This window comes from Salvelinus namaycush, chromosome 20 (genome assembly GCF_016432855.1).
Source record: "Salvelinus namaycush isolate Seneca chromosome 20, SaNama_1.0, whole genome shotgun sequence".
In the NCBI taxonomy this organism is placed as follows: domain Eukaryota; kingdom Metazoa; phylum Chordata; class Actinopteri; order Salmoniformes; family Salmonidae; genus Salvelinus; species Salvelinus namaycush.
This window is the reverse complement of record NC_052326.1, coordinates 30,575,883-30,647,971: the sequence shown is the minus strand read 5'-3', so window position 1 is coordinate 30,647,971 and position 72,089 is coordinate 30,575,883. Positions and strand designations below refer to the sequence as shown.

General features: G+C 42.0%; 2 protein-coding genes and 1 pseudogene across 2 annotated transcripts; all 3 read right to left on the bottom strand.

Moving 5' to 3' along the window:
• Window positions 1–14,702: 14,702 nt before the first annotated feature.
• Window positions 14,703–16,114, bottom strand: LOC120064754 (potassium voltage-gated channel subfamily B member 1-like). Its single transcript, XM_039015368.1, has 2 exons — window positions 15,544–16,114; window positions 14,703–14,764 (listed from the first exon to the last, which is right to left on the bottom strand). The coding sequence occupies exons 1-2, from the start codon at window positions 16,112–16,114 to the stop codon at window positions 14,703–14,705; spliced, it is 633 nt and encodes a 210-aa protein (XP_038871296.1).
• A 9,697-nt stretch (window positions 16,115–25,811) lies between these two features.
• On the bottom strand, window positions 25,812–37,145 carry LOC120064563 (prostacyclin synthase-like). Its single transcript, XM_039015153.1, has 10 exons — window positions 37,046–37,145; window positions 36,192–36,315; window positions 35,819–35,994; window positions 34,807–34,956; window positions 33,156–33,283; window positions 30,552–30,733; window positions 27,986–28,139; window positions 27,184–27,365; window positions 26,536–26,687; window positions 25,812–26,158 (listed from the first exon to the last, which is right to left on the bottom strand). The coding sequence occupies exons 1-10, from the start codon at window positions 37,114–37,116 to the stop codon at window positions 26,008–26,010; spliced, it is 1,470 nt and encodes a 489-aa protein (XP_038871081.1). The 5' UTR covers window positions 37,117–37,145; the 3' UTR covers window positions 25,812–26,007.
• Window positions 37,146–38,811: 1,666 nt separating this feature from the next.
• Window positions 38,812–57,290, bottom strand: LOC120064753 (annotated as a pseudogene).
• Window positions 57,291–72,089: the final 14,799 nt, after the last annotated feature.

Sequence of the window (72,089 nt, the reverse complement as noted above, 5' to 3'; positions counted from 1 at the left end):
TTCTTCACCACTCATAATCTCGATGGAGAGGAAACAGTAGCCCAAAGGTATGACCTCAATTTCAATACATTAACCAAACATTTCTCCAGGACCCCACTCTGCCAAATAGCCACACGCTTTCTTTTTTTTAAATAAGGGAGTATCTCATATTGTATGCATCTGAATGTCTGCTTGACAAATGTACAGCAGAATATGACATTATTTCCAAAACGCTACATCCACAATTTTTTAACATTTTGTGTTTTTTCATCAGAAATGATTTCTGTGGGTACCTTCATGTGTGTAAAACTATTACTGTTCTCAGATTTTTTATTAATAGATTTGAGATGTTTTGCAAAACGCTATACAGTGCATTTGGAAAGTATTCAGACCCCTTGAGTTTTTCCCCAAAAAATTATGTTATAGCCTTATTCTAAAATGTATTAAATATTTAAAAAATGTCTCATCAATCTACACACACTACCCCATAATGACAAAGCGAAAACAGGTTTTTAGAAATGTTTGCTAATCTATAAAAATAAAAATAAACTGAAATATCACATTTACATAAGTATTCATACCCTTTACTATGTAATCTGTTGAAGCACCTTTGGCAGCGATTATAGCTTTGAGTCTGTAGCAAGCTTGGCACACCTGTAGTTTCTCCCATTCTTCTCTGCAAATCCATTTACTGACACCGGCCATATTCAACGGGTGTTGAGCGTTTTGTCAGTTATTCTGTGCTCAGGCAAACTCAGACGAGAGTGGTCTGAAATCGGAGTAGATAGCCAAAGCAAATTTACCAGCTACAGTACTAGTCAAAAGTTCGGACACACATACTCATTCAAGGGTTTTTCTTTATTTGTACTATTTTGTACATTGTAGAATAATAGTGAAGACATCAAAACTATGAAATAACACATATGGAATCATGTAGTAACCAAAAAAGTTTTAAACAAATCTAAATATTTTTATATTTGAGATTCTTCAAAGTTTGGTATTTGGTATTGGTATATTATTAGGATCCCCATTAGCTGTTGCAAAAGCAGCAGCTACTCTTCCTGGGGTCCACACAAAACATGAAACATAATACAGAATGACATAATACAGAACATCAATAGACACGAACAGCTCAAGGACAGAACTACATACATTTTTGAAAAGGCACACGTAGCCTACATATCAATGCATACACACAAACTATCTAGGTCGACTAGGGGAGAGGCGTTGTGCCGTGAGGTGTTGCTGCATCTGTTTTTTGAAACCAGGTTTGCTGTTTATTTGAGCAATATGAGATGGAAGGAAGTTCCATGCAATAAGGGCTCTGTATAATACTGTACACTTTCTTGAATTTGTTCTGGATTTGGGGACCGTGAAAAGACCCCTGGTGGCATGTCTGGTGGGATAAGTGTGTGTGTCAGAGTTGTGTGTAAGTTGACTATGCAAACAATTTGGGATTTTCAACACTTTAATGTTTCTTATAAAAAGAAGAAGTGATGCAGTCAGTCTCTCCTCAACTCTTAGCCAAGAGAGACTGGCATGAATAGTATTTATATCAGCCCTCTGATTACAATTAAGAGCAAAATGTTCCGTTGTTTTCTGGACCAGCTGCAGCTTAACTAGGTCTTTCCTTGCAACACTTGACCACACGACTGGACAATAATCAAGATTAGACAAAATTAAAGTCTGCAGAACTTGCTTTTTGGAGTGTGGTGTCAAAAAAGCAGAGCATCTCTTTATTACGACTAGACCTCTCCCCATCTTTACCACCATTGAATCTATATGTTTTGACCATGACAGTTTACAATCTAAGGTAACGCCAAGTAATTTAGTCTCCTCAACTTGTTCAACAGCCACGCCATTCATTACCAGATTCAGCTGAGGTCTAGCACTTAACTTCTCTAGGGTAGGGGGCAGCATTTTCACGTTTGGATGAAAAGCATACCCAAATTCAACTGCCAGTTACTCATTACCAGGAGATAAGATATGCATATTATTAGTAGATTTGGATATAAAACACTCTGAAGTTTCAAAAACTGTTTGAATCATGTCTGTGAGTATAACAGAACTTATTTAGCAGGCGAAACCCCGAGGACAAACCATTCAGATTTTTTTTTTTGAGGTCACTGTCTTTTCAATGAGTTTTCATTGGGAAACCAGATTTCTAAGCAAATTGCTTGCAGTTCCTACGGCTTCCACTAGATGTCAACAGTCATGAGAAATAGGTTGAGGTTATTCCTTTGTGTAATGAAGAAATACGGCCATCTTGAAGTCGAGGCACTCCAGGTGTCCTGTACATGCGCTTCAATCAAACAGAAGGCATGCAACATTTCGTTTTAGTCCTGTATTGAACACAGATCATCCCGTCTTCAATTTTATCGATTATTAACATTAAAAAATACCTAAAGTTATATTACAAAAGTAGTTTGACATTTTTTGGCAAAGTTTACAGGTAACCTTTGAGATATTTTGTCATCATGTTTGAGCAAGTTGGAACCGGTGTTTTTCTGGATCAAAAGCGCCAAATAAATGGACATTTTGGATATATATCGACGGAATTAATCGAACAAAAGGACCATTTGTGATGTTTATGGGACATATTGGAGTGCCAACAACAGAAGCTCGTCAAAGGTAAGGCATGAATTATATTTTTATTTCTGTGTTTTGTGTCGCGCCTGCTGGGTTGAAATGTTTTCTCTCTTTTGTTTACTATAAGTGCTATGCTCAGATAATAGCATCGTATGCTTTCGCTGAAAAGCCTATTTGAATTCTGACATGTTGGCTGGATTCACAACCAGTGTAGCTTTAATTTGGTATCTTTCATGTGTGATTTAATGAAAGTTTGATTTTATAGTAATTTTCATAGTAAATAATTGTAATTTGGCGCTCTGCATTTTCTCAGGCTTTTTGCCAAGTGATACAGTAGCGTCTTGCCTAAACTCAGATTTTTGGATATAAATATGAACTTTACCGAACAAAAAATACATGTATTGTGTAACATGAAGTCCTATGAGTGTCATCTGATGAAGATTATCAAAGGTTAGTGATTAATTTTATCTCTATTTCTGCTTTTTGTTAATGCTCTCTTTACCTGAAAAAATGGCTGTCTTTTTCTGTGACTTGGCTCATATCTAACATAATCGTTTGGTGTGCTTTCGTCGTAAAACCTTTTTGAAATCGGACACTTTGGCTGGATTTACAACAAGTGTAGCTTTAAAATGGTGTAAAATACTCGTATGCTTGAGGAATTTAAATTATGGGATTTCTGTTGTTTTGAATTTGGCGCCCTGCAGTTTCACTGGCTGTTGACGAGGTGGGACGCTACCGTCTCACATACCCTAGAGAGGTTAAGGAATGATTTGTACCAAATACAATGTTCTAAGTTTTAGAGATGTTCAGGACCCGTTTATTACTGGCCACCCATTCCAAAACTGACTGCAACTCTTTGTTAAGCGTTTCAGTTACTTCATTAGCTCTGGTTGCTGATGTGTATATGGTTGAATCATCAGCAAACATAGACACACATGCTTTGTTTAATACCAGTGGCAGGTCATTGGTAAAAATAGAAAAGAGTAGAGGGCCTAGAGAGCTGCCCTGAGGTACACCACACTTTACATGTTTGACATTAGAGAAGATTCCATTATAGAAAACCCTTTGAGTTCTATTAGATAGATGGCTCTGAATCCACATTATGGCAGAGATTGAAAAGCCATAGCACATACGTTTTTTCAACAACAGGTTATGGTTAATAATATCAAAGGCTGCACTGAAATCTAACAGTACACCTCCCACAATCTTCTTATTATCGATTTATTTCAACCAATCATCGGTCATTTGTGTCAGTGCAGTACATGATGAGTGCCCTTCTCTATAAGCATGCTGAAAGTCTGTTAATTTGTTTACAAAGAAATTGTATTTGGTCAAACATCATTTTTTCCAACAGTTTGCTAAGAGCTGGCAGCAAGCTTATAGGTCTGCTGTTAGAACCAGTAAAGGCCGCTTTACCACTCTTGTGTAGCGGAATTACTTTGGCTTCCCTCCAGGCCTGAACACAAAGACTTTCCTCTCGGCTCAGATGAAAGATATGACAGATAGGAGTGGCTATAGAGTCAGCTACCATCCTCAGTAGCTTTCCATCTAAGTTGTCAATGCCAGGAGGTTTGTCATTATTGATCGATACCAATAATTTTTACACCTCTCTTTACAAAATTCAAACTTGCAATGCTTTTCTTTCATTATTTGTTTTTTTATGCATGAATACAATTGCTCACTGTTCGTTGTTGGCATTTCCTGCCTAAATTAATCCACTTTGCCAATGACATAATCCTTAAAATAATTGGCAACATCAAATGGTTTTGTGATGAATAAGCCATCAAATTCGATGAAAGATGGAGTTGAATTTGTCTTTCTGCCCATAATTTAATCAAGTTTTTTCCCATCACTCTTTATATCATTGATCTTGGCTTCATAATAAAGTTTCTTCTTCTTTTTGTTGAGTTTAGTCACATCATTTCTCAATTTGCAGTAAGTAAGACAGTCATATGTGCAGCCATACTTATTAGCCACTCCTTTTGCCCCATCTCTTTCAACCATACAGTTTTTCAATTTCTCATCGATCCATGGAGCCTTAATAACCTGTCTGGCTCTGGCGTTCCGCCAGCGGAACTCCTCCCACATTCCACTGAAAAGGCAGAGCGCGAAATTCAAAAGATATTTTTTTGAAATATTTAACTTTCACACATTAACAAGTCCAATACAGCAAATGAAAGATACACATCTTGTGAATCCAGTCAACATGTCCGATTTTTAAAATGTTTTACAGCGAAAACACCACATATATTTATGTTAGCTCACCACCAAATACAAAAAAGGACAGACATTTTTCACAGCACAGGTAGCATGCACAAAGCCAACCTAACTAACCAAGAACCAACCAAACTAACCAACAAACAACTTCATCAGATGACAGTCTTATAACATGTTATTCAATAAATCTATGTTTTGTTCGAAAAATGTGCATATTTCAGGTATAAATCATAGTTTACATTGCAGCTACAATCTGAAATTGCACCGAAAGCAGCCAGAATAATTACAGACACCAACGTCAAATACCTAAATACTCATCATAAAACATTTCTGAAAAATCGATGGTGTACAGCAAATTAAAGACAAACATCTTGTGAATCCAGCCAATATTTCCGATTTTTTAAGTGTTTTACAGCGAAAACACAATATAGCATTATATTAGCTTACTACAATAGCCTACCACACTACCGCATTCATTCATCAAGGCACGTTAGCGATAGCAATAGGCACGTTAGCGATAGCGAATAAACCAGCAAGATATATAATTTTTGACTAACCTTGATAAGCTTCATCAGATGACAGTCCTATAACATCAGGTTATACATACACTTATGTTTTGTTCGAAAATGTGCATATTTAGAGCTGAAATCAGTGGTTATACATTGTGCTAACGTAGCATCTTTTTCCCACAACGTCCGGATATTTTTCTGACACTTTTTCTGACACACATATTCTGACCAAATAACTATTCATAAACATAACTAAAAAATACATGTTGTATAGGAAATGATAGATACACTAGTTCTTAATGCAATCGCCGTGTTAGAATTCTAAAAATAACTTCATTACGACATCCAGCTTAGGTATAGCGAGAGAGTACCCAAAAGCTGGGCGCAAACGACTAGTACAACATGTTCGACAGATATATGAAATAGCATCATAAAATGGGTCCTACTTTTGCTGATCTTCCATCAGAATGTTGTACAAGGGGTCCTTTGTCGGGAACAATCGTTGTTTGGTTTTAGAACGGCCTTTTTCCCTCTCGATTTAGCAAGCACACTTGCCAAGTGGCGTGAATCTCTCCATCGTCAACAAACTCAGAGAACGGAACACGGCAAAACTCCCGAAAAAATTTCAATAATCTGATTAAACTATATTGAAAAAACATACTTTACGATGATATTGTCACATGTATCAAATAAAATCAAAGCCGGAGATATTAGTCGTCCATAACGACAGCTTATCAGAAGGCAAATCCAGGTCCCTTCTCGTGCTCTCCAGAAAACAGGAAACTGGTGACACGTCATGCCAAGAGCTATTATTCGAGCCCAGATCAAGTTACACACTCAATTTCTTCTCTCACTGCTTGTCGACATCTAGTGGAAGACGTATGAAGTGCATCTAAACTAATAAATATCAAGGACTTTAATAGGCAGCCCCTAGAACAGTGCATCGATTTCAGATTTTCCACTTCCTGTCAGGAAGTTTGCTGCAAAGGGAGTTCTGTTTTACTCACAGATATAATTCAAACGGTTTTAGAAACTAGAGAGTGTTTTCTATCCAATAGTAATAATAATATGCATATTGTACGAGCAAGAATTGAGTACGAGGCCGTTTAAATTGGGCACGATTTTCCCCCAAAGTGAAAACAGCGCCCTCTGTCCTCAACAGGTTTTAACAGTTCTAACAGTCAGTTTGTTAACAGGTGCTTGTTTATCAATAATTGGAAGAAGCAATTTCATAAATTCATCAAGTGCAGTGTCTGGATGCACCAACACATATTTTTAAGTAGCCACCCTTTGCCTTGATGACAGATTTGCACACTCTTGGCATTCTCTCAACCAGCTTCATGAGGTAGTCACATGGAATGCATTTAAATTAACTGGTGTGTCTTTTTTAAAAGTTAATTTATTTAATTGTTTTCCTTCTTAATGTGTTTGAGCCAATTAGTTGTGTTTTGACAAGGTAGGGGTGGTATACAGAAGATAGCCCTATTTGGTACTGTACGTCTATCGACAGTTGTCGTAGTGACATCATTAACATTCTATTGAAATGGTGACTTGCATAGTGGAGTCTTTTGTTTAGACATGTAGCTAGCTAAACAATGAACCATAATCCCAACTCATAACGTTACTACCCTGCATGAATCTGCAGGTAGCTAACCAACCAGGTTCAATGTTAGCTAGCTAGCTAACATTAGGCTATAACTAGCAATGCAAATAGGTCTCCAACAGAATTTTCTCCATCTCCTTTGCTATCAAACTCTAATTCCACTGTGCATTCCACTGATTTCAAAACTAGGTCCTCCAGAAAGTGGAGAGCAACACTTTTCCAGTTCTACTAAGGATTACCTACACATACTGACCAGCTCATGTTATAAACAGAAGCGTTCTACATGGCAGACCAATCCAAACTCATCTCACACATGTCCAGCCCATCTATTATCTAAGCCAATCAGAGCTAGCGGGAAAATTCCTGTCTTTTTCCGTGGCTAAACCAACTGGGCTCATAATTTAACAATTGAATTCGTATTTACAGATGGCATACAAGTTTGTTATTAAGGCACATGAAAGTTCACATGTTCCAGAAGGCATTTCTGCCCCAAAATGCATTTTGATAAAAATTAAAAAATGTTTACGTTTAAATGGCTCGCCTGTGAAGTAGTGACACGCGACATATGCCTAGTTTCCTGAAACAAGTCACATATTTGACTCTGATATGTAGTTGTTTCACCTAGCTACAGTATCTAAACATGAATGCACTAACTGTAAGTCGCTCTGGATAAGAGAATCTGCTAAATTACTAAAATGTCAAATGTATAGTAAATGTTCACTTACAATTCTCATATTACTGTATTAAACAATAACATTTTAAATTATTTAAAAAAAATTATGTCACAAATGTATAATTTGTACAGTTCTTTATTAAAAATGAAGTTATTTGTTTCATTTGACTGTATAAATCCTAGCAGGACTACTTATTTCTCTGAGAGGGAGGCGGTTATATAGCGTTTTGCAAAAAAACATGATTATTTGTCTCTCTGAAACGAAACCACCGAGTGATAGATTTTAAACAAATACATGCCTGTCATTGAACAACCCTATGCCATGATTAAATAGTGAAAAAACACACCAGTGAATCTGCATAGCAACTGACTATGTATCCCCTTTACCTTTTCCTTTCTTTCATAAGTTCTTTAAACAATTAAAGCTAATTTACCTACATTTCAGAAAATGTATATATACTGTAGCATTTTAGAATGAAACTCTTCTTGCTATCTCAGTGGTTTACTGTGATTGCAGCGAAATGCAGTCTTTTAAGACTTGAAAAAATCAACCAGGAAACTGCACCGCCCGCAACCGCAGTGCTCTCCAGAAGGTGGTGCGGTCTGCCCAACGCATCACCGGGGGCACACTGCCTGCCCTCCAGGACACCTACAGCACCCAATGTCACAGGAAGGCCAAAAATATCATCAAGGCCATCAACCACCCGAGCCACGGCCTGTTCACCCTGCTATCATCCAGAAGGCGAGGTCAGTACAGGTGCATCAAAGCTGGGACCGAGAGACTGAAAAACCGCTTCTATCTCAAGGCCATCAGACTGTTAAATAGCCATCACTAGCCGGCTACCACCCGGTTACTCAACCCTGCACCTTAGAGGCTGCTGACCTATATACATAGACATGGAATCACTGGTCACTTTAGTAATGGAACACACTGCTTTACTCATTTCATATGTACATACGGTATTCTTTTCTACCGTATTTTAGTCAATGCCACTCCGACATTGCTTGTCCTAATATTTATATATTTCTTAATCCCATTATTTTACTTTTAGATTTGTGTGTATTGTTGTGAATTGTAAGATATTACTGCACTGTTGGAGCTAGGGGCACAAGCATTGCGCTACACCCGCAATAACATCTGCTAAAAATGTGTATGTGTGTGACCAATAACATTTGAATTGATTTGAAAATGGTGTACGGAACAGACATTGGCAACAACACAAACAATTGAATCCCCTTCTCAGCAGTTTACTGATGGGAGATATTTTCCCCATCAAGTAGAGGCTCCTCTGCTAGGGTTTTTTAGTTTCTTTGGTCTATCTCCTCCATCCATGTGCTGCTACACATTGATCAAATGCTATCAAAGACTTGTCAAAAATCTATGATGTAAATGTTGGTTTGTGTACAAGTCGTGGTGAAGAGGAGCATCTCTGAAGGCTGTGCCCTTGTGGTTATGGATTTAAAATGTAAACAATAAAAAGACACAGGTTAAAGATATTTCAGTAACAGGCAGAATCGAAAGGTTAAGAATCTCAAAGATTAAGCTATGCTTTAGGGGCACATAGGGGTTTATTGACACAATGTGAGTAACCTACGAGAACCACAAAGCATTTTCACCAAGGCTGCACATTCCTCTAGGAATATGGGACAGGTCTAATAGCAGACAAAATATGTAAATTGATTTGCTTTGGCTTTCAGCCGTCAGAAAAGAGATTCATTCAAATTCTTCCAACACCATCTTTGCTACCTGGAGAACACATTTGCGAGGTTAGGCTGCATCAATAATCAATGCACACTTGTTCTTACATGTACATTGCAAGGGAATGATCTCAGGGGCAACCATCACAAATAAAGCTCAAATGCTATGGTGGGTCAATATGAAAGTCATGTCTCAGACCTCATCTATGAAGCATACACAGGTGCAGGAGGCTTGGCTTTAAGTGTGGGGAATGGTGCTGCATGAGAAGGTGAATTATAAATCTGTACCCCCATTCTGTTCAGGGAGAGCACTGAAAGTGAGACATAAGAAATTACATGAATAACTAAACGAGACATCGACATCGGAGCAAAACAAACCGACTGACGAAGAAGACTCTCTTAATAGATCCAGTGTTATGGTGATTTTACATGATTAGGCATGTTTGTATGTTTACCTCATATCTGTGTAAGGGTTTGTATTAATTACTGTATTGTATGTATTGTATCCTTTCATCTCTGTTAGTTGCTAGTTGATATGTTATATCACTATCTCTGCTAAAGTCCCGTGTGGCTCAGTTGGTAGAGCATGGCGCTTGCAACGCCAGGGTTGTGGGTTCAATTCCCACGGGGGGACCAGGGTTCAATTCCCACGGGGGGACCAGGATGAATATGTATGAACTTTCCAATTTGTAAGTCGCTCTGGATAAGAGCGTCTGCTAAATGACTTAAATGTAAATGTAAATGTAAAGAATGCTGAAATGCTGATGAAGATATTCTGATCTGAATAATCAGAGCAGAGAGGAGAGAATGAGAAACAGGGACGGCAAGAGAGACAAGAGTAAGTGTTTAAGAGAGAGGAAAGAAACGAGTGATGGAGAGTGAAGAGGAGAAAGGGGTGAGATGGAGAGACGAGGCAGAGAGGTGAGATAGAGAGAGAGCCTGGGGAATATAGCATGGCCCTCAGTGCTCTCTGTCTGTCTGTCAGTGTGCCAAGCGGCCCCCTGCATCAGGCTGGTAAGAGATATATGGTGATTGAATCAGCCAGGCAACAGAAAGGTTGTGTGCCATGGATTTATAGGCATTCAGAAAGCACAGCAAGACTACCAGACACCATCGACCCCTCAAAAACATCCCCTTCAACACACTTCATAGGACAGTCTCTCACACATCCTGTCAGCACACAGCAAACACACTTTTACTCTCTCGCACGCACGCATGCACGCACGCACACACACACACAGACACACATTCAAAACCATCCATCCCTAGTCTAATCTTAGGTCCTAGTAGTCATAAAGCTACTGCGACATTAATCACTTAAATAACATAAACCCCACCATGCTACTGTACTGCTCTTCTAGTGTGACCATCCATCCTCAAGTCATGCTGGGCTCAGTGTGAGAGAGAGACAGGTTGGCCTGGAGGTTAGCATGTGAAGCCACACTCCCTCCTGCGGAGAAAGAAATCTCCTCGGCCAGTGGTCCAGCGGTCCACACACGCTACTCTGCCTCTCAGCCTCTCTCTCCCCTGCCTGCCTGTCCAGGGTGTGTCCTGTCCTCACCCAACCCGACTTACCTTTTATCTTAATGCAAGTGTCATTGATTTCCTTCCCCGGCTTAAAACAATTAGTTTGTCAGCCCATATTGGATGAAAATATATGGGACCTGGCGGGAGCTGTAGAACACTGTTGATGGCTTCACCCTGTCAGGGCACATAGAGCTGTCAATCTCAGCCCAGACGGATGCTCAGTTAACTCCTCACTCACTAGCTGGCTGCTCACCATGAAGCAATATCGTCTCAAAGTGAGGTTTATGGTCAGATGTGAGCAGGTCAGGGGTTCTAATGTAAGGTAAGATGTACAGGCTACAACCATCTGATACACCGTAAGCCTGTCTTATTGCATAGCCAAGGTTCTTATGCACTAGAGCGTCAACTGCGGTCTATAAGGCAGAAACATGCTGAGACATGCTTTAGCGCAGCACCAGCAAGGTCTTCCTGTGGGTGGCAGGTAACCTAGCGGTTAAGAGCTTTGGGCCAGTAACCGAAAGGTCGCTGGTTCAAATCCATGAACCGACCAGGTGAAAAACGTGTTGTTGTGCCCTTGAGCAAGGCCCTTAACCCTAGACACTCTGGATATGAGCATCTGCTAAATGAATGTGACAGCTGTCTGCAGCTGAAGGGAGAGGAGGCTGTTATGTAATTAGTCATACTGAGTCAGTACTGGCTGGGCAAAAATGCTGAGCATCCTTTTTCATAGCTCAAGTCCCATTCTGTGTCCAAACTGCAATAGTTTCTGGGTAGAGCTTTGCACACCTGGAGTTCACAATATTTGCACATGATTATTTTTTTAATTATTCAAGCTCTGTCAAGTTGGCTGTTGATCATTGGTAGACAGACATTTTCAAGTCTTGCCATAGTTTTTCAAGACAATTTAAGTCAAAACTGTAATTAGATGACTCAGGAACATTCAACGTTGTCTTGGTAAGCAACTCCAGTTCATATTTGGCCTTGTGTTTTAGGTTATTGTCCTGATATAAGGGTAATTTGTCTCCCGGTGTGTGTTGGAAAGCAGACTGAAAAAGGTTTTCCTTTAGGATTTTGTCTGTGCTTAGCTCTATTCCATTTCATTTTATCCTAAAAAAAATCCCTAGTCCTTGCCGATGACAAGCACACCCATAACATGATACAGCCACCACCATGCTTGAAAATATGAATAGTGGTGTTCAGTGATGTGTTGTGTTGGATTTACCCAGAACATAAGGCTTTGTATTCAGCAAATAAAGTTAATTTCTTTGCCAATTTATTTTGCAGTTTGACTTTAGTGCCTTATTACAAACAGGATGAATGTTTTGGAATATTTGTACTATGTACAGGCATCCATCTTTTCACTCTGTCACTCTGTAGCGGTATTTATTTAGAGAGGGGTAAAGAAAGATTTTGTTCGGGCGCCAGGCAGGTATTAACCATGCCGAAAGGAAAAGAGTAGAACAGAGAGAGTACCACTACCAGACCCACACACATCAGCAGAAGAGACTGCCTAGAGTGTAGCCTGTTTACCGTTTACCATTTCGCCACAACTCTGTGGAGTAACTACAATGTTGTTGATCCATCCTCAGTTTTTCCTATCACAGCCATTGAACTGTAACTGTTTTAAAGTCACCATTGGCCTCATGGTGAAATCCCTGAGCGGTTTCCTTCCTCTCTGGTAATTGAGTTAGGAAGGACGCCTGCATCTTTGTAGTGACTGGGTGTATTGATACACCATCCAAAGTGTAATTAATAACTTCACCATGCTCAAAGGGATATTTAATGTTTGTTTTTTTACCCATCTACCAATAGGTGAGGCATTGGAAAACCTCCCTGGTCTTTGTGGTTGAATCTGTGTTTGAAATTCACTGCTCGACTGTGGCACTTTACATATAATTGTATGTGTGGGGTACAGAGATGAGGTAGTCGTTCAAAAAATCTGGTTAAACACTATTACTGCACACAGACTGAGTCCATGCAACTTGTTATGTGACTTGTTAAGCACATTTTTGCTCCTGAACGTCTTTAGGCTTGCCATAATAAAGGGGTTAAATTTGTAAAAATGTCTAAAGACAGAATTACACTCTGACATTATGGGGTATTGTGTGTAGGCCAGTGACACAACATCTCAATTTAAACCATTTTCTATTCAGACTATAACACTTTTTTTAAGTCAAGGGGTGTGAATACTTTCTGAAGGTACTGTACATACAGTGGGGCAAAAAAGTATTTAGTCAGCCACCAATTGTGCAAGTTCTCCCACTTAAAAAGATGAGAGAGGCCTGTAATTTTCATCATAGGTACACTTCAACTATGACAGACAAAATGAGAAAAAAAAATCCAGAAAATCACATTGTAGGATTTTTAATGAATTTATTTGCAAATTATGGTGGAAAATAAGTATTTGGTCACCTACAAACAAGCAAGATTTCTGGCTCTCACAGACCTGCAACTTCTTCTTTAAGAGGCTCCTCTGTCCTCCACTCGTTACCTGTATTAATGGTACCTGTTTGAACTTGTTATCAGTATAAAAGACACCTGTCCACAACCTCAAACAGTCACACTCCAAACTCCACTATGGCCAAGACCAAAGAGCTGTCAAAGGATACCAGAAACAAAATTGTAGACCTGCACCAGGCTGGGAAGACTGAATGTGCAATAGGTAAGCAGTTTGGTTTGAAGAAATCAACTGTGGGAGCAATTATTAGGAAATGGAAGACATACAAGACCACTGATAATCTCCCTCGATCTGGGGCTCCACGCAAGATCTCACCCCGTGGGGTCAAAATGATCACAAGAACGGTGAGCAAGAATCCCAGAACCACACGGGGGGACCTAGTGAATGACCTGCAGAGAGCTGGGACCAAAGTAACAAAGCCTACCATCAGTAACAGACTACGCCGCCAGGGACTCAAATCCTGCAGTGCCAGACGTGTCCCCCTGCTTAAGCCAGTACATGTCCAGGCCCGTCTGAAGTTTGCTAGAGAGCATTTGGATGATCCAGAAGAAGATTGGGAGAATGTCATATGGTCAGATGAAACCAAAATAGAACTTTTTGGTAAAAACTCAACTCGTCGTGTTTGGAGGACAAAGAATGCTGAGTTGCATCCAAAGAACACCATACCTACTGTGAAGCATGGGGGTGGAAACATCATGCTTTGGGGCTGTTTTTCTGCAAAGGGACCAGGACGACTGATCCGTGTAAAGGAAAGAATGAATGGGGCCATGTATCGTGAGATTTTGAGTGAAAACCTCCTTCCATCAGCAAGGGCATTGAAGATGAAACGTGGCTGGGTCTTTCAGAATGACAATGATCCCAAACACACCGCCCAGGCAACGAAGGAGTAGCTTCGTAAGAAGCATTTCAAGGTCCTGGAGTGGCCTAGCCAGTCTCCAGATCTCAACCCCATAGAAAATCTTTGGAGGGAGTTGAAAGTCTGTGTTGCCCAGCAACAGCCCCAAAACATCACTGCTCTAGAGGAGATCTGCATGGAGGAATGGGCCAAAATACCAGCAACAGTGTGTGAAAACCTTGTGAAGACTTACAGAAAACGTTTGACCTCTGTCATTGCCAACAAAGGGTATATAAAAAAGTATTGAGATAAACTTCTGTTATTGACCAAATACTTATTTTCCACCATAATTTGCAAATAAATTCATTAAAAATCCTACAATGTGATTTTCTGGATTTTTTTTCTCATTTTGTCTGTCATATTTGAAGTGTACCTATGATGAAAATTACAGGCCTCTCTCATCTTTTTAAGTGGGAGAACTTGCACAATTGGTGGCTGACTAAATACTTTTTTGCCCCACTGTATCTCTGGTAAGATATATTTTTCTCTCCTTCCTCTTTCAATTTGTCAATAAAAATATGAACTAACATCCTGAAACAGGTTGCCTCTTCAGTTCAAGAGACCTTTATAAGAATCACACTGAGTTTGAAATCAAAGAGACCGTTGGAGTCTGAAACTGACAGAGAGGGACAAGATCATTAGAACTACATGCATTCAATCACACACTGATCACCAACTGGTCCTTGTACCTGTGCTTCCCACTTCCCAGTAGGCTACTGCCCACTTGTCTCCAGACAAAAATCAGTATTCTAAGTTTTAAATATGAGGGCAACATCAGCTATATGCACAACATCAGATCAGTCTGTCATGATGGACATAATGATCCATTTAATTGGTATTGAGAGGTGGCTCCGAGGTGATGGGAGCCACCCATGCATCAGAGGCCACAAAAGGCTTTATGTCAACCTCATGAAGTCAACCTGCAATGACCTGCTACCTCACAAACACACTCGTAGTATGAGTCCTACTGTAGCACTTACAATTCTAGAAACTTAAAGTATTCAATGCAACACTGTTCGTATTGCTTGAAGGCTTATGTTGATTAAATAAATAAATCAAAGTCAATATTTGATAGTTATGACTTTCCTCTTCAGAACAACTCTCACCCTCAAGGACAGGCCATGTCATTGTTGAAAGATTAACAATGTAATAAGCAAATTATTTGTCAACAAAATGTGGCACCTTTTTATTATTTGTTGAATGTAATACAAATTACTAAATTGAATTGTGTAGACTGGCAGTAAGCCACCAATAATGTTTACCTAGGAGGACCTAGGTCAAGTTACATTCGCTTATTCATTGCTGATCCACTTAAAGTGAGATGACACGCAATGCATGGCAGAGCAATACGCCCATGCAGGAAAACGTTCAGATAAACTTGAAGAGGTAGCCTACCTGTCTTAGTGCTTACCTTAGCAGCTAACGATGAACTAGGCTTCTCCATGAGATCCCAAAGTTTCTTTTGCTTCTCAGAACAACATGTGGTATCAAAATCCTCGCCTTCCCTGGTCTTCATAGACTCAGCCTCTCGTTTGAGCTCCTCATTCATCTGTTCCTTCTTCTGGTGGTACCTGGCCTGGCAGCAGGACTCCAGGTAGATCTCATCTATACCCCAGTAGTCCAGCTCCTGACTGAACGACAGAGCACACATCTCCTCCATCATGTGCAACTTTCCCGTGCGGGAGAAATTCAGAATGGACGTGAAAGCCCCAGGGTGTCTGTCGAAAAAATACTCATTATCATCCAAACTGTAGTCATCGCATATCTCCATGAGAGACTCGTGGGTGTTACAGTCTCGTAGTTTGCCCAGCCTTGTTCGGGGCAACCTGTCCAGTGTTCTCCATAGAACTTCGTGGAGAAGACCACCAACATTGAGTGTCACCCGACGGGAGTGCGACTTGCTACGGATGATTTCCACCGGCTCCGGTGGAATCGATGTGGTCGACCGAGAGACCCCTTTATTCATTCTCATTCAAGACGTTCGGCCACTTGAAATTGAATAATGTCCAAAACTATAGTGTCAGACAGGTCCAGAAGACACGATCCTACATTAGGGTCTGTTCTCCCCCATTCCTGTGGCTGCGAAAAGAGGAACAGAGGAACATCAGTGGTCACTATATCAAATGACCATCGAATATGATAACCTACAGACCTGATAGAGAACGTTTCTCACACAATGTCAGGTGGTTTATCCATTCATTAGAGAACCAAACAGACAATTGAATCAGCTTTAAGATGCACAGCCGTTTTCCTAGCTGATGAGTGAGCAGAGTGAGGGAAGCCAATGATTAAATCGGCTCTACTCGCGAGCGCTGTCTAGTGCTGAAAATACCTAAAACTGTCAATACAGAAAACCATCAAATTTCCCCGCTGTGCGCTGTCCCTAAACTTCGGCGCTGAAATCATTTAATTTCAGCACCACATAAAAGAGCGGGGTTTCACGAGAGCGAGGAAGCTGCGACCTGACATTTGAAGGTGTTCTTGAACTCAGCTCACTAAAGAGATCCAGTATTAGCCCTACTAACACAGATAAGCAGGGGAGTTCAGACTCAGCGAAAACTAAATTAGGCCTACTCTGCAAACAATGCAAATTATTATCTTGACCAAGTTTTCTATTTAATTTGAGCAAATAACGAAGGTTATCATAAACAAATTTTACATTATGTATATTTTGTAAATTTCACAACATTTAAATCACACCAAAGTTTTGAAATGTAATTAGCGCAATAAGATCCTTCCATGTAGCTTACATAACCTACAATAATTTGCGCAAAACAGACTCGACATTAATGTGATAACTAACCAGTGTTTTGTGAGAAAATATCTGAGTTTTAATGAAGAGAATTCTAAGCATTGCTCGGTTAGGCTTTGGCTAAAACATTTGGATCAGTCAAATAGTGTGCCCAAAAGTGCATGTAATTCTAAAAAGTAAAATGGTTCACAAAAGCGAAAGAAATTTCCAATCACATTTTGAATTCCTCCAATCGATGGTCTGATCATAACCATGATAGGCCTATAGATGGGTTAGCTACAACATTATGGTAGTCAAAGTGCAACAGATGAAGACGAAAATAATGTCAGATATTATAGTCCTGATACTTACATATGTTACTTTTAGCCTGAGAGTGTAAGAAGAAACATTTCAACATCTTAAAAAAACATTGCGCTGAATTGTTGCTCCGCTCACCGCCTGTCTATTGGAGGCTGTTTATAGAGACATCATCCCCGCAACAGACATGTTTAAAATGGGGTTACACGCGCTGTAAAATCTCAGGTCGAACCAGTGTCCTGCTCTTCCCTTACGGAACGGATCAACAAGTATGATGTGAATGCACCGATTCCTCTATACCTGGTTGCTGAGTTGTGTGCTTGTACCGTGCGTGGCGGGATACGCTCCAGCGGGGTTCTGCAGGGGCTGATTTCGCCGAGGTTGCGCTCCTCCAACCAGAAGCTGCACTGCCGGGGGGATGCAGCTTAAACCCATTCGTTATCAAAGGGGCTGCGCTTGCACATCCTCTACAACCCAGAGTCTTCCAAAAGCCAGTAAACACAAAACAATCATGAGGTAATAGAATTACTACATAAATAGGTAACCTTCAGGCTTCAGCTGCAATGATTTATTGTAAAGCGCAGCTAGGGCTATAGGGTGATGAGAAATTACGCAGTTGCTCTCTCTTTGTGCCCCACTCTTTGCGACATGGAACAACAGTGTGCACTAGAGTATAATTTAAAAAAAACGATGTTTACAGTCTTGGCAGGGCACAGTTGTTTTGGTCTCCCCTGCAGTGGGCATGATCAATGGCCCACATATACACAATGACACAAAACCATAAAGACTACAAATCAAGTAGCAATCACTGGGTTCAGCACTATTGTGCGCAATAGAGAACAGGTGTTTGTAAGTTTCCATCCAATTGGCAAACGATTTTCATGCTAATATTCTAAAATGCGCATAAAAACAATATGCGCATTTTTTCACCATAGGTGTGTGTCCTTCAAATTGACTTGTTCCGGATAAAAGGCTTTTTTTGTGGTTACATTCCCATGTACCGAATAAAAAATACAAGTTAAATCGGTTTCGATCGCATTTTGAACTCTACAGATGGTTTGCCACAAAAAAGGTTGCAGTATATGTGCCCACTCTGGTATTGGCAAGTGCGCTCTAGCCCACAGCTTGAAGATGCATTGCGGATATAACCTACATGATGAGATTATTCGGTATGGATCGAAATTTACAGAATGGTCACATGGAAGAAAATAGGGGAGTGTCATGCTTTTTCAATTTCAGTCAAGGGGAGGGTTTAGTATGTTTTAAATCTAGTCCAGGGGAGGGTCATATAATTTGTAATTTATGAAATGTCAATATTTCTTAATGTTTTAGAATTAGTTGTTTAATTAGGCTATATCAGTGGCGATTTTAGCATGTGAATATTGGTGGGGCAAACATAAAACATTTGTTTTAGATGCATGCCAGCAAAGCCACTAAACAACACAACATTAATTGCACTATAAAGGTGGCCCACAAATTGTTAGAGCTTACATAAAGCTGTCCCAACATCAGTCCCAACATCAGTCCCAACAGCTTCCCACTGCTAGACCTGGCTATCAGCAGAGCCTTGTCTGGCAGTGAAACAGTTAGTTCAGCCTCATTTACTGCCTTTAAAAAAAAACATAGCTGATATGGCTGACTTGCTTCAACAAATGTTGTTTCAACTGACAATTGAGATGTACAAACTATGGCATAAGGGGAAGACAAGCGAATAAAAGGCAATCCTTAATTTTGATTAAGACATTAATGAGCGAGCTAGGAGAGACTAGTCAATACAACTATTTGTTTAGCACTTTTGAAATGTACAGGATAGAATTCAGAACATGGGCACCTCTTACAGTATTCTCCCTGTACACCAAAACAGAACCATGGGATAAATAAAGGGGGCATATAAGCAGACGATGAAAGCTCAATATTTGATGATGACATTTCTCTCAAACAGGGCTATAGGCTACATGTGCACCACTAAGTCAGAACAGCAGGCTAAATTATGAGGGTGAGGCGCATGGGCTACTAACAACTTACTACACAACATACACATAGTATTACTTTCTTAGCTACAGTATACATATCTCCCTGGCATATTACATAATTTATGCAGCAGCATACAATACATTTTTGGACTCACCGTGATGTGGTGGGCACATTTTGTCATCAAAGTCTGTCATTCTCTGGATTTATGGTGCTTTCAAGACAACTGGGAACTCTGAAAAAAACAAGGTTGAATCATGACGTCAGTAATCTTCAGGTCGGAGCTCTAGAAAGAGGCCTGAGTTCCCGACTTGGTATTTCTAGTTGGATGACCGTTCAAAACATATTTTCCCAGTCGGAACACACTGAAGTCTGAGATTTCCCAGCTCTGAGTTTCCAGTTGTTTTGAACGTGGCAGAAGTCATGCTGGATTGACAGCATGGCCAATGTTGAATGTTTATCCTTTTAAGCTTGGAAAAAAGACCCTTAAACCCAGACTTGGACCACACACCCACTCCACTGAATAGCATTGGTTTGCATTGCTTTGCAATGCTTGCAGTTAGCCACTGATTCCTTCCAAGCCACTCATTTTGGAATTTGCAATTTCCGACTTGTTGTGTAATGTTTATGTCCAATGGCCAATCATCACCAATATGTTTTATCTATAATTTCTCTTCATATGACAAGGATCGAAAAAGATTTGCCAGTAGATTGTCGACTTGATTCATGATGATGACTGCTGGCTTGCTAGCTAAGATTTTGAAAGTATGATGTTGACATGAACAGTCCAATCAAAGCGGTAGATATAATGTGATTTGATAATTTTATGTGTGGCCAATGACCTTGAGCCTTCTTGGATGGGCACTTCTTTAATTTTCTCCCCAATTTCGATCTTGTTTCATCGCTGCAACTCCACAACGGGCTCGGGAGAGGCAAAGGTTGAGTCATGCGTCCTCCAAAACATGACCCGCCAAACCGCGCTTCTTAACACCCGCCCGCTTAACCTGGAAGCCAGCTGCACCAATGTGTCAGAGGAAACATCGTTCAACTGACGACCATGGTCAGCCTGCAGGCGCACGGCCCGCCACAAGGAGTCGCTAGAGTGCAATGAGCCAAGCAAAGACCCCCCGACCAAACCCTCCCCTAACCCAGATGATGCTGGGCCAATTGTGCGCCACCCTATGGGACCTCTGGCCAATTGTAACACAGCTTGGGATGGGACCCGAGTCTGTAGTGACGCCTTGCCTTAGACCGCTGCGCCACTCGGGAGGCCCGGATGGGCACTTCTAATGTAGCTCTAAGGCAGCACCCTAGGGGCTTGAATTTCCGAGCTCTCCCCGTAGATTTTGCGGTGACGTAGTGTCCCCATGAGTGACAGAACACTGAGCCAATCACAGCACAACTAGAGAACTGTCACGCCCTGACCATAGAGAGCCTTTTTATTCTCTATTTTGGTTAGGTCAGGGTGTGACTAGGGGGGGGGGGGGGGGGGGTGTTCCTATCTAGGTTGTTTATTTCTATGTTGGCCTGGTATGGTTCCCAATCAGAGGCAGCTGTTTTGTCGTTGTCTCTGATTGGGGATCATATTTAGGCAGCCATTTCCCCACTGGGATCTTGTTTTTGTGTTGTTGCCTGTGAGCACTCCAGAACGTCACGTTTCGTTTGTTCTTTATTGTTTTTGTGCGTTTCATTGAATAAACATGTGGAACACATATCGTGCTGCGCTTTGGTCCGAGTATGCTTACGACGATCGTGACAGGAGATCCCACCACAACAGGACCAAGCAGCGTGCCCAGGAGGAGAAGGTATCCCGGGTGGCGCAGTGGTCTAGGGCACTGCATCGCAGTGCTAGCTGCGCCACCAGAGTCTCTGGGTTCGCGCCCAGGCTCTGTCGCAGCCGGCCGCAACCGGGAGGTCCGTGGGGCGACGCACAATTGGCATAGCGTCGTCCGGGTTAGGGAGGGTTTGGCCGGTAGGGATATCCTTGTCTCAGTATGTAAAATGTAAAAAAAAAAAAAAAATGTATGCACTCTACTGTAAGTCGCTCTGGATAAGAGCGTCTGCTAAATGACTAAAATGTAAAATGTAAAATGTATCCTGGACTTGGGAGGAGATCTTGGATGGGAAGGGATCCTGGACTTGGGAGGAAATCCTGGCAGGACAGGATAGGCTTCCTTGGCGGCAGACGCAAGGAGAGAAGGGAGGACAGCGACCAAACATGGGGGGGCACATGGGGTGGTCGGCGGAGCCGAGGAGTGAACCAGAGCCAGTCTGGGAGAAGAGGGAGAAATTGGAGGAGAGTGAACGGAGAGAGTCAGAGACCATTAGTGAGTTGATGGAGAAATTGGAGGAGAGAGAAATGAGAGGGTTGTTGTGTTGGTGTATGATGCACGACATTCGCCCTAAGGAGCGTGTTATCAGTCTGATGCCACCTGAGTCAGCTCTCCGTACTCGCTCTGAGGAGCGTGCTATCAGTCTGGTAAAATCTGTGCCTGCTCCACGCACCAGGTCGAGTGATTGTGGAGGCCAAGTCATCTGATGCAGCATTCCATGACTCTCCTTCTTGGTCAAATAGCCCTTACACAGCCTGGAGGTGTGCTTTGGGTCATTGTCCTGTTGAAAAACAAATGGTAGTCCCTCTAAGCACAAACCAGATGGGATGGCGTATTGCTGCAGAATGCTGTGGTAGCCATGCTGGTTAAGTGTGCCTTGAATTCTAAATAAATCACACACAGTGTCACCAGCAAAGCATGCCGACACATCACACCTCCTCCTCCATGCTTCACGGTGGGAACGACACATGCGGAGATCATCCGTTCACCGACTCTGCGTCTTACAAAGACACGGCGGTTGGAACCAAAAATCTCACATTTGGACTCATCAGACCAAAGGACAGATTTCAACTGGTCTAATGTCCATTGCGTTTGTTTCTTGGCCCAAGCAAGTCTCTTCATCTTATTGGTGTCCTTTAGTAGTGGTTTATTTCCAGCAATTCGACCATGAAGGCTTGATTCATGAGGTCTCCTCTGAACAGTTGATGTTGAGATGTGTCTCTTACTTTAATTCTGTGAAGCATTTATTTGGGCTGCAATTTCTGAGGCTGGTAACTCTAATGAACTTATACCCTGCAGCAGAGGTAACTCTGGGTCTTCCTTTCCTGTGGCGATCCTCATGAGAGCCAGTTTCATCATAGTGCTTGATGGTTTTTGCAACTGCACTTGAAGAAACTTTTGAAGTTCTTGAAATTTTCCGGATTGACTAACCTTCATGTCTTAAAGTAATGATGGACTGTCGTTTCTCTTTGCTTATTTGAGCTGTTCTTGCCATAATATGAACTTGGTCTTTTACCAAATAAGGCTATCTTCTGTATACCACCCTACCTTGTCACAACACAACTGATAGGCTCAAACACATTTCTAAAAGGAAAGAAATTCCACAAATGTACGTTTAACAAGGCACATCTGTTAATTGAAATGCATTCCAGGTGACTACCTAATGAAGCTGGTTGAGAGAATGCCAAGATTGTCCAAGCTGTCAAGGCAAAGGGTTGCTACATTGAAGAATCTCAAATATAAATACATATTTTGATTTGTTTAATACTTTTTTGGTTTTTACATGAATCCATATGTGTTATTTCATAGTGTTGATGTCCTAACTATTATTCTACAATGTAGAAAATTGTAAAAATAAAGAAAAACCCTTGAATGAGTAGGTGTGTCCAAACTTTTGACTGGTACTGCATATGTATTTTTTTTTTTTTACTAAACAGGTGGGGCTCAAAAACGGTGGGGCTCTGACCCACCTGCCTTTAATGACGGGTCGACACTGGGCTATATATCGATGTGTGCCTGATGCTGCCCCTCATTCCTGATTCTCTTCTATGCGCGCAATATCAAGTGGGCCTATAAGCTATTTAGTGTGGTCTCAATCAAATGATCCATAGCCTATAGTCTACGAACTGCATATAGGCGAAGTACAGAGCAAATTTATAAGATAACTGCTGGGATAGTGTACATAAAACCAGGCTGCATTACACACAGCAATACTATTCCAACCCTGTGACCCAGCCTGCTCTGCTCTTGCTGATGGTAAAAAAAAGTGTGTCCTGTCTAACCAATGGCTGTGCTGTGTAGGGCTACGGTGGCAGTTCAGGAGAGTCAAAGGCTTTTTCAGAAAATGTTTTGTTTATTAGGCTTAGTCCTAAAAACGCGCTAACTTGCGCACAGACCAGCCTATAATCTATGTTATGTTCAGTTTTAGAAGGAGAGTGTGGAGATGAGGAAGACCAGAGGTCAACTTTGAGAGCTTTCTACTACTATAATTGATTTGATTAAAAACAATGTTTCTTGGCCATTATGTATTTATCAGAGTTATTGACCTCACAATCAGCCAGATTCGAGTAATTTATATTGTGGTGCTGAAACTTGAAGCAGCAGTCGCGGCACAATGAACCAGAAATGGACAGCTCATGGTGCTGAAAGTAGGCAAATTCGAGTACGCATAATTCATTTAATCGTCTTCATTTGAATTAGACTTTACTAACAACAAGAGGGGTTTGTGTTGTAGCCTATTTCTTCCTATTTAATAAATAATAGGCAGACCTACCTGTTTGATAGACGAAATTAGGAGGCTGCTCTATCCATAGATTTCTCGGTCAATTCCTCAACCCACCAGCCTACCTCCGTGTCAGCGAAGGGCTTTTAAGTTAAAACCAAGACTCGAATTGAGGGGGTATGAGAGGGTACGCTATAGGCCTACCTTTAATTAAAGAAAATGGCAAAAAGCACAGGCGTACCCCTTGTTAGTTTGTGATTTTGAATAAGATTAAACGGATCCGATTACATAAAGCGCTTTGGTCCGAGATCCTTTATGCTAGAAACAAACTGTAAAATACCCGGGAAAGACGTGACTCTGATATGGGGATATGACTCTGATATGGGGATATCAGAGGCTAGACCAAAAATAGACTTTGCTTAGGAAGTAATCTAACTCTGTCACTATCTATGAATTAAGATATTCACTTTCTGTACGATAGAAGATGTTAAACCCAGACAGATTTTAGGGAAACACGTGTGACCTCTCGTTGGGTTAAGCCATGTAACCAGCAGTTAAAGCTTACATTCTGCGTCGGTAGGCCTACTCTGCCTGGGGTGGAAAGGTAGGCCTACTCTGCCTGGGGTGGAAAGGTAGGCCTAGTGTTTGAAAGTACCATGCTTGGATTCCTAATGACGTCTTAGATGTAATTATTTGCAAACAGGGACAGTTTCGTTGCAACTCAATATTACAGTAGGAAGGTGTTCTTAATGTTTGAACACTGTGTATTTTGCTGAAGGGATGGCAAGCCATTTTCATTTCAGAGGTCTGATTTTCTCCATGTAACCCTTATTATAAATAACGTTCACTCCCTTATGAACAAAAGAGCGAGATTATTTACAAAAAAATGGCGGCCAATTTTCATGGGAATACAAAAAAAACTGCATAAAGAAAATATGCACATTTCCCCTACCAGTGGTGTACTTCCACCAAATGGACTTGTGGATAAAAATCACTGCGTGGTGATGTAGAGCACACAAAATGTACCTCTTCGCTTAAGTTTTCATGTACCGAATAAAAACCTAAAGTTAAATGCGTTTCCATCGTATTTTCACCTTTACGGATCGTTCGGTCACAAAAACTGTTGCGCTGAATAGTAAATGTGTGCCTAATATGGTTTTGGCACGTGCGCTCTAGCCAACAGTTGGCAGATACAGCGCAGGTAGGCTAGTCTGCATGAGATTATTATGGATAGTCTAAGAGCAAGAATATTTGTATTTGTCAAATGGCAGTCAAGCATCTATTATCATGTCACTAGAATAAGACCCTAGATATTTATTGAAAAGCAGCATCAATATCACCATGCACTTCCATCACCTTGTGAAGTTCAAGTTATTCAATCCGTACCCTAATAAACTGTATGGTTTCCCGAGTCGTAGTGGGATGACTACACACCCTATCATCGTGCGACTCCAAGTTTACTTCGATATGATAGTTATATCAATATTTGAAGCATAAAGGCGTTACCACCGCCATTTATCGAATAATTAATTTGACACAAAAAGATCCCACCATGTCGAACGAACAAATTATCCGTCTGCATTTTAAAATGTTTTACCGATTATTAGAATTCTATTAATATGTACGATTTTACTCTCTGCCTATGGAAACATGGTTAGTGTGACAAATGTGTGGTTTGATCTGTTTAAAGAGCGCCAGCCGCCCAATTACTCCACCAAATATATAAAGGGAAAGGGGGATACCTAGTCAGTTGTACAACTGAATGCCTTCAACTGAAATGTATCTTCTGCATCTGAATCAGTGCAGGGGAGGGCAGGGGCTGCCTTAATCGACATCCACGTCTTCGGTGCCCGGGGAACAGTGAGTTAGTTCCCTGATGCAATGGACACAACCATCATGGGACTGGGGGGGATTTAGGACACTTTCATCACTGGGATAAGCTCCAAATTGGTGTTTTGTTGTGAAAATGTTTTTACAAATATTTCTAATTAAGGTGGTGCAATAGTTTATATATAATGCACTTTAAACACTTGAAGCTGGTTTTATGGAGCCAGGTTAATCATTGATACAACTTATTTTACAAACAAAATAGTCTAGAACAATTGTTTTTATTATTGTTATGAAGTGACTATTTTAAAGTTAAATATATACATTATAATTAAAGATAAATAACACATTACACTGTACATTTGTGCTGATACAAAAATAGATACAATACATTATATTGACATATGTCATACATTTTTTTAAATTAGCCTAAACTTCACAAACCAGACTTCACGTCTTCAATGTGAATGTCTAGGTTTATATCTGATGGCCAGGTCTCCTTCAGGCTGCAACATTCCAAACCCAAAGCGACTGGTGTTCACCTCTGGCACCTGAGCCTCTGAGTCACACAGCTCCAGTTCCAGATGAGACAGGACCAGGTACACAAACCTGAACACACAGATAAAGACACAACATGTGAGTTATTTTCATAATACATTATAAATGTGCCTAAACTGTAACATTGACCATTGCACACACCAGTTTTTGCAGAATATATTTGTATTTTATTTTGGCATGTTCTATTTGCATAGCAGTGAAATTCATGTCATTGTAACCCAATCTTGCATAGACACCTGGAGAAGCCTGTGCAGTAAAAGACAGCTGCTAAGCCTTCCCTCTTCCTATAATGGAATTTGCTGTGAGGTGAGCTAATCAATCCCAGAATTAAGTCTGTCCTTGATTCTGGTGAAGTGGGGACCTCTGACTCCCTCTGACCTCCTCTGCCCTCCCCCTAAGACCCACAAGGAACACGCAGAGATACTCACTGTCTGATGGAGCTGATGGCAAAGCGTTTGCCCACACAGCCATTGGTGCCTGCGCCCCATGGCATGGTGTAGTACTTGAGCCGTCTGCCTCCTTTAAAGAAGTCCTTCTTCACAGATCCGTCCTTGTTGAGGAAGCGTTCATACTTGAATCTCTATGACAGGAAACGCAGGAAGGTAAAGCAGTGAACCCAGCTCATACTGACAAATGATGATCACACATGACTGTTCCCCCACGCTTCCTGCTGCACACAGCCATATCATATCAGATGGCAATAATAGCCTGTTACTACCCAATCATTTACTACAATTTCCGTGTGTATTCCACTAACTGGCTGGTACTGTAGGGTGAAGGACAAAGCAATGATTCAGCTGTGTAACAAGCTAACTCCCTTCCCACTCCTATTTCTGTTTGTGTTCAAGTGCCTTACAATGTTCTAGGTTCAACCCCTCTCTCTGTATCTTGGGTAATCCAGGGGCACTTTAGAAACTGTGTAGGTGTGCTTCCTCCTTACGTAAAAAAATGTCAATACTTATTACTGTACCTTATCTTTAACCTGTGTTACACAGATGGATTTGAAACTATACTTTATTGTCCATTATTAGGGAGCTATTATTTGTTCATGTGTGAGAGGCAACTAACATCCATACCTGTGGTTCCTGGTGGATCTCAGGGTCCATCTGAGGGCTAATGAAGGGGAACAGACACACTCTGTCCCCCCTCCTGAGCTGGTACTCCTGCCCATTGGCCATTTGCAGGGTCTTTTCCTGCACTACCTCTCTGGTGATGAACGGGGCAGCACTGAGCCTCAGAGTCTCCTCTAAGGCACTGTCTGGGATAGAGTAGACAAAGAAAAGAAGACGATGAACACTAATGTACACAGACTCATTAAGCATACAGATCTTATGTCCTTGTAATAGATTCGCTAAGGTCATTCTTATTTGAGGAGTCCCTTAAGAATAGTTATGAATAGACTTGCCTAGTTAAATAAAGGTTAAATACATTTTTAAACTTTAAAAATGGCTAAAGGCAGGTTTCTATCTTCAGGTAGGTGGCACTTTCCTTATGTGCTCATTATTTGCACCAGAGGTTAGAGCACCTGTTGATGGTGACATGGGAGCCATTAGATCATTGAGAGCAACCTTCAGGGCCTGAGCAGGTGGATCTGCCCTGGTCCTTTAGTCATTGAGCTCATTAGGGTCTCAGGCAAAGACTACTGTATGTGTGGCCACTTGCCTGGGAACAGTGTGTGTGTGTGTGTGTGTGTGTGTGTGTGTGTGTGTGTGTGTGTGTGTGTGTGTATATATATATATGTGTGTGTTTCTCTTCAACTGCCCTCTCACCTCTCCCCCCACCCTCTTTTCTCTCTACTCTGTTCATTAGGGTACATTTGCCCATAGGGATGAAGCTCCTTGTCTTTGTGCATATACCCAGTAAACAAGAAACACTCACCAAACACAGGTGTGTGCTGCAGCCTGTCCAGTAGGGGACACTGTGCCGAGTCCTGCTCGGAGATGCTGCTGAACTCTCTTCTCACCGCCCTCATAGCCTCAGGGTTTGTCAACAGGAAACCTAACAGCCAGAATGCAGCAGGTCCAACGTTACCCTGGCAACAAATGAAGGTTGACATGAAGGCAATGACACAGCGAGTTCCCTTTCAGATGGTTCTCACAGTGAGACTGTGCAGGTAGCAATTATGTAACTGGAGAAGAGAACATTACACATCACATGCCAGCTCTTACTATTTTCTCTCATAGGGGAAACCATCACTTGTTAATATAGTTAAATCACAAGGCCTAATGAATTAGACTGGTTCCTTTCCTGTGTCTATGATAGACAACCATGTTATGGCTACTGTCAGAGAGTAAGTGCTGTAATGGTTACTATAAAAGCAAAGCCATTAGACACCAAAGAGACTCAATATGGAGTGTTCGGTGCACACTGGGCTGTCCTGGCCATCTGTCTGTGTTTGTACATGAGTGGAAAGACCACTGAATTTACATCGACTCCAGACTAAACAATGTTCGCCATGTATAGTGCTGAGCGATTAGTGCTTTTTGAGGTCGGTTCGGTTTTGGTTCGATCATGGAAAAAAATAATCATGTTTTTTTCAATTTTTGGGGGGGACATTACATACACTATGCATTTTGTGGGTTTAAAGCTGTAACACAGAATTAAATAATTAATAAAAGTCCCATGATGGTGGTGACTGCCCATTATTGCTTATCACTAATTAACTATCATTTATTTACATTACTTTAACAAAATATTTGTTTTATTTGATTATTTCATTCCACGTCATCCTCTCATATAGAGCGGCTGCCAACGCGGTCTGACAAAATCACTATTTTAGTCATTCTTCAAAAGGAAATTAGGCATACTTTTAGGACTGCTGAATGCCAACTATCAATCACTTAGCACTCCGCTTTCTATCCCTCTAGATAGAACGTTCTCAGTCTCTTGTGTCTTGCTCTGCACAGACCGGACAAGTTTAAGCAGGTGCGTAATGGATTATGGTCATTGTAGTTTTTTACCACTACAACTCCATCGCACAGTCCAAGCTTGATCTGATTTATCCCTACAGAAACTGTACATCGAGCTCACAGAAAAAAACAAAGGAAATGGAATTCAAAAAATTGAACCGACGTCAGCCAATTAGTTGTAAAAAAAAATATATTTAGAAAAATACATTTTGGTTAATCTCTCAGCACTAGCCATGTAATATGCTGCACTACACACTATCCAGGAATTACATACAATATAATACACACATTATTTTTTGTGGTAACACCTTATGTTCTTCACTACATTCTTAGGGGAACTGAAAAATTACAATCAAGAGTTGCATGATGATGGTAGATCATGTGGCTGTGTGAAATTGTAGATGCAGTTATCAGTGCTCAATGGGTGAAGTAATACGTCTAAGCAGCAGGGTTGGGGTAATTTCATTTGAATTCCAGTCAATTCAGAAAGTAAACCAAATTCCAATTCTGAATGTTCTTCATTGAAAAGCATTGAAGACAATTGGAATTTCAGTGTACCTTTTGAACTGACTGGAATTTAAATGGAATTAACCCCAACCATGCTAAGCAGGAGCTGAGTACTCAGAGTGTACTCAGAATGTTCTTGGTATCATAGTGTGTACTTTTGCCATCTTGGGATTCCCCAAAAAGTATCTGTTTAGCTGGAGTCAGACCCTTTTATATAAAGGACATAAACGGGTTACTAGTGCACTCTTGTGGTAAAGATGCATATTACACTCATTACCATGTTTAATTAGGGAAGTCCTTGTTAGAGCAGGAGGAGCAGACAACAGTAGCTCTGTAACAACAATTCTAGCAGCAAAGAGAGCTTGAGAACCTCCCACTGAGGCCATGTTTAGTTGGAGCCCACAGGGACTTGCAGTAGTCTAACATAGGGACAGGATGTCTGTCCCCTCCAAGATAACACTAAAATAAGGTCTAACAGTTCTAGGGGTTTTCCATACACTCCAGTGGTTGAGAATACAGCATTAGTATTCATCTTAAAGAACTGAATGTGCTAGTATTTATTTCTAGTCTTTCAAAAATAATCACTAATCACAAAAGTATTCTATAGTGGTTGGACAAAGCATAAGGTGTGGTTGACAAACAGGTACAGTATAATCAGAATTTGAGAGGCACACCGTGTGGGTAGCTGAATTTCACAAAGGGTAACATCCTTAACCAGTCGAGTCTAGCATCTGACATTGGCATGCGAGTGTCTTTGTATTGGAAAATGTTCATGTTTAAGATGGCTGCTAGCCAGGAGGGCATGCTGCTGTATTACTAGGTATCATTGTTGGCCCACCTCCAAAAAGCTATTGAATAGAAAGGAATTTTTCTATGGGTGCAATGGAACAACAGGGATTTTCACCAATCGTTCACAAGACCTATTCAGAACAGCTTTAAATAGCTGGGCAGCCCTTGCTTTGTGACAATGACAGGCCACTACTCCTCTTAGGGAGGTGAGGTGAGATGTGGGAGTGCCTATGACTCACCTGTGTGGCCCACAGCTGCAGCAGCAGGGCTCTCCTCTGAGTTTCCTCGTCAGCTCCCTCTTCCTGCAAAAGGTGCCTGTAGTCTCTCAGCCAGGGGCTGGACCCGGAGCCCTCTCCCAGCCCCGCCGGGGCCAACAACTCCCACAGACGCCCCCTTACACTCTGGGCGGTCCGCTTCTCCTCTGACACACACACACAGACAGGAACACACAGGCAGGTGAGTCAAGAGTAAACACAGACACACATTGGTAAAACAGATGAGATCAGACTGAGCTAATTTGATTAGTGAGTCAAGTGTCGATAGAGAGATACAGGTGACATAATCCTGAAAACAGAGACGGGTGGGAGAGGTGTGTAACATGAACATGGGAAACACGAAGAGTGAGTTATAGGTGTGACATGCAAGATAAGACAGATGAACAAATATGCCATTTCAATAGAAAGAGGTGACATCAGTGACACGAAACAGGAGATATGTGGGAGTAACCCGGGAGGTACAAACAAATATAGTATGTATAGTTAGAGAACAGTAAGATCAGATATAAGGAGGTGAAAAGGACAGGTGACAGTGAGAGGGTGAGAGGACAGACAGGTGTGTCAGGTGACATCAGATAGAGCCTGTAGATGAAGCAGGTGTATGACTGAGAAGAAATGACATAGGGACCATGAGTAATTAAGCCAATTGGAGTCGGAAATGAGATTCAAACATATGACCCGCTTAGATAAAGTAATTCACTGCAGTGACCGCACCATGGCAAGCAAGAAACAAACTAAAACCCTTTTACTGATGAGGTCACCACAGTGAGTCCATACAATGACAAATATGACAAATCACAAACAGCCAGCCGACTCAATGATATGTATAAAAATCTGAGTCATAAAGTGATCGGGGATATTACAGATTGAATTATTCCTCTATTCAGTCTTTATAATAAACTCAGCAAAAGACGAAATGTCCTCTCACTGTCAACTGCGTTGATTTTCAGCAAACTTAACATGTGTAAATATTTGTATGAACATAACAAGATTCAACAACTGAGACATAAACTGAACAAGTTCCACTGACATGTGACGAACAGAATGTTAATAATGTGTCCCTGAACAAAGGGGGGGGGTCAAAATCAAAAGTAACAGTCAGTATCTGGTGTGGCCACCAGCTGCATTAAGTACTGCAGTGCATCTCCTCCTCATAGACTGCACCAGATTTGCCAGTTATTGCTGTGAGATGTTACCCCACTCTTCAACCAAGGCACCTGCAAGTTCCCGGACATTTCTGGGGGGAATGGCCCGAGCCCTCACCCTCTGATCCAACAGGTCCCAGACGTGCTCAATGGTATTGAGATCCGGGCTCTTCGCTGGCCATGGCAGAACACTGACATTCCTGTCTTTCAGGAAATCACGCACAGAATGAGCAGTAGGGCTGGTGGCATTGTCATGCTGGAGGGTCATGTCAGGATGAGCCTGCAGGAAGGGTACCACATGAGGGAGGAGGATATCTTCCCTGTAACACACAGTGTTGAGATTGCCTACAATGACAACAAGCTCAATCCGATGATACTGTGACACACCGCCCCAGACCATGACGGACCCTCCACCTCCAAAATTGATCCCGCTCCAGAGTACAGGCCTCGGTGTAACGCTCATTCCTTCAACGATAAACGCAAATCCGACCATCACCCCTGGTGAGACGAAACCGCGACTCATCAGTGAAGAGCACTTTTTGCCAGTCCTGTCTGGTCCAGCAACGGTGGGTTTGTGCTCATAGGCGACGTTGTTGCCGGTGATGTCTGTTGAGGACCTGCCTTACAACAGGCCAACAAGCCCTTAGTCCAGCCTCTCTCAGCCTATTGCGGACAGTCTGAGCACTGATGGAGGGATTGTGCGTTCCTGGTGTAACTCGGGCAGTTGTTGTTGCCATCCTGTACCTGTCCCGCAGGTGTGATGTTTGGATGTACCGATCCTGTGCAGGTGTTGTTACACGTGGTCTGCCACTGCGAGGACGATCAGCTGTCCATCCTGTCTCCCTGTAGCGCTGTCTTAGGCATCTTACAGCACAGACATTGCAATTTATTGCCCTGGCCACATCTGCAGTCCTCATGCCTCCTTGCAGCATGACTAAGGCACGTTCACGCAGATGAGCAGGGACCCTGGGCATCTTTCTTTTGGTGTTTTTCAGAGTCAGTAGAAAGGCCTCTTTAGAGTCCTAAGTTTTCATAACTGTGACCTTAATTGCCTACCATCTGTTAGTGTCTTAACGACCGTTCCACAGGTGCATGTTCATTCATTGTTTATGGTTCATTGAACAAGCATGGGAAACAGTGTTTAAGCCCTTTACAATGAAGATCTGTGAAGTTATTTGGATTTTTACGAGTTATCTTTGAAAGACAGGGTCCTGAAAAAGGGACGTATCTTTTTTTTGCTGAGTTTACATTAGGGTAAAACAATCAAACTATAACACCACATCCAAACTGAATTAAGCCCTAAGATCGGACACACCAATTTTTTTGATCAACTCCCACACCCAGCTGCCACTGTACCTTTACACAAATGTAAAACCTTGTGGCTCACAATGTTTCTTTCAGAGACCATGTTTCATGTAGTCACCTGGTTTCAGTGTGGTCCTGGCCATTTTGGTCAGGAGGTTGTCAAACTTCCGGTACTCCTCATAGACGTCAGTGGGGTCTGTTCTGTTGTTGTTCTGCTCCCCTCCAAAAAGTGTGAGGTACCCTGCCCTGAGAGAGAGAGAGAGTGGGATGGTGAGTATGTGGTTGTAGAGTGGCATGTTGAAAAAAACATTTGGTTGCTAGTAGCAGTTAAGCTTAGGAAAACATGTAATTGAGTGATCATTAAATTGATTGAAGATGTTGCCTTAAAGATGGAATAAACAGCGCCATGGCTCTGCCACCACCGTTGTTATTGTTTTTGTTGCCCAGCTGAGGAGATGTCGCGTAGCATGGTAGAAATAATTGCAGTACATAATAGTGTGCTCTTCTATCTCCCGTGCAATTATGTCAGAGGGGGAAAAACTGTTCGTTGTTTGCAGTAACTTCTTTGTTCTTTGTATTTAAAACAGGCATGGCAGTTTCACCATTAAGCATTTCAGTTTTAAGTGATTGTTAAGAACCATTTCCGATCGATGGAGGAATACCTTGCCCACAGTGGCGTCCTCCAACTGAAGGTCAACAGGAACACTTCCTGTGTCACACCGGCCACTGCCCACCCACCTAAACTGTTCACAGTGTGGGGTATTACTAGTATAAACCTCCTATTTAGTATAAATCTTCCTCATCCTAGATTACTTCACAGCGGGGTTTTTCAAATGTTTTGGGGTCAGGGACCCCTTTTGTGATAGTAAATTCATCAGGAACCCCGACATAATTAGAACACAGCTCGAGTGATATAATAATAGCATACAAGGACTTCTACCAAGTCTCGGTCCCTGGGAAGGAACATTAGAAAGGCACACCTCTTGGCATTGGAGAGAAAATGAAGCAGTTTTAAAAGTAATATTCTGCAATTTACACATAATGCCATTTCTTTTAAAAGCTTACATTACAGTGCATTTATGTTAACAAAACATTTTTGGGAAATACAAGAAGTATCCAGTTGAAAAATGTATAATTGGTGGAGTACTGTGAATACCAATATCACTGTGAGCCTCACAGGCCCATGTTGCCCAGGCTTTAGAACATACTTTAACTTGTAGATTACAATTATTTTGGCAAAGGGATATATTAATCTGTTGTTGTTAGTAATATTAATAAAAAATACAACTTAATTCATGTTATATTTTGAGATCTGCCTGTGGACCCCATGCAGTACGGCCGCAGACCCCACTTTGAGAACCCCTGCTTCACGGTGTCTGACCTATTAAGTAATGATGTTGCCTAATGCTAACAGAAGTCATGACTAAATCATCTGGTCCCCATTAGGATGCTGAATGTTTAAATGACCATCTCAAACATCTCTGGCAACACTATAAATAAAAACCCTTTTAAAGTGTGTAGCCGGGGGAGTTCTACAGGAAGGGCAGCCTGAAAGAGGAATTTCATGAGTGGCACTGCTCTTTCTTTTCATTAGATGCCTCTTATGTGTCACTAAACATTCTTACTGGTGTATTTACAAACAAGTGGCTTGTGGAACGGGCTGGTAAGTAAACTGTTTATCCCAGGCGTTTGACGTAGGCCCTTGGGGACGCGTGGGTGAATGAGTAAGTGAAGAAGGGAAGGAGGTATAGGAACTCTTCCGTTCGTACCTGAAGAGAAGACTGTAACAGAAGCTGAAGAGCCCGTCCGTGTTCCAGTCGGTCTGGTTGTGACAGGGCCTCTGGGCTTGCAGCAGCAGGGACTGGAGGTGGCAGTGCATGGTGCTGCTCAGGCAGGATAGGCTCCCGCCCTCAAAGTGCCTGAGGGTGCAAAGGTTTAAGGTCAAGAGAAAGGAATGTTCGTCATATATGATGTCACCAAGGCCAAACCTGTAATTCACTTTTACCTAATTGTGTCCTAGACTAGCATTCTAGGTGTTTATTATTGGTCGCTTTGGCTCGGACAATGCTTATTTAGTTAAGTAATGGCACTGTGAAGACAGGTGTAGTATCACGCCTCTATGGAATAACACCATAACCATAGGTGTTGCCTGTGGAAATACTGTAACTGATCAGTCTGAACTATAAACTGGGGGCTGGAGGATATGTCAGTGCAGTACACCTGTGTGGCAGGGTACAAAATGCTGCTCTGTAGATTCAACATCCATTACAGAGAGCTTGACATCTATGCTATATAAAGCCAGAAGAAAAGCACTGCAACCTACACAACGGCCTAGATATTCTGCAAGACAATATGACTGTGAGAGACTGAGATAGTTCCACAACAGTGCCAATCAACAGAATGGTGGGAGGTGAGTGCATTTGCTCCACACTCTGACACAGTATGCCTTTATAAACCATAACATGAGGCTAATCAGGCCATGGTGATGGTAGTGATATCTGTGATGGTCGATGTGGTAATCCCTGGTCCCAGGCACCTCTCGGTCTCAGGGAGTGAAACTTTTGAGTTAGACTACGGTGGAGCCAGGAAGCAACATCACACACACAGAGAGTAGCATATTATACCTGTGTAAGGATCCAGTTATTGGCTGGACAATGCTGTCCTTAATCGTTTATATGTCAAAACTTTAATTTGTCATTCTCTGACCGTATCAATGGGCACGTACAGCTGTTTTTGGGCTGACCACACAGAAAGGAGTGTGTGATAAGGATAGGGACGTACTGTTTTGTTAGGGCCTTCTCTACAGTAGGGTTGTGATGGGGGAGCCGCAGGCTGAATATTCTGTCCATGAGAACCTGTGCGTAGCGTGTGAAGTCTAGGGACACAGAGTCCTCTATCACAGCATCATAAGAGCTGGGGTCCAGTAGCACTGTCACATAGCGCCCAGCCACACGCACCTACACACACACACACACACACACACACACACAAAATCAAAAAGTGGAACACACCAACACACTCATCATGAATGGTGAGGAATTTACATCTACTATAGATGTATCCATGGATTTAGGCAAGAACAGATGATCAGGTTCAGGTACATACATATTAGGTAGATGATGTTGAGAAAAGTTTTTCATATCACCACTCTTACCGTGAAGATATCGCCATGCTTCACCTTCATACGGTTTAGAAACTTGGCAGCATCTCTTCCAAACTCAAGGGCGTGGCCTAACCATGGAATAACTCCTTTGTCTAAAGGTGGCTCTTTCTCTGACCTGTATAGAAAGAAAACCCATGTAACTTTGAACAGCTAATATTCAAACCTATATATTTGTTCATACCAAAGTTACTGATTACACAGATGTTGTCTGTAGATATAGTAACTGTATCCGAAATCAATTGACTATTCAATATTCACATGCCTGGCTCTTATCAGTACATTGTGTGACACAGCTATGAGTAAAATAGATACAGTTTAGCCAATAAGTTTTAAAGCCGGAACACTCCCAATAACATTTATAATAGAATGAGCCCATCAATTTATCCAGCGATATAGCAGTAAGCAAGGATGAAAACAGATGTGACTTTATGATCTTTGAGACACACAAGTTGACATTTAAGACTGGCCAGTGAAAATAGTCCTTAATAGCACTTGGTTTTTGGTTAATCTCGGGATTATTTCAACCTTCCCTCTCAAAAAGGATTGACAGGCGACAACTCATGTAACTCATCTACTGCTCAATACAACTATGATATTATTAAGATGTATTTGGATTACTTTAGGTTTATGGTAAATACAACTTTATGCTGGGTTAGTTTATGCTAGGTAGGCAATACACCTATTAGATAAGTAGGCTAGTGTGCTAAACAAATATGTGCACAGGTGAAAACAAGTTCGAAATGCCCACAATATAATACAGAACGCATGCATGCCTTATTCAATGTATGCAGTGCAAGCATTGACATTAGCCTAATAGAACATTCATTTTAGAAAAGGGTACTCACCTGGAGCGTTTCGAAACAAGTACGAATAAGAGAAGAATGCCCTGGACAAGCAAAAGTATCGTCCAAATCATAGCGCAATTTCTATAAAGATGTACATGCACGTTGGTGCGCAGCAGTGAATATATGTGAATAATTTAAGACTACAGGCTTGATCAGATATAGTGCTATTTATTTTGTCATCCGATGACGGCGTTGCAGGGTGTACCCTGACGTCATATGACCTCATCCATCTTCCTATTTGCACGAGTTCACGTAGGACCTATGACTAGGGAGTGGATTCATTCCGTATCGCCGGAGATCCGTGTTAAAATGTCAAGGTAATTTCACGATTGCACCGACACATGCAGCGTTTACCGTGAATGTAGTCTCCGCGACCGCGGGAACATTGCCTTTAATTGTCAACGGTGCTATAAAGCTGATACTCAGGGCTAGGAATTTAATGGAGCCGTAGATCCATTTCCAGATACATCCATGCCTAAACAAAACAAACCCACCCATGTGTCTGAATTTAAATCAGATTAGGTTTGATAATATCCCAAATAATGATATTCCACTGATATCGTGTCTTCATGGGTGGCCTCCATAAAGTTGAGCGCAGACTATTTGAAAGAAATGTACCTTTGACTCACTATGCAGTCGATACTATACTTCAAAAATGTAAATTCTTAAACTCTTACCATGTACCTAAGTTTGTCCTGTTGTTGCGTGCCTTTTTCTTTGTTTACTAAAATCATACTTTTTAATAAAACGTTAATCAAAAACAAGCACCGACTGTTTCCTCATTGATATTCAGTCGGCACATTCACATTCGAGTTGCCATCTTAGAGCAACAGCAACGAGGAAACAGTCAGTGGTTATATTTGATTGACGTTTTATTAAAAAAGTATGGATTTCAGCAAACAAAGGTGTGTATTTACTTGGCTACGTCATGGGTTGCCTACCTCAATAAATTACACTTACTTACATGTTATTCAGGTCAACATTTTAAAACGGATATTTCTATCAAATAAGCTGAAATGTACCTAGTCTGTCATATTTAGACAAAGCTTGCATAGTCACTTTTATTTCAGTTGATGATGTGGTGATTATGGTGGTGTCAAACTCACAAATGTAAAAAGAGGTCGACTGAAGTCACATCAATGGTGTATCTGTTTCACAACAGCAGCAGACATAGCTGATGTAAGGATGAGACACTGTTGTCATTGAATATACAGCTGGGTGATGCATGAGAATGAGTGTGCACAGTCTGTAAGTGTCATAAAAAAGTCCATTACATCAACATCAACTGATCTAGGCATGTTTGGATACAAGTTTTAGTGACCATAAGAGTCATCGTAAGGAACCTACCTACCTACCTACCTACAAGTCGTCAATGGAGTGGAGAGATGTGGTAATTTGAACTCATTCCCTCAACAGCACAATTGGGGTGTAAATCAATATCCTTGCTTACCTACTGTAGCTAAAAGAACCATGGATGATTCATTAATTGCATTTATATAACTGGCACTCAGACGTACCCCAACAACTTCTTATAACGCTGGGGTTTAACATGAAAAGGAAACTGGTTGTATAAATAGGCCGTCAACATTTTTCCACTTAACCCAAATGTCATGTGTCAATAAAAATACAGTAAAACTTAGGAAATGCTTCCCTATGAGACATACTCACTTTTGGACCTTCAACAACATAATATGTTAATCAAATAAATAATGTCAAAAGGTAATTTTTTCTGCCATTTCTAAAGTATATTGCTGTATAGGTGGTGCTTAACTTGGCCACTCATCCTCCTTTTCCTTTGCTGCTTTTTCTTCTAGTGGTTCCCGGATGTCTTCTGGGGTTTGGCCAAAGATCCCTGCTGTCTGTTTGAGGAGGAACACCCCTGCGTGTAGGCCACCTACATTGACCCAGACAGTGTGATGCTTCCGCCAGAGTTCTCCAATCCTCAAAATGGCATGAGGAAGACAGATACACCCCGTCACAAAACACTCATTGCACAAATCATTAACGCTAAAACACCACAGTATTGCTTTGAGAAAAGCCATCTGGCCAAGGGCCCATCTACACCAGAAACAGAGTAGACTCAGTCCATACTATACTCTCACAATAGAGGTTTGTTCACACAGATAATATTGTTGTGGATTAATGAAATTAATATGATCCAACTTCCTCAACTACTCATTTTTTGGAAACCCTGGAATTTTCCAGATGCCTTCCAGAACAGACAGGTTAGGACACGTCTGTCCACCCCACTCCACCACGAATTACACAGTCTTACTGTATGTGTGGTACATTACCTTTTGAAAGCATTTCTTATCCTGGGTCAGGATGACGGCCTTCCCTGAGCCTGGTCTGGACACCCGGGCCATCTCTCTTACACAGGGCGGATACAGGTCTCAGTTCTTCTTTCTGGAGCCCTTTCTATAAGAAAACCACACAACATACACATCAGCCATGTAAACAATATGAATACATTCAATTAATAAATTACTCCATTGAAGACTTGTTGGTAGGTTCTGTCTATGTTGAGTGTCCTAATTGAAACAGTACAGTGGTATCTACCTCTTCCCAAAGGGCATGTCAGTGATAATGATGCCCACTGAGCTGGTTCTCATGGGTAGATGACACAGGTCCCACTGCACCATGTCTATGGGCAGCCCTGGTGTACTGCAGAGGTGGGGAGTATATACAGTGAATTTGGAAAGTATTCAGACCCCTTGACTTTTTTCACATTTTGTTTGGTTACAGACTTATACTAAAATGGGTATAATTGTTTTTTTCCCTTCTTCAACCTACACACAATACCCCATAATGACAAAGCAAAAACCGTCTTTTAGACATTTTAGCAAATTAATAAAAAATGAAAAGCGTAAATATCACACTAACAGTTGAAGTCGGAAGTTTACATACACTTAGGTTGGAGTCATTAAAACTCATTTTTCAACCACTCCACAAATTTCTTGTTAACAAACTATAGTTTTGGCAAGTCGGTTAGGACATCTACTTTGTGCATGACAAGTAATTGTTCCAACAATTGTTTACAGACAGATTATTTCACATATAATTAATTCACTGTTCACAATTCCAGTGGGTTAGAAGTTTACATACACTAAGTTGACTGTGCCTTTAAACAGCTTGGAGAATTCCAGAAAATTATGTCATGGCTTTAGAAGCTTCTGATAGGCTAATTGACATAATTTGAGTCAATTGTAGGTGTACCTGTGGATGTATTTCAAGGCCTACCTTCAAACTCAGTGCCTCTTTGCTTGACATCATGGGAAAATCAAAAGAAATCAGCCAAGACCTCAGAAAAACAATTGTAGCTCTCCACAAGTTTGGTTGATCCTTGGGAGCAATTTCCAAACACCTGAAGGTACCGCGTTCATCTGTACAAACAATAGTACGCAAGTATAAACACCATGGGACTACGCAGCCGTCAAACCGCTCAGGAAGGAGACGCGTTCTGTGTCCTAGAGATTAACATAATTTGGTGCGAAATGTGCAAATCAATCCCAGAACACAGCAAAGAACCTTGTGAAGATGCTGGAGGAAACAGGTACAAAAGTATCTATATCCACAGTAAAAGTAGTCCTATATCGACATAACCTGAAAGGCCGCTCAGCAAGGAAGAAGCCACTGCTCCAAAACTGCCATAAAAAAGCCAGACTACGGTTTGCAACTGCACATGGGGACAAAGATCGTACTTTTTGGAGAAATGTCCTCTGGTCTGATGAAACTGTTTGGCCATAATGACCATCGTTATGTTTGGAGGAAAAGGGGGGAGGCTTGCAAGCCAAAGAACACCATCCCAACTGTGAAGCACGGGGGTGGCAGCATCATGTTGTGGGGGTGCTTTTCTGCAGGAGGGACTGGTGCACGTCACAAAATAGATGTCATCAAGTTGAAGGAAAATTATGTGGATATATTGAAGCAACATCTCAAGACATCAGTCAGGAAGTTAAAGCTTGGTCGCAAATGGGTCTTCCAAATGGGCAATGACCCCAAGCATACTTCCAAAGTTGTGGGAAAATGTTTTAAGGACAACAAAGTCAAGGTATTGGAGTGGCCATCACAAAGCCCTGACCTCAATCCTATAGAAAATTTGTGGGCAGAACTGAAAAAGCGTGTGCGAGCAAGGAGGCCTACAAACCTGACTCAGTTACACCAGCTCTGTCAGGAGGAATGGGCCAAAATTCACCCAACTTATTGTGGGAAGTTTGTGGAAGGCTAGCCGAAACGTTTGACCCAAGTTAAACAATTTAAAAGCGATGCTACCAAATACTAATTGAGTGTATGTAAACTTCTGACCCACTGGGAATGTGATGAAAGAAATAAACGCTGAAATAAATGACTCTACTATTATTCTGACATTTTACATTCTTCAAATAAAGTGGTAATCCTAACTGACCTAAGACAGGAAATCTTTACTTGAATTAAATGTCAGGAATTGTGAAAAACTTAGTTGAAATGTATTTTGGCTAAGGTGTATGTAAACATTACGTGACCATAACAATTTATTTTGATGGAAAATATTTATACTCAGAACTGTTATTTCTTCCCTCTTTGTAAAGTAATCAACTCAAGAGTTATGTGTCTCAAAGGATTATCTTAACAAGCATGTGACCATGGGGGTTTCTTTTGGCTAGGGCAGAGGAATTCAGTGGGTGCCAGTCCCAATTGAACAGGCTGCAATGTTATGTTATGTTTACATTGATATCAAACTTGGTCATATCCGCTTTCCACTTGAAGAAGTCTTGCATGGCTCCACCAAAGTCCCTGGCGGTCTTGTTGGAGAAGAAGCTGTGTTTTTCTCCTGCACGTCACACTGAACTTCAGCACCTTCACCCCTGGGCTCCTGCCCCTCCACCGCCTGCTGCTCACCCTGGGGGCTGTTCTTCAGGTCAGGAGACCCGGCCTCCCCTGCCCCCACACTCTGGCCTGCAGTAGGTGCCTCAAGCTCCAGCTTCTAAGTCTCTGTGGTGACAGTGTCAACGGCGTCCTTCTCCACAACGTCTTTGTTGGCTTTGCCTCGGTCTCTATCTCGCCCTCCTCTCCCCTTGGGACCGTCTATGGGGTCGTCTGTTCTTCTTCAGAGAGGTGTTCAGTTTCCAGACCTTCAATGCATTGGTCCATGGCAGCTTGGAGGCCAGCTTCTGCAAGTCCTCCAATGACTCATCCTGTTGGACAGAAAGGGTAGTGATTCTATCAAATACCTTAAGAGGGGGAGGCATGTTATAAAGTGTAGGGGACTGGTCTTTCATGCAACGTGAATGTTATAGTTGAAATGAAAGTGTAAGAATTCAGGTTCCTTATTGGCTGTGCTGTAATGAAGAGAGATATACCTTTGAGTCTTTAAACTGATAGTTGTCATACTCTTCAACCGCAACAAACAAGTTGTCCACAGACATCAGATTATGCACCTAGAAAGAGGAGGCACAGGTAAAAAAGCTAGGCTTTTGTGAATGTGTGCAAAATTAATCAAAGGTTTTATGACCACATCAAGCATTTAAAATGGGTTTAAATAACATTCTTATTTCATCCTAATCACAACACTCTTGTGATAGTCTACCAAAATAGTCCAAATAGTGCATTTTGGGTAGTGTAATTGGGTATTTTGTTTTAATAAATAATTAACCTAATTTCAACATTCTGTCATAAAGAGCACATGTTCAATTTAACAAAAAATAATAATAATCCAGCTCTAAATTAAGAAACATTACTAAAATTACTATAGTTGGTGCCAATTAAAGTAACAGGGTTGATGTAACAGGGTTGAAATTTCCACCATAAATTAGTCATACAGTGCCTTTTAGATTTAGTTTACAGCTGTGAGCATTTCTAGGTAAACTTGCCGATGACAAGCATACCCATAACATGATGCAGCCACCACCATGCTTGAAAATACAAAGAGTGTTACTTAGTGATGTGTTGTGTTTGCCCCAAACATAATGCTTTGTATTCAGGACATAAAGTTAATTTCTTTGCCACATTTTTTGCAGTTTTACTTTAGTGCCTTATTGCAAACAAGATGCATGTTTTGGAATATTTTTTATTCTGTACAGGCTTCCTTCTCACTTTGTCAATTACGTTAGTATTGTGGAGTAACTACAATGTTGTTGATCCATCCTCAGTTTTCACCTATCACAACCATTAAACTCTAACTGTTATAAAGTCACCATTGGCCTCATTGTGAAATCCCAGAGTGGTTTTCTTCCTCTCCGGCAAACTGAGTTAGGAAGGACGCCTGTATCTTTGTAGTGACTGGGTGTACTGATATACCATCCAAAGCGTGATTAATAACTTCACTAGGCTAAAAGGGATATTTAATGTCTGCTTTTTTATATACACTATTATTGCACACTGTGACTTCTTAAGCCATTTTCTACTCCTGAACTTATTTAGGCTTATTGTGGTATTTAGGTATTGTGAAAGTTGATCACAGAAAGAGTCTCTAGTCTCGAGTGCTACCTTAAAAAAGGAAGCTCCCTCCAAAGTTTCTCTTACTAGAGATTTGATAAAGTCACAATGGAGAAAAATAGTAATAACTATATTCAACTTGCACATCCACACGTAGACGTACGTAAGTGGTTTAAAAAGCATTAAGAGAAATGAATAGTATAATGATTAACTAGATTTGATAAAGTAACAATGTATGAAAGTATAATGGGTTACTAGAATTTAACCTGTTAGGTAGAGACTTAGTAGGGGACATCGATAGGGGACTGATCGACAGCGCCAGCCCAGGTATTGTGAAAGTTGATCACAGAAAGAGTCTCTAGTCTCGAGTGCTACCTTAAAAAAGGAAGCTCCCTCCAAAGTTTCTCTTTCCTTCTGAATTGGCAGATGTTTTTTATAAATTCAGCACATTACATGTTAATCTTAAAATAATATACATTTAATATGTTTCAATATAAGGTCACATGACGAACAGAGGGATTGAGCATTGGGACTGATATTAAATTAGAGGCCACCATTTGGTGTTTGGGTAAGAGATACGTTTCCTGTGGAACAATAGATAGCAGCCAGTACTAACTGAACTCAAACAGGCTGTAAGGGACACAGTGGGGAAATTTGGGACAGAGGTATTGTCACGTTCTGACCTTTATTTCCTTTGTTGTGTCTTTATTTAGTATGGTCAGGGCGTGAGTTGGGGTGGGCAGTCTAGTTTTGTATTTCTATGTTTTTCCTATTTCTGTGTTTGGCCTGATATGGTTCTCAATCAGAGGCAAGTGTTTTGTGTTGTCTCTGATTGGGAACCATATTTAGGTAGCCTGTTTTGTGTTGGGTTTTGTGGGTGGTTGTCTTCAGTCTTTGTGTGTCTGCACCAGATAGAACTGTTTCGGTTTTCACGTTTGTTGTTTTGTAATTTGTAGTGTTCAGTTTTTTATTATTCATTTAAACATGATGAACACTAATCACGCTGCGCTTTGGTCCTCTCCTTCTTCCACAGAAGAAAACCGTTACAGGTATGAATAAGACATATTTTTGACAATATCCAATTATTATTCAATTTAATAGTTTTATACTTTTATAGTTATAGTTTGGGTAGCACAAATTATTTAAGTAAGAAGGTAACGTCACAGGTTTCATATTTTGACTACTTTATGTCCTAGGGACAGTTAGTACAGAACTGCATGTCAATGCAACAGGTCAAAAAAGATTACAATTACAAGTGAGGGGACCTGGGATTGTTTCCTTTAGAAGGTGCCTATTCCGCTTTACGGGAAACCGTATCATCTGTTGTGTCTGAAGTTTAATTCTGTATACACATGGTTTTACCAAGACTTCAAATCAAATCAATTTTTTTTTGTCACATGCGCCGAATACAACAACCGTACCTGGGGAGGCAGGTAGCCCAGTGGTTAGAGTGTTGGGCCAGTAACCGTAAGGTTGCTAGATCGAATCCCCAAGCTGACACGGTAAAAATCGGTCGTTCTGCCCCTGAACAAGGCAGTTAACCCACTGTTCCTAGGCCGTCATTGTAAATAAGAATTTGTTCTTAACTGACTTTCCTAGTTAAATAAAGGTTAAATAAAAGAACATAAAACACAATTGGACAACCAGCTCAACTGATTTGACTATTAGATGTTCAATGTTTCTTTTGACAAAGTTATTAAAAAAAACTTTAAACAGGTTAAACACGTAACAGGGTTGACCTTAACATGAAATAAATAAGAATCTACAGAAATGACTTTGTCTAAGCAACAAAGTAGCTAGGGCTGAATGCACTCATGACTCAATTCTATGTGCACCAAAATTACTATGTGTTTCTCTAAAGTGCTTTGTGAAAGCAAACCACTAAGATTGTATTTGATAACTTAGCTAGTCATGCTGGCAATAGAATACGTTTTCAAATGATGATTGCGATTTCTAATGGACCGTTATCAGATTGTGTAAATAACAACAGTAATGTGTGTTCCAAAGAAACAAAAAACTGCAAGTGTGCTCGCTTCAGTTCCTGAAAAGCACAGCTAGGGGAGTTAAAGGAAACGTTCACCCATTTTGAATGTTATATTGTTTTTGTGCATCTCTGAGTGACGTTCTATCAATTCTCTGGTTCATTTCATGTTTTCACGTGTTTCTGAGTTATTGGAATTCAAGCAGGTGGAAATCTGGCTTGGATATGACGTAGCACCGTGATAAAGTCTCACCACACTGGAAGTTAATAGGAATAAGACTTTTAGATCTCGAAAACGTCTATCATACATGTCAAATTTCAACACTGGCATATGTCATAACTTCAGAGGATGTCTTCTCTCGAATGAGCCATCGATCAAATTTTCATAATATTCCTACCTCAAGAAAATGTGTAATTTAATGGAGGGTCTAGCAATTTTTCCTATATGTCTGCCTCTTTGGTCCTTGAAAAAGAGAGTTCCTTGCCCCAGAATCACCCAGAATGCACCGCGCGGCCCACGTAGCATGGGAAACATTTACCATCTCCTCAAAAGTATATTTGCCGCTGCGAATGTCAGACTCCACTCTGTGAGGCATATCGATCTGCAGGTTGAACATGGTGAGATTGTAGACTCCAAAATTGATAGTGCAGTTTGTTTAGGAGATTTTACAGCCAACTAGCTGCTGGATATTGTCTTATTGGTATTATTGTGTGTAGCTACGTTTGCTAACTACCTAACTAGCTAGTGTCGTGGAAATTCTACACATGGGACACTAAGTCAATCTTAAATTAATAATTGTTTATTAACAGCAAGCTGGAGAGGTCTGTGATGGAAATGTTATCTTGTGAAGAGACAGCCTTGAAAATGATGTTAATCTCGTTTTAGTGTCATAAATAATCCTTGGTTTCTACCTGTGCTTGGTAAAGATATGAGGGTGGGGGACGACATGATCCCCTCCTTAGGACTATCTAATAATATGTTCTATAGAGATAGGAGACGGTTCCATACACATGACAGAACCAACCCTATGAACTATTGAACTATGCCTATGTAACGTGTCTGTAACCAGTATATAAGAGATGTAACGGGACTGCTCAGAGAGCTCCTGATCGACATGTGTACTTGGAGCATTGAGTTGGTTGGGACCTCTCCAGCACACTGATAATAAACAATGATTAATTTAAGATTGACTTCGAGTGTCCCATGTGTAGAATTTCCCCAACAATTTGGCATCAACGAACAGGATGATGCGAGGAAAACCGGTGGCACATTTTATGACCGGTGGCACATAAAATGAAACGTGAGGGAAATTCCAATCTGACCAAAAGAACAGACCCTTACTGTGAGCTACCCATGAGGAGACACAACATTCACAAACAATTGGATGTCTTCTGATTTCAGCAAGTCAATTTAAATGAATTTGTATAAAAAATAACAAAATCAATAAAACTAAACATAAAAATGGAGGAGGGTACCACTAGTCCTAAGTCAAGTAAGAGCACGAAGCGAATGTGGATGTGAGTTGTGTGAATGTGAAAAGTATTAAGCTGATTGAAATTGGGATGATAACAGGATTTAAATTTGGCTATTAAGCTGATTGAAATTTGGATAATAGGTACTGAGTGAATGTATGAAAGTGTGTGTGTTATTCTATATGTATGCGGCAAGACTATAGAGTCTATAGAGACCATAGCATTTATGACTATATAAACTATTGATACTATGGATGCTCAGGGACTATAGATGGTGTAGGGAATATGATGCTATAGGGACCATAGATACTATGGATGCTATAGGGACTGTGATGCTATAGGGACTACGGATGCTCAGACTATAGCTACTGTAGAGACTATGATTAACTTTAGACTTTATTGGAACCTTGGCAGTGATACATATGACGTAAGAAGGCTAGAGCTAGTCTTATAGAAAAGACTAGAGCAAGTAACGGTACCATGGAAAGTCCCGCAGACAGCTGTCTGTAGGCATTTACAAGGGATGTGTCTATGTGGCCTGCAGCCACTAGTAATAGCACGTGGTGTTATTATATATGTTTGTGAAAGATATATATGGTGCAGAGATGCACATAGGGTAATAAGGGAGATTACTGAGTGTGTATGGGAATAGTGAATTTGGATGTGAGAGTTGTGTGATTGTGAAAAGGATGTGTTAAGCTGATAGAAATGTGGATTTTAAGCTGATTGAAATCTGGATAATAAGAGATTTAGAACAATCAGATATATTATTACTATTAAGTACTGAGTAAATGAGAGCTGTCAGGGTACATGCTCCGGTGTGAAAGAGGTAATATGGGAGATTACTGAGTGTGTGTCTGAATGGATACCTCAACCAGTTCTATGAGCTGAGTTTTTCAATCTATGATGTTATCTACGGTTATTATATATGTTTAGGAAGTAGCGGCAAGCTAGTCTTAGGAGAAGGCTAGAGTGAAGGCAGGAGGCCCCACTGACAATTGTCTGTAGGGATTTATAAGAGAAGTGTCTACGTGGTCAGAGAACCACTGGAACTGTTGAAGATACATATGGTGAATACCTCAGAAGTGTCTACATATGTCTGCAGTTACTACTCACATGTGTAACGATAGTCCACATGGTCTGAAATCCACTGATAATAAAAATAGTTATTGTAGGCATTTAGAGTTGTTGATGCACATGAGTGGTGTGGATGTCTGTAGGCATTCATGATCTGTAACGTTATGTAGGGGATCTGTGTATGTGAGAGATATGAAAGGAGAAAGTATTATTCCCAAATATGCTGTTAAATAGAACAACTAGTGTAAATATCTAAACCCCTGTATGAATAGAACTTGTTCTCAACTGGCCTACCTGGTTAAATAAAAGTGAAAAAAAGTCTAAAGGAGGAATTGGTGAAGTATACTCGGTTACTAGAGATTTGATAAAGTCACAATGGAGAAAAATAGTAATAACTATATTCAACTTGCACATCCACACGTAGACGTACGTAAGTGGTTTAAAAAGCATTAAGAGAAATGAATAGTATAATGATTAACTAGATTTGATAAAGTAACAATGTATGAAAGTATAATGGGTTACTAGAATTTAACCTGTTAGGTAGAGACTTAGTAGGGGACATCGATAGGGGACTGATCGACAGCGCCAGCCCAGGTATTGTGAAAGTTGATCACAGAAAGTCTCTAGTCTCGAGTGCTACCTTAAAAAAGGAAGCTCCCTCCAAAGTTTCTCTTTCCTTCTGAATTGGCAGATGTTTTTTATAAATTCAGCACATTACATGTTAATCTTAAAATAATATACATTTAATATGTTTCAATATAAGGTCACATGACGAACAGAGGGATTGAGCATTGGGACTGATATTAAATTAGAGGCCACCATTTGGTGTTTGGGTAAGAGATACGTTTCCTGTGGAACAATAGATAGCAGCCAGTACTAACTGAACTCAAACAGGCTGTAAGGGACACAGTGGGGAAATTTGGGACAGAGGTATTGTCACGTTCTGACCTTTATTTCCTTTGTTGTGTCTTTATTTAGTATGGTCAGGGCGTGAGTTGGGGTGGGCAGTCTAGTTTTGTATTTCTATGTTTTTCCTATTTCTGTGTTTGGCCTGATATGGTTCTCAATCAGAGGCAAGTGTTTTGTGTTGTCTCTGATTGGGAACCATATTTAGGTAGCCTGTTTTGTGTTGGGTTTTGTGGGTGGTTGTCTTCAGTCTTTGTGTGTCTGCACCAGATAGAACTGTTTCGGTTTTCACGTTTGTTGTTTTGTAATTTGTAGTGTTCAGTTTTTTATTATTCATTTAAACATGATGAACACTAATCACGCTGCGCTTTGGTCCTCTCCTTCTTCCACAGAAGAAAACCGTTACAGGTATGAATAAGACATATTTTTGACAATATCCAATTATTATTCAATTTAATAGTTTTATACTTTTATAGTTATAGTTTGGGTAGCACAAATTATTTAAGTAAGAAGGTAACGTCACAGGTTTCATATTTTGACTACTTTATGTCCTAGGGACAGTTAGTACAGAACTGCATGTCAATGCAACAGGTCAAAAAAGATTACAATTACAAGTGAGGGGACCTGGGATTGTTTCCTTTAGAAGGTGCCTATTCCGCTTTACGGGAAACCGTATCATCTGTTGTGTCTGAAGTTTAATTCTGTATACACATGGTTTTACCAAGACTTCAAATCAAATCAATTTTTTTTTGTCACATGCGCCGAATACAACAACCGTACCGTGAAATGCTTACTTACAAGCCCTTAACCAACAGTGCAGTTAAAAAAAAGAGTTATAAATAAAGTAAAAATAAAAAGTTACAGTAGAATTACATAACAATAACGAGGCTATATACAGTGGGATTTCTTATAAGCGTCCGAATTAGTCTCCCACTCCTTGAAAGCAGCAGCTCTAGCCTTTAGCTCGGTGCGGATGTTGCCTATAATCCATGGCTTCTGATTGGGATATGTACGTACGGTCACTGTGTGGACGACCTCCTCAATGCACTTATTGATGAAGCTGGTGACTGAGGTGGTATACTCCTCAATGCCATTGGATGAATCACAGAACATATTCCAGTCTGTGCTAGCAAAACAGTCCTGTAGCGTTGGACCACTTCCGTATTGAGTGAGTCACTGGTACTTCCTGCTTTTGTTTTTGCTTGTAAGCAGGAATCAGGAGGATGGAGTTATGGTCAGATTTGCCAAATGGAGGGCGAGGGAGAGCTTTGTATGGGTCTCTGTGTGTGGAGTAAAGGTGGTCTCGAATTTTTTGCCCTCTGGTTGCACGTGACATGCTGGTCAAAATGAGGTCAAACGGATTAAATTTGCCTGCATTAAAGTCCCCGGCCACTAGGAGTGCCGCTTCTGGATGAGCATTTTCTTGTTTGCTTATGGCCTTATACAGATCGTTGAGTGCGGTTAGTGCCAGCATCGGTTTGTGGTGGTATATAGATGGTTACGAATAATATAGATGAGAAGTCTCTTGGTAGATAGTGTGGTCCACACCTTATCATGAGGTACTCTACCTCAGGCGAGCAATACCTCAAGACTTCTTTAACATTAGACATCGCGCACAAGCAGTTATTGACAAATAGACACACACCCCTGCCCCTTGTCTCATCAGATGTAGCTACTCTGTCCTAGCGATGCACAGAAAAACCAGCCAGTTCTATATTATCCGTGTCGTCAATCAGCCACGACTCGGTGAATCATAAGATATTACAGTTTTTAATGTCCCGTTGGTAGGTAGATCATCGAGTTTGTTTTCCAGTGATTGCACTTTGGCCAATAGAACCGATGGTAATGGCGATTTACTCACTCGCCTACGAATCCTAACAAGGCATGCTGACCTTCTCCCTCGGTATCTCTCCCTTTTCTTCATGCGAATGACGGGGATTTGGACCTGTTCTCCGGAAAGCAGTATATCCTTCACATCGGACTCATGAAAGAAAAAATATCTGTCCAGTTTGAGGTGAGTAATGGCTGTTCTGATGTCCAGAAGCTCTTTTCGGTCCTAAGAGACGGTAGCAGCAACTTTATGTACATAATAAGTTACAAACAATGATAAAAAAACAGCAGCCATCCCTTCCAGCGCCATTAATTGAGTAAACTCAATTAAGCTTAAGAATTTTTAGGACTGATTAAGACATTTATTTTCTTTCTTCCAGGACTTATGGAATGTCCTCTACCAAGTTTCTTTGACATGTTTACCAATGATTCTGTATCTCTCCCTTTGAAAGGCTTCCTGAGGCAGGTGCCTTAGGAGAGCAGTCATTGAGGCGGTGCACTAAACAGTATAAAGGTACCCGAATCCAGTTGTTAAGGGAGCTCCCAAATTAAGTAAGGCCTGGCCATTTTGTTTGCTTTTACATGTTATGAAACTTTGTTAGTGGTGTTAATACTGATTTATTGTGTGGGGTCTTTTTCTTTTGATTTAAGTGTGGATTTCACAGGTTATAAAGGATGCACCTTAAAGGGCACACAAATGAATATTTTCTGAAGTATCTATTGTCTATTGAGTTTTGGTTGAACACATGTAAATTCTCTTGATAACATTTTTATTGAAAAACCCAAATGTAAATCTTATACACAAAATGTTTGAAATATCTTTAAATAATGTCTGAGGTACAGGTAAAGAAACACTCACTTAACCGGTTTGGCTAGAGGGCAGCATTTTCACGTTTGGATGAAAAGCGTGCCCAGAGTAAACTGCCTGCTACTCAGTCCCAATTGCTAATATATGCATGTTATTAGTAGATTTGGATAGAAAACACTCTGAAGTTTCTAAAACTGTTTGAATGATGTCTGTGAGTATAACAGAACTCATATGGGAAAATCCAACCAGGAAGTGGGAAATCTGAGGTTTGTAGTTTTTCAACTCTTGGCCTATCGAATACACCGTGTCTATGGGGTCATATTGCACTTCCTAAGGCTTCTACTAGATGTCAACAGTCTTTAGAACCTTGTTTGATGCTTCTACTGTGAAGTGGGGGCGTATGAGAGGGGATTGAGTAAGGTCTCTCCCAGAGTGCCATGAGCTGACCATGCGCGTTCACGTGAGAGTTAGCTTGAGTTCCATTGCATTTCTGAAGACAAAGGAATTCTCCGGTTGGAACATTATTGAAGATTTATGTTAAAAACATCCTAAAGATTGATTCTATACTTCGTTTGACATGTTTCTATGGACTGTAAGGGAACTTTTTGACTTTTCGTCTGCTCCTAGTGATCGCGCGTCATGAATTTGGAATACTGGGCTAAACGTGCAAACAAAAAGGAGGTATTTGGACATGAAGATGAACTTTATCGAACAAATCAAACATTTATTGTGGAACTGGGATTCCTGGGAGTGCATTCTGATGAAGATCATCAAAGGTAAGTGAATATTTATAATGCTATTTCTGACTTCTGTTGACTCCAACATGGCGCATATCTGTTTGGCTTGATTTGTTGTCTGAGCGCCGTACTCAGATTATTGCATGGTTTGCTTTTTAAAGTTTTTTTTAAATCTGACACAGCGGTTGCATTAAGGAGAAGTATATCTTTAATTCTGTGAATAACACTTGTATTTTTTATCAATGTTTATTATGAGTATTTCTGTAAATTGATGTGGCTCTGTGCAAATTCACGGGATGTTTTGGAGGCAAAGCCAAATGTAAACTGAGGTTTTTGGATATAAATATCAACTTAATCGAACAAAACATACATGTATTGTGTAACATGTTGTCCCGGGAGTGTCATCTGATGAAGAATATCAAAGGTTAGTGATTCATTTTATCTCTATTTCTGCTTTTTTGTGACTCCTCTCTTTGGTTGGAAAATCGCTGTATGCTTTCTGTGACTAGTTGCTGACCTAACATAATGATATGTTCTGCTTTCGCTGAAAAGCCTTTTTGAAATCGGACACTGTGGTTGGATTAACGAGAATTGTATCTTTAAAATGGTGTCTAATATTTGTATGTTTGAGATATTTGAATTATGAGATTTCTGTTGATTGAATTTGGCGCCCTGCAATTTCATTGGCTGTTGGCGAGGGGTAGCTCTCCATTTTCTTTCTCTCTTTTATTGAATAGGTTACGGTCCGGTTGAAATATTATCGATTACGTTTGTTAAAAACAACCTGAGGCTTGATTATAAAAAACATTTGACATGTTTCTACGAACATTACGGATACTTTTTGGAATTTTCGTTGAACGGAACGAGGCTTTGGTTTTCTGAACACAACGCGCAACCCAAAATGGCGTTTTTTTGTTATTAAAGTAATATTTATCGAACAAAAATAACATTTATTGTGTAACTGGGAGTCTCGTGAGTGCAAACATCCGAAGATTATCAAAGGTAAGCGATTAATTTTATTGCTTTTCTGACTTTCGTGACCATGCTAATTTGGGGCTAGCTGTTCTAGCATTGATTGATACACTCACAAAAGCTTGGATTGCTTTCGCTGCAAAGCATATTTTCAAAATCTGACATGATAGGTGGATTAACAAGCTAAGCTGTGTTTTGGTATATTTCACTTGTGATTGCATGATTATAAATATTTTTAGTAATATTTTGCGCCCTGCAATTCAGCGGTTGTTTAGGAAAGTGATCCCGCTAACGGGATCCGTAGCGCAGAGAAGTTAAATGGGGTTGAATGACCTCTGTCCTGACTTTCTGGTGAGGCCTGATCACCCTCACTAGAAAGACTAGAGACATTGGGTGAGATTTAAATGGGATATGTAAACACTAATAATTAGGAAGTAGTTTATAATTGATCAACAGTCTTGTGTGATTTAGAACACGAGAAGGAAAGAGAGTGCTGCCCCTGAATGAGGGACACCTGTCTCTAGTCTATTTTACTATTACCTTACGGGATACAATTAAGTTAAGATGGAGTCATCAAGGGTTGTAATTCTAATTTTATTAGTTATTTTGATAACAGGCAGTGAAGTTTTCCCCACCTCTATTTTTATATGAAGAAGTGCATTGCTGTTGTTGTGTTGTTTGTTTTTCTCTTGCTTCAATACAAATCTCACCAGATTCAGATTCTTCTGAATGGTCTGGATTTCTCCCTAAGGATTAGCCCTCTGACTCCCTGACCCTGTTACTCTGCGGTGAGATCGCCAAGAGGGAGTATAAGCTACTTTGGAGAAAAAAATGGTTTCAACTGTGTGTTGTTATTCTCTTTGACATTTGTCTTAGACATTTGTATTAAGAATATTGGCAGTAGTAATGTCATACAGTGAAACATTTGTCATACAGTGAATTGTCTGGATTTCCTGAAACAGAAATGCCCTAAACTAAACTGTTGTTCTGGTCTGTCTTCTCTCGAGGTTATGGCGAAGGTGACCACAGATGGTATCTAGATGCATGGAAGGGATAATTTGTCTGAGAACTGTGTGAACCTCACCCCTCTAACCGGCTGAAGTAATGGCGACAATGGCGTTCACTATGGTCCTTCACCACTTCTACCGTGGGACCGGAGTCCAAGCCAGCAACCTGTACACAGGATCCAGTCGAAACTACCAACTGCCTTCTCTCTCATGCCTTTTCTCTCTGGAGTGCGCCATGAGTGCACGTGGTATGAGCATGGAGAGAGATCCCGTCCAAACTTCTCTCATGCTGCTGGTGTACTGGTAGGAAAATGGACAAGACTTAATGGACTGTAAAGGACAGTGGCTGCTCAGGTGAGAGAAATTAGGACATTATCAAGGGCCATCCACTTTTAACATGTGCCATTGGGAGGACGAACTGAAACGCCAGAAGAATGAGTGCTGGGAGGGAAGGGGGTGGTCAGCCATGCCCGTAATTAATTTAGACTTATCCAAAATTGTTTATTTGGGGTATCAGGTTGATTGTGGAGGTCCGCACACTGCGAAAGTTATAGTACTTTAGACTAGAAATGCATTGAAATACCGATCGGTCATTAACACGCCAATCCATAAATAAAATTGTGTAATGAAGCATATGTGTAACTGTATGAAGTGAAGGTCTTAACTTCTTTCAGCTAGGGGGCAGAATTTTTATGTTTGGAAAAATAACGTTCCGAAGGTAAACAGACTATTTCTCAGGTCCAGATGCTAGAATATGCATATAATTGACAGATTACGATAGAAAACACTCTAAAGTTTCCAAAACTGTCAAAATATTGTCTGTGAGTATAACAGAACTGATTTTGCAGGCAAAAACCTGAAGAAATCCAACCCGGAAGTGCCTTTTATTTGGAAAAATCCCTGTTCCGTTGCCTGCCCCTCCTCCATTTAAAGGGGTATCAACCAGATTCATTTTCCAATGGCTTCCTCAGGCTGTGACCAGGCTTTAGACATAGTTTCAAGCTTTTATTTTGAAAAATGAGCGAGATTTTTCAAAACGCGTCAGGTGTCCTTTGATTAGTTCCTGCGCGCGAGAGATGTAGCTCGACATTTTCCTTCTCTGTAGTATTGAATAGGTTACCGTCCGGTTGAAATATTATCGATTATGTATGTTAAAAACAACCTGAGGATTGATTATAAAAAACATTTGACATGTTTCTACGAACATTACGGATACTTTTTGGAATTTTCGTCTGCCTTTCAGGACCGGAACGAGCCTGTGGTTTTCTGAACATAACACGCAAACCAAATGGCATTTTTTGGTTATAAAACTCATCTTTATCGAACAAAAATAACATTTATTGTGTAACTGGGAGTCTCATGAGTGCAAACATCCGAAGATTATCAAAGGTAAGCGATTAATTTTATTGCTTTTCTGACTTTCGTGACCAAGCTAATTTGAGGCTAGCTGTTCTTACTGTTTTGTCTAGTGATTGATAAACTCACAAACGCTTGGATTGCTTTCGCTGTAAAGCATATTTTCAAAATCTGACACGATAGGTGGATTAACAACAAACTAAGCTGTGTTTTGGTATATTTCACTTGTGATTTCATGATTATAAATATTTTTTGTATTTTGTTTTGAATTTGGCGCTCTGCAATTCAGCGGTTGTTTACGAAAATGATCCCGCTAAAGGGATTCGTGCGGCAAGAAGTTAAGCCATGGTTTTGCAAGTTAGATTGTACCACCAAGAATGAAGGGTTTGAAAGTGTCTGTGGTTTTATGCGTTGATTTTGTTTACTTATTACTTTGATTGTAGATTTTAACTTTAGTATTATGATGTCACGACTTCCGCCGAAGTCGGTCCCTCTCCTTGTTCGGGCGGTGTTCGGCGTCACCGGCCTTCTAGCCATCACTGATCCATTTTTCATTTTCCATTGGTTTTGTCTTGTCATCCTTCACACCTGGTTCCAATCCCATCAATTACATGTTGTGTATTTAACCCTCTGTTTCCCCTCATGTCCTTGTAGGAGATTGTTTGTTTGAATGTGATGTGCATGTATTATGTTGGTGTGCGACGGGTTTTGTACCCACTTTTGTTATTTTGTAAATTTAGTTTTTTTGAGTTTTATCAGCATTTATTAAACAACTCCGTTTTTACCAAGTTCGTTCTTCTGCGCCTGACTTCCCTGACTTCCCTGCCACCAACACGCACCCATTACAGAATCTCCGACCACCTATGGAGTCAGCAGGAGAAGGTACCCCGGCCATGGAGGTGGAGGAGCGCGTCCAGGAGCATGCGGTTATACTTCACCATCTGGGCGCCGCCATGGATCGCGTTGTCCAGACAATGGACCGCTGGGAGAGACAGAGAGTTCTTCCAGCGCCTCCACCAGCACAACCGGGGTCTCTCCTGAGCGCCCCTTTCCCGCCTGAGCCCAGTGGGATCCGTCTCTCCTTGCCACAGGAGTACGACAGGAGTGCTGCCAACTGCCAGGGGTTCCTCCTTCAACTTAACCTTTATCTGGCCACGGTCCACCCAGCTCCATCGGACCATGAGAGGGTGTCCGACCTCGTCTCGTGCCTCACCCGGAGAACCCTGGAGTGGGCCAATGCCGTGTGGAGAGAGGGAGATGCGGCGTTGGACCATTTTGAGGAGTTCACCTGCCGTTTCCGGGCAGTCTTTGACCACCTGCCCGAGGGCAGAGCAGCGGGTGAGTGCCTCTACCATCTGAGGCAGGAGACGAGGAGCGCCCAGGAGTTTGCCCTGGAGTTTAGAACCCTGGCTGCCGGCGCGGGATGGAACAACAGTGCCCTGATCGACCACTACCGCTGCAGTCTGCGCGAGGACGTCCGTCAGGAGCTGGCCTGCAGAGACACCACCCTCACTTTCGACCAGCTGGTGGACCTGTCCATCCGGCTGGGCAACCTGCTGGCTACTCGTGGACGTCCAGATCGGGGTCTGGTGGTTCCATTCTCCCGCACCACCTCTCCGATACCCATGGAGCTGGGAGGGGCGGTGCGCAGGGAGACCAGAGGGCGTTTCCGCTCGGGCACCATCTGTGGCCGCAGAGGTCACACTGCTGGTCGGTGCCGGGTTGGTTCCTCTGGGAATCGAGGCAGCAGGCAGGGCGCTCTGGCATCACCCGAGGTGAGCTGGCACCATTCTCACCCAGAGTCCTCTGTTGCACATATGTTTGTGTCTGTCACTTTTCCTGAGTTTCCCCCGCATTCCCAGCATAAGGCGCTTGTAGATTCAGGCGCGGCTGGGAATTTAATTGATAGAGCATTAGCTCATAGTTTAGGGACCCCCATTGTTCCCGTGGATGTGCCCTTCCCCGTTCACGCATTAGATAGTCGACCATTAAGGTCAGGGTTAATTAGGGAGGTCACCGCTCCTTTGGGCATGGTGACGCAGGGGGGTCACACAGAGAAAATTTGTCTTTTCCTTATTGACTCCTGCGTTTCCCGTGGTGCTGGGCCTACCCTGGTTAGCTTGTCATAACTCCACTATTTCTTGGCCACAGAGGAGTCTCACGGGGTGGTCGTGAGAGTGCTCAGGTAGGTGTTTAGGGGTTTCCGTTGGTGCTACTACGGTGGAAACCAGGTTTTCCAAACCAGGTTTTCACCGTGCGCATTCCCCCTGAATATGCCGATTTGGCTCTCGCCTTCGAAGGCGACTCAATTACCACCTCATTGACGGGGCGATTGTGCGATAGATCTCCTGGTAGACGCTGCACTTCCCAGGAGTCACGTGTATCCCCTCTCACAGGCGGAGACGGAGGCTATGGAAACATATGTCTCCGAATCCCTGCATCAGGAGTACATTCGGTCCTCCACTTCACCCGTCTCCTAGAGTTTATTTTTTGTGAAGAAGAAGGAGGGTGGTCTGCGTCCGTGTATTGACTACCGGGATCTAAATCAGATCACGGTGAGGTATAGTTACCCGCTACCACTCATAGCCACAGCGATAGAGTCAATGCACGGGGCATGCCTCTTCACCAAACTAGATCTCAGGAGCACTTACAATCTGGTGCGTATCCGAGGAGGAGACGAGTGGAAGACGGCTTTCAGTACCAGCTCTGGGCACTATGAGTACCTCGTCATGCCGTACGGGTTGATGAATGCGCCATCAGTCTTCCAAGCTTTTGTAGACAAGATTTTCAGGGACCTGCACAGGCAGGGTGTAGTGGTATATATTGATGACATTTTGATGTACTCCCCTACACACGCCGAGCATGTGTCCCTGGTGCGCAAAGTTTTTGGTCGCCTGTTGGAGCATGACCTGTACGTCAAGGCTGAGAAATGCCTGTTCTTCCAACAGTCCGTCTCCTTCCTAGGGTATCGCATTTCCACGTCAGGGGTGGAGATGGAGAGTGACCGCATTGCAGCCGTGCGTAATTGGCCGACTCCCACCACGGTAAAGGAGGTGCAGCGATTCTTAGGGTTTGCCAACTACTACCGGAGGTTTATCCTGGGTTTTAGTCAGGTAGTGGCTCCCATTACTTCACTGCTGAAGGGGGGCCCGGTGCGCTTGCAGTGGACAGCTGAGGCGGACAGGGCTTTCAGTCACCTGAGGGCTTTGTTTACCTCGGCTCCCGTGCTGGCACACCTGGTTCCAATCCCATCAATTACATGTTGTGTATTTAACCCTCTGTTTCCCCTCATGTCCTTGTCGGAGATTGTTTGTTTGTATGTGATGTGCATGTATTATGTTGGTGTGCGACGGGTTTTGTACCCACTTTTGTTATTTTGTACATTTTGGTTTTTGGAGTTTTATCAGCATGTATTAAACAACTCCGTTTTTACCAAGTTCGTTCTCCTGCGCCTGACTTCCCTGCCACCAACACGCACCCATTACATATGAATGAAATTAGATTCACTCCTGTTAAGTGTAACCTTTATTATGATTTATGACAATGATGTATTTTGATACAGAAGCTAAAATCTAATGCTTACCTTAACATTTTATGATTATTATCACACAAGTGATAAGCAGATGGAATGTGATATCTTGTGAAGAGACAGCCTTGAAAATGTTCATATTGTCTTAGTGGCATAACCAATCCTTGGTTCCTGCCTGTGCTTGGTAAAGACATGAGGGGGGAGACATGACACCCTCCTTATGACCATCTGGCAGAATGACCAGGATATGTTCTAAGATAGAAGACGGTGCCAGACAAATGCCGGAACCAACCCTATGAACCATGCCTATGTAACGTGTCTGTAACCAGTATATAAGAGATCTAACGGGACTGCCCCGAGAGAGCTCCTGATCGACATGTGTACTTGGTGCATTGAGTTGGTTGGAACCTCTTAGTAACATTTTATTAATTTGGTTATTCCAGAAACTATCAAATGAGTAAGTAAACAAAATCAACACATAAAACCAGACACTTTCAAACCCTTCATTCTGGTTTGTACAATCCAACTTGTAAAACCATTGCAGTAGAATGTTTTAACTTAAGACCTTCGCTTCATACAGTTACACATATGCTTCATTACAGAATTTAATTTATGGATACTGGCAATGACATTTCAGCATGTTAATGACAGATTAGTATCTCAATGCATTTGTGTAAATAACAATACATTTTGTAGAGTGCAGACCTCCAAATGTCAAAGAGAGTAACAACACACTGCTGAAACCTTTTTTTGCAAATTGGCTTGTACTCCCCTATCACATTGGCGACCTCACTGCAGACCTCACTGCACTTACAGGGGTCAGGGAGTTGATGGCTAATTCATCCAGCAGACCCAATCTGGTAAGATTTGTATTGAAGCAAGACAACAACAAAAAACAAAACAACAGCAATACACTTCTTCATATAAACCACCTTATCCTTTACCCAATCAAGCTCTCTGTAAGGTTACCTGCTTTGGACCACATGGCAGTCTCATCACTGTCTGTTACTGCAATGTTGTTACTTTCATCACTGTCTCATCACTGCAATGCTCTACTTTCCGGCTACCCGGATAAAGCACTAAATAAACTTCAGTTAGTGCTAAATACGGCTGCTAGAATCCTGACTAGAACCAAAAATGTGTATCATATTACTCCAGTGCTAGCCTCCCTACACTGGCTTCCTGTTAAGGCAAGGGCTGATTTCAAGGTTTTACTGCTAACCTACAAAGCATTACATGGGCTTGCTCCTACCTATCTTTCTGATTTTGTCCTGCCGTACATACCTACACGTACGCTACGGTCACAAGACGCAGGCCTCCTAATTGTCCCTAGAATTTCTAAGCAAACAGCTGGAGGCAGGGCTTTCTCCTATAGAGCTCCATTTTTATGGAATGGTCTGCCTACCCATGTGAGAGACGCAGACTCGGTCTCAACTTTTAAGTCTTTACTGAAGACTCATCTCTTCAGTGGGTCATATGATTGAGTGTGGTCTGGCCCAGGAGTGTGAAGGTGAACGGAAAGGCTCTGGAGCAACAAACCGCGCTTGTTGTCTCTGCCTGGCCGGTTCCCCTCTCTCCACTGGGATTCTCTGCCTCTAACCCTATTACAGGGGCTGAGTCACTGGCTTACTGGTGCTCTTTCATGCCGTCCCGAGGAGGGGTGCGTCACTTGAGTGGGTTGAGTCACTGACGTGATCTTCCTGTCTGGGTTGGCGCCCCCCCCTTGGGTTGTGCCGTGGCGGAGATCTTTGTGGGCTATACTCGGCCTTGTCTCAGGATGGTAAGTTGGTGGTTGAAGCTTTCCCTCTAGTGGTGTGGGGGCTGTGCTTTGGCAAAGTGGGTGGGGTTATATCCTTCCTGTTTGGCCCTGTCCGGGGGTATCATCGGATGGGGCCACAGTGTCTCCTGACCCCTCCTGTCTCAGCCTCCAGTATTTATGCTGCAGTAGTTTATGTGTCGGGGGGCTAGGCTCAGTTTGTTATATCTGGAGTACTTCTCCTGTCTTATCCGGTGTCCTGTGTGACCTGGCATGATGACTCCTACCTGGCATGATGACTCCTTGCTGTCCCCAGTCCACCTGGCCGTGCTGCTGCTCCAGTTTCAACTGTTCTGCCTGCGGCTATGGAACCCTGGCCTGTTCACCGGACGTGCTACCTGTCCCAGACCTGCTGTTTTCAACTCTCTAGAGACTGCAGGAGCAGTAGAGATACTCTTAATGATCGGCTATGAAAAGCCAACTGACATTTACTCCTGAGGTGCTAACTTGCTGCACCCTCGACAACTACTGTGATTAATATTATTTGACCATGCTGGTAATTTATGAACATTTGAACATCTTGGCCATGTTCTGTTATAATATCCACCCGGCACAGCCAGAAGAGGACTGGCCACCCCTCATAGCCTGGTTCCTCTCTAGGTTTCTTCCTAGGTTTTGGCCTTTCTAGGGAGTTTTTCCTAGCCACCGTGCTTCTACACCTGCATTGCTTGCTGTTTGGGGTTTTAGGCTTGGTTTCTGTACAGCACTTTGAGATATCAGCTGATGTAAGAAGGGCTATATAAATACATTTGATTTGATTTGTTTTGATTTGTTAGCAATCCACAAACCCAACAATCTGATACATTCTGTAGAACAGAGACATTACTAGCTATTAGTAAGAAAGTGTTTGACCCCGGGAAACTGTCGGGTTCACCTAGGGGTCATGAAAAGGGTTGTACCAAAATGTTTGATGTATTAGAATAATTGATTATTCTTATATTGTATTAATAGAAGGGGAGGGGTTATAAGACCCCTCCCTCCTTACATTAATAGGGTCCTAGACTACAGATTAACAATAAATATACATTATGAGGTTTTAATATTGTTCCACAGTTGTTTTCTAATTCTCTCTCTCTGCCTCATTGAAAAGAGGCCCCTCTGAGTAATGTGTGACTGTGAAGAAGGAGCTCTGCAGGGGAGTGGAGGAGATAAGACTTGTCAAACATTCCACAATAAATCAACTTTGGGGAGTGGACGTTTACTGCTAAGTTTTAGATAACACTAAAAGCCATTGTTTATATAACTTGGTAGGCAGGGTTTTGGTCTCAGGAGTAAAAAGGTAATGACGTAGGTAGTGACATCACCAGGCTAGACTGAGGGTGTAACAAAACAACTTGAGACTTTTTGTTTGATGCAGAACTTACTCGGAAACATGCGTGCTATGTTACTGATTGTCAACTTCTGTCTGCAATTGCATTAATAGGTTTTTGAATGATTTAATTTAATGAAATAAATTGTCATAATGCTAATTTCACCAATGACCCAATGACGATTGACAAGGACGAAAGGAACGAACCCGAACAAAACCTTTAATCCATTTAGAATAACTGTCACCCATTACCAACATAAACATAAAAAACGAAACGTCCTCTCACTGTCAACTGCATTTATTTTCAGCAAACTTAACATGTGTAAATATTTGTATGGACATAACAAGATTCAACAACAGACAAACTGAACAAGTTCCACAAACATGAACAGAAATCGAATAATGTGTCCCTGAACAAAGGGGGGGTCAAAATCAAAAGTAACAGTCAGTATCTGGTGTGGCCACCAGCTGCATTAAGTACTGCAGTGCATCTCCTCCTCATGGACTGCACCAGATTTGCAAGTTATTGCTGTGACATGTTACCCCACTCTTCCACCAAGGCACCTGCAAGTTCCTGGACATTTCTGAGGGGAATGGCTCTAGCCCTTACCCTCCAATCCAACAGGTCCGAGACGTGCTCAATGGGATTGAGATCCGGGCTCTTCGCTGGCCATGGCAGAACACTGACATTCCTGTCTTGCAGGAAATCACGCACAGAACGAGCAGTATGGCTGGTGGCATTGTCATGCTGGAGGATCATGTCAGGATGAGCCTGCAGGAAGGGTACCACATGAGGGAGGGGGATGTCTTCCCTGTAACGCACAGCGTTGAGATTGCCTGCAATGACAACAAGCTCAGTCCGATGATACTGTGACACACCGCCCCTGACCACGACGGACCCTCCACCTCGATCCCGTTTCAGAGTACAAGCCTCTGTGTAACGCTCATTCCTTCGACAATAAACACGAATCTGACCATCACCCCTGGTGAGACAAAACCGCAACTCGTCAGTGAAGAGCACTTTTTGCCAGTCCTGTCGGTCCAACGATGGTGGGTTTGTGCCCATAGGTGACATTGTTGCCGGTGATGTCTGGTGAGGACTTGCCTTACAACAGGCCTACAACAGGCCTCAGTCCAGCCTCTCTCAGCCTATTGCGGACAGTCTGAGCACTGATAGAGGGATTGTGCGTTCCTGGTGTAACTCGGTGTTATGTTCTCCAGTTTCTGTGTTGTGGTTTGTATGTGTGTGTTTCAGGAAAATGGCTTCCTGGAATCCCCCAAGCAGCTAATTGGTCGACTCCATGGCAAATTGGAGCTGACCCCGCCCTCTCGTCAGAGGACGCAGCTGTCTTCAATTACCAACTCTTTCTCCAGCTATATAAGCCAGTGTTCTGTTGCTCAGAAGAGAGATGATTGCTGAGAGAATAGCACTGAGGGTGAAGGCCTGTGTTGTTTGTGTCTTAGAAAGAGCTTATTGTTTTAGCCTGTATTGGTCGTTGTTCAGAGAGAGTTTCTTTGATAGTTTGTGTTGGTTGTTGCTTAAATAGTTTGTGTGTAGTATTTTGTAGCCGGTCCTGCAAAGGTATGTGTATGACAAAAGGACTGTGTTTGTGATTAGGAATTATTCTGTTTGTTCTCAGGGGGGAAGGGGAAGGCACCTAGGGAGTGTTAGGCAAGAGGCCTGCGGGCATACATAACCCGTAGTAGTTTACTGTCTATGCACACTTGGTAAGACCTGGGTGGACCACCCCCTGTATTTTGGTTAGTGCACCAGGGGGTGCTAGTTAGGTAAGTAGTGGGTAGCCAGGTAAGGTAGAAGAGGGGGCTTTGACATTAACTTTCTTTGCTTTGGTTCCGTTCAGCCCCTTTTCCCAACATTACCGTGTGATGGAATAAATTCCTAGTAAACGGTAAATTCTCTGCCTTTGTCATCCTTACTCGCACCTACAGTCCCATACCTTTTTCACTCCACGGGGAGTTGCGTTGTAGCAGGGTGTTGCGTTCCTTCTTCCTAGAGGCGTTCGTAACACTCGGCCAGTTGTTGCCATCCTGTAGGTGTGATGTTCGGAGATACCGATCCTGTGCAGGTGTTACACGTGGTCTGCCACTGCGAGGACGATCAGCTGTCCGTCCTGTAGCGATGTCTTAGGCGTCTCACAGTACGGACATTGCAATTTATTGCCCTGGCCACATCTGCAGTCCTCATGCCTCCTTGTGCTATTGGGATGAGCAGGGACCCTAGGCATCTTTCTTTTGGTGTTTTTCAGAGTCAGTAGAAAGGCCTCTTTAGTGTCCTAAATTGCCTACCGTCTGTAAGCTGTTAGTGTCTTAACTTCTTATGGGCAGGTGGGACGGTAGCATCCCACCTGGCCAACATCCGGTGAAATTGCAGAGTGTGAAATTCAAACAACAGTATTATAAATATTTTACTTTCATAAAATCACAAGTGTAATACATCAAAATAAAGCTTAAATTCTTGTTAATTCAGCCGCTGTGTCAGATATCAAAAAGGCTTTACGGAGAAAGCAAACCATGCGATTATCTGAGGACAGCGCCCCGCATACGAACACATGAAAAACATATTTCAACCAGGCAGGTGCGACATGAAAGTCAGAAATAGCGATATAAAAAATGCCTTACCTTTGATCTTCTGTTGGCACTCCAAAAGGTCCCAGTAACATCACAAATGGTCCTTTTGTTTGATTATGTCCTTCTTTATATCCATAAAAACTCAGTTTAGCTGGTTTCAGTCAATAATCCACCCAGTTTCCCTCCATCAAAATGCATACAAAATGATCCCAAACGTTACTAATACACTTTTTTTGCTGAGTTTACATTAAAAAAAAACACATTGCATAGTTTCCGAAGAACGCCAAGTGAGGCGACCATCTCTGTCGGCGCCACTTTTTCAATTTAAAACAAGCTACTATTTACTAGTTAACAAAAAATCATGTATGTCATAAGATATATTCACCCCACCCAGTATTGTAATCAAAACTTAACAGAAAGCATGTAGTCTTTGGTTCAGACAGTGTAGTAGTGTGGGCTCAATAGCATCTCATTAGTGTGCAAGATCTTGAGAATCAGCTGTACATGTGATGGAAGAGTGCACTGTGCATGCAGATGGTTGCAATTTCATTGAATTGGGGATAGTTTAACCGAAATATGCCACAAGACCTAGAATTGCCTTGTGTATCCCACAAAAAAGGTGCACTGTTATAGGCAAAAAAAAATTATGAATTTAAGCAAAATATCCAAAATTCCCAGGCTTAACTTCGCATGGAAAATTTCCGGAAATGTATCGTGAAGTTTGACCCTTTGCAACCCTACTTCTACCTAATTATCAGTGTGATCAGGCCTCAACAGAAAGTCAGAACAGAGGTCACAAGTCATTCAACCCTATTAAGTGAGTGTTTCTTTCCCTGTACCTCATTCTTTAAAGAAATTTTAAAAATGTTGTGTACCAGGTTTACATTGTTTTTTTGGGGGTACATTTCTTATCAGGAGAATTTACATGTGTGCAACAAACTCTGACAATAGATACTTCAGAATTTCATTTGTGTGCCCTTTAAGGTTCGTCCTTTTCTCAGGAAGTCTTTCAAAAGGGAGAGATACAGAATCATTGGTAAACATGTAAAAAAAAACATGTAAAAAAACAAACACACTTGGTAGTGGACATTCCATCAGTCCTGGAAGAAAGAAAATAAACATGTCCTTAGTTTGCACATCTTAAATCAGTCCTAAAAATTCTTATTCGTAATTGTGTCTACTGATTCTTGGACAGGACATCTTGATAAAACCATGTGTATAGAGAATTATACTTGAGACACATCAGATGATACAGTGTCCTGTCAAGCGGAATAGGCACCTTCTAAAGGTAACAATCCCAGAGCACCTCTCTTGTAATCTTATCATTTTGACTTGTTGCATTGACACGTCCCTGTGACATCAACTAGTCAAAATATGAAACCTGTTTAACAAATCTGATAGGACCTTCAAAAAGATTCAAAAACATTATTTTGTTAAAATATAATTGGATCTCTGAGAAATTAAGCTAATTGACTGCACCTAAATTGGCCATTTTCATTTTTTGCATTCATATAATATTCAATAAACATAGTGCCTAAAATCTGATTTGGACAAAACGTTTCATTTTTTTCTCCCCCTAACAATGAGTTAGACGTGAATACAAAGAAATGGTCAAAAGACATTCCTGATACTAGGGATGGGCATTTCACAATTTTTTGACTGTTCGAATATTCGCATTGTTGCCCACACTGGAAAGAAATATGTGCACATTTATCTATAGGCCTATGCCAACAGTGAGCGACAACTGTCACGGCCGTTGCTGGAAGAAGACCAAGGTGCAGCGTCGTGAGCGTACATATTCCTTTTATTTTGGATGTCGCCAACAAAACAACCATGAAGCTTAATAACAGGGCTATGAAGCCTCTAACAACATTAACTTCCCACACTGAAAGGAGGAAAAAGGGCTACCTAAGTATGGTTCCCAATCAGAGACAACGATAGACAGCTGTCCCTGATTGAGAAACATACCCGGCCAAAAAATAGAAATAAAGAAACATAGAAAACAAAAACATAGAATGCCCACCCCAAATCACACCCTGACCAAACCAAATAGAGACATAAAAAGGCTCTAAGGTCAGGGCGTGACAGTACCCCTCCCCCCCCCCCCCCAAAGGTGCGGACTCCGGCCGCAAAACCTGAACCTATAGGGGAGGGTCTGGGTGGGCATCTATCCGCAGTGGCGGCTCAGGTGCGGGACGCAGACCCCGCTCCACCTCTGGCTCACCCCACTTTGGTGGCACCTCTGGTGCGGGGACCCTCGTTGCGGGCCCCGGACTGGAGACCGTCGCTGGAAGCTCCGGACTGGAGAACGTCGCTGGAAGCTCCGGACTGGAGAACGTCGCTGGAAGCTCCGGACTGGAGAACGTCGCTGGAAGCTCCGGACTGGAGAACGTCGCTGGAAGCTCCGGACTGGAGAACGTCGCTGGAAGCTCCGGACTGGAGAACGTCGCTGGAAGTTGGCTCAGGTCTATAACCCGACTCCGCCAATCTCCCCGTGTGCCCCCCCCAACTTTTTTGGGGGGGGCTGCCTCCCGGGCTTCCTTGCCAGCCGTATTCCCTCGTAACGATGGGCCCCTTTACCAGCTGCCTCCGCCTTCCTGGCTGCTTCCACCTGTTCCAATGGAAGGCGATCCCTTCCGGCCAGGATCTCCTCCCATGTCCAGGATCCTTTGCCGTCCAGGATGTCATCCCATGTCCAGTCCTCCTTTTTACCACGCTGCTTGGTCCTTTTGTGGTGGGTAGTTCTGTCACGGCCATTGCTGGAAGAAGACCAAGGTGCAGCGTTGAGTGTACATATTCCTTTTTATTTGACTGTCGCCAACAAAACAACAAACAGAAGAAAAACCTGTGAAGCTTACTGGGCTATAGTGCCACAAACAAAGTTAACTTCCCACACTGTAAGGAGGAAAAAGGGCTACCTAAGTATGGTTCCCAATCAGAGACAACGATAGACAGCTGTCCCTGATTGAGAACCATACCCGGCCAAAACATAGAAATAAAGAAACAAAGAAAACAAAACATAGAATGCCCAAAACAAATCACACCCTGACCAAACCAAAGAGACATAAAAAGGTTCTCTAAGGTCAGGGCGTGACAACAACGCCTAATTTATCATAACCATTGCACGTAACAAATTCTAATTGCTAAATTGCCCCATATATACTGAGTATACAAAATATTAAGAACACCTGCATTTTCCATGACATAGACTGACCAGATGAATCCAGGTGAAAGCTATGATCTTATTGATGTCACTTGTTAAATCCACTTCAATCACTGTAGATGAAATGGAGAAGAAAGACTAAATGCAGCTTTTTAAGCCTTGAGACAATTGAGACTTGGATTGTGTGTGTGTGTGCCATTCCGAGGGTGACTACCTACCCTCCAGGACACCTACAGCACCCGATGTCACATGAAGGCCAAAAATATCATCAAGGACATCAACCACCCGAGCGACGGCCTGTTCACCCTGCTATCATCCAGAAGGCAAGGTCTGTACAGGTGCATCAAAGCTGGGACCGAGAGACTGAAAAACATATTCTATCTCAAGGCCATCAGACTGTTAAATAGTCATCACTAGCCAGCTTCCACCCGGTTACACAACCCTGCACCATAGAGGCTGCTGCCCTATACACATAGACTTGGAATCACTGGCCACTTTAATAATGGAAGTCTAGTCACTTTAATAAATATTTACATACTGCTTTACTCATATGTTTATACTGTATTATATTCTACTGAGCAATGTTGGAGTGGCATTAACTAAAATACAATCTAATATTTATATTTTTCTTAATTTCATTATTTTACTTTTAGATTTTTGTGTATTGTTGTGAATTGTTAGATACTACTGCACTGTTGAAGCTAGGAACACAAGCATTTTGCTACACCCGCAATAACATCTGCTAAATATGTGTATGAGACAAATAAAAATTTGATTTGAAAAGATTTGTGACTTTGAACAGGGTATGGTAGTAGGTGCCAGGCACACCGGTTTGTGCCAAGAACTGCAACACTGCTGGGTTAACGCTCAACAGTTTCCAGTGTGGTCCACCACCTAAAGGACATCCAGCCAACTTGACACAACTGTGGGAAGCATTTAGAGTCCATGCCCCGATGAATTTAGATGCAACTCAATATGGGAAGGTGTTCTTAATGTTCTGTACACTCAGTGTATATCTGGGGAAGGGTGTTGAAAGTTTCCAAGAGCACAGTGGTCTCCATCATTGGGAAATCGAAAAAATATGGAACTACCCAGACTCTGCCTAGAGCTGGCCCTCCAACCAAACTAAGCAACAAGGACCTTGGTCAGGGAGGTGACCAAGAACCCAATGACCATTCAGACAGAACTATAGAGTTCCTTGGCTGAGATGGGAGAAGCTGCCAGAAGGACAACAGTTTCTACAGCAATTCACCAATCTGGGCTTTATAAAAGAGTGGCCAGATGGAAGCCACTCCTGAGAAAAAGTTAGTAGAAAGGCACAGGAAAGAGCATTAGGCAAAAGATTCTGTGGTGTGATGAGATAAAAATGTAACTCTTTGGCCTGAATGCAAAGCGCTATGTCTGAAGAAAACCAGGCACAGCTTATCATCCGTCTTACATCTCTACCGAGAGAGAGAGCGCCGTACTGGATGGCTGCCGTTTTCCAAGCTCCGATCCAACTTTGCTATTTTGTGATTCTTTTGTAGCTTATTTTTACTTTCTTTTCTTGAAATGTATAATTTCTTACAACCGAACCAACTTTTGAACATCAGATCGGCAGTTCCCTCAATTCCAGCTTCAACTGTGACTCATCTGCCCTGGGCTCTTTCTGTAATTCTGACCCAATTTTCGGGCTACCCATGAGGAAATGCCGATGTTACAGCGGCAAGAAGGGGGGGATCCTGGCGAGGTGCAGAGAGAACTGGCCACCTCTTCCCACCATTCTACTGGCCAATCACTTGATAATAAGATGGATGACCTCTGATCGCAGATTTTCTACCAACGGGACTCTCGAAACTGCAATTTTCTCCTCTTTTCTGAAACAAGATACTCCCCATTGCTATCCAACTCGATGGATTCTCCATTCACCATTTTGACAGGACAGTGGAGTCGGAGAAATCAAGGGGGGGGGTTTGCCTCTTCCTCAACAACTGATACGCTGCCTCGAGCACGGCTGAAGTGTTGACCCATTGTTCCCCCATCTTGGAATACCTGGGGGTCAAATGCCAATCCTTTTACCTCCCGAGGGAGTTTTCAGCTGTTATCGTGACTGTTGGATACATTTCACCTCAGGACAAGAACAAGCTGGCCCTTAACGAACTGTACGAGACTATAACCAAGCAAGAAAACGTACATCCAGGAGGCTGCTTTTCTGGTTACTGGCAATTTTATTCATTAAGACATGTCATTAAATCATTAAGACAAACTTCCATCAACACGTCTCCCTCACCATTAGGGGGCAATAAAGTCCTAGACCACTGTTATTCTACCCAAGCATACAAGGCCCTCCCTTGTCCGCCATTTGACAAATCAAATCATGACTCTGTACTCCCGCTTTCTGTTCACAAGCAGAAAGCTTAAACAGGAATTACCCGTGACTCGCTCCATTTAGAAATGGTCTCCAGAATCAGAGATTATGCTGCAGGACTGCTTTGCTAGCGCTGATTGGAACGGCACCGTAGAAGGGGCAGACGGAGCATCCTCCTGGTCAGGCTCCGTACACGTGCGCATCGCCCACTGCTCCCGAGTATACTTCTCACCAATGTCCAGTCTCTTGACAACAAGGTAGACGAAATTCAAGCAATGGTTGCCTTCCAGAGAGACATCAGGGATTGTAACATTCTCTGTTTCACGGAAACATGGCTCTCTCGGGATATGTTGTCGGAATCGGTTCAGCCACCAGGCTTCTCCATGCATCGCGCCGACAGAGATAAACACCTCTCTGGGAAGAGGAAGGGCGGGGGTGTAGGTTTCATGATTAACGACTCATGGTGTAATCATAACAAAATACAGGAACTCAAGTCCTTCTGCTCACCCGACCTAGAATTCTTCACTATCAAATGCCGGCTATACTACCTTCAAAGAGAATTCTCGTCAGTTACTGTCACAGCTGTCTACATTCCCCCTCAAGCAGACCAGGCTTCCATATTTATATGAAAAATGTATATGGCCCTAAAGGAACTTCCCTGGACTCTACGTAAACTGGAAACCATATATCCTGAGGCTGCATTTATCGTAGATGGGGATTTTAACAAAGCAAATGAGAACAGGGCGACCTAAATTCTATCAGCATATTTATTGCACTACGTGCTGGGGTAATACACTCGATCACTGCTACTCTAACTTCCGCGAAGCATACAAAGCCCTCCCTTCGGCAAATTGAGCCACGACACCATTTTGCTCCTACCGTCTTATAGGCAGAAACTCAAACAGGATGTACCAGTGACAAGAACCATTCAATGCTGGTCTGACCAATCGGAATCCACGCTTCAATATTGTTTTGATCACGCGGACTGGCATATGTTCCGGTCAGCCTCAGAGAATAACATCGACCTATACGCTGACTCTGTGAGTGAATTTATAAGGAAGTGCATTGGAGATGTTGTATCCATTGTGACTTAAAACCTACCCTCAACAGAAACTGTGAATGGATGGCTGCATTTGCGCAAAACTGAAAGAGCAAACCACCGCATTTAACCATGGAAAGAGGTCTGGGATATGGCTGAATATAAACAGTGTAGTTATTCCCTCCGCAAGGAATTCAAACAAGCAAAATGCCGGTAGAGGGACAAAGTGGAGTCGCAATTCAATGGCTCAGACACGAGACGTATGTGGCAGGGTCTACAGGAAATAAGTACAAAAAGAAAACCAGCCACGTCACGGACACCGACGTCACACTTCCAGACAAACTAAAACACCTTCTTTGCCCGCTTTGAGGATAATACAGTGCCACCGTCGTGACCCGCTAACAAGAACTGCGACCCCCCCCTCTCCTTCTCTGGTGCCGACGTGAGTAAAACATTTAAACGTGTTAAACGTGTACACATCACAGACAAACTGAAATGGTCCACCCACACAGACAGTGTGGTGAAGAAGGCGCAACAGTGCCTCTTCAACCTCAGGAGGCACAAGAAATTTGGCTTGTCACCTAAAACCCTGACAAACTTTTCCAGATGCACAACTGAGAGCATCCTGATGGGCTATATCACAGCCTGGTACGGCAACTGCACCGCCCACAACCGCAGGGCTCTCCAGAGG

What these genes read in the sequence shown, in the direction of transcription:
- LOC120064563 (XM_039015153.1), bottom strand. Translation starts at nt 37,116, where the DNA reads ATGATTTGGACGATACTTTTGCTTGTCCAGGGCATTCTTCTCTTATTC. An exon ending in CAGGACCACACTGAAACCAG is followed by an intron (nt 30,734 to 33,155) that starts GTGACTACATGA and finishes TGTGTGTGTCAG; the next exon opens with AGGAGAAGCGGACCGCCCAG. An exon ending in TGCAGCTGTGGGCCACACAG is followed by an intron (nt 28,140 to 30,551) that starts GTGAGTCATAGG and finishes ATTTGTTGCCAG; the next exon opens with GGTAACGTTGGACCTGCTGC.
- LOC120064754 (XM_039015368.1), bottom strand. Translation starts at nt 16,114, where the DNA reads ATGAATAAAGGGGTCTCTCGGTCGACCACATCGATTCCACCGGAGCCG. An exon ending in TAAGGTAAGCACTAAGACAG is followed by an intron (nt 14,765 to 15,543) that starts GTAGGCTACCTC and finishes CCTCTCTGTCAG; the next exon opens with TTTCAGACTCCAACGGTCTC.